This window comes from Hemitrygon akajei, chromosome 9 (genome assembly GCF_048418815.1).
Source record: "Hemitrygon akajei chromosome 9, sHemAka1.3, whole genome shotgun sequence".
Taxonomy (NCBI): Eukaryota; Metazoa; Chordata; class Chondrichthyes; order Myliobatiformes; family Dasyatidae; genus Hemitrygon; species Hemitrygon akajei.
The window spans coordinates 16125977-16198065 of record NC_133132.1 but is presented as its reverse complement, the minus strand read 5'-3'; the positions used below and the strand labels follow the sequence as shown (position 1 = coordinate 16198065).

The 72089-nt window shown below is 43.5% G+C and overlaps 1 protein-coding gene across 1 annotated transcript; it reads right to left on the bottom strand.

Annotated features, from left to right (window-relative positions):
- Nucleotides 1-33128: 33128 nt before the first annotated feature.
- LOC140732696 (zinc-binding protein A33-like) lies at nucleotides 33129-52665 on the bottom strand. Its single transcript, XM_073055378.1, has 6 exons — nucleotides 52380-52665; nucleotides 51572-51667; nucleotides 50927-51160; nucleotides 46205-46227; nucleotides 45999-46117; nucleotides 33129-33727 (listed from the first exon to the last, which is right to left on the bottom strand). The coding sequence occupies exons 1-6, from the start codon at nucleotides 52653-52655 to the stop codon at nucleotides 33129-33131; spliced, it is 1347 nt and encodes a 448-aa protein (XP_072911479.1). The 5' UTR covers nucleotides 52656-52665.
- Between the last annotated feature and the right edge of the window lie 19424 nt (nucleotides 52666-72089).

The window sequence follows — 72089 nt, the reverse complement described above, 5'->3', positions numbered from 1 at the left end:
GAGCTCAGGAAGTTGTTTTCACACATTTTTGTGAGGCCTTTGACAATGTCCCACATGGGAGGCTCATCCAAAAGATTAAGATGTTGGGGATCCATGGTGAATTAGATTCAGAACCGGGTTACACATTGAAGACAAAGGGTGGTGGCTGAAGGGAGCTATTCTAACTGGAGGTCTGGGTTAATGGTGTTCTGCCGGGATCTGTACTGGGACCTCTGCCGTCTGTGATGTAATTTAACAACTCGGATGAAAATGTCAACATTATCGCCGAATTGGATCAAAATAATTACAGCGATTCTGAATACATTTTACAACACACCGGAGACTTGCTGATGATATTAAGTTGCTGCATAAACGCGTTATTTATGCGGTAACTCAGTCCAAGTTCAGAGAGCTGTTCGTCAGCGCAGCGAAATATCCGCTCATATAATTATTCAACTAGTTAACAAACAACATATCACAGCTCTTCTCGGAGGCGGCCGCGATGTTTTCGATCTTGACTCTACAGAACCGGCGGACATCGGAGAAGGTGGCAGCGGGAGAGTAAATCCGGTTTCGAGCCCGAGAGAAACACAGCACAGGAACAGACTCTCCGACACCCGCACCCCGCCACCTCCACGCCTACCAGTCCTTAAGCTCATCCCACCTTTTATGTTCAGTTTTCCACCATATTCCCGCCCTCGTCACCGCCAGACCCTTTTTGGTCATGAGAAAATGGAACAGGTTCTGGGGACATTCACGACCAAATCGGTAAAAATGCCACTCATTCGCTACTTTCGTCTTTTGCATAAGAAAGAAATGGGAAAAAAAAGAGGTCAACACGATGTTACAATAAAGCTTGTACTTGTCCGTTGCATTAGACAAACATGTTACGGAGGAATATTTAACACCATAGAACTCAGGCATTATTGCGCAAATTCTTACAGAAACCTCCGATGCCAACTCTGCTTCAAGGAAAATAGTACCATCCCACTTCCTGATTTCTAATCAATGTCCATCCGATCGAATTGCGTGTTGACTCTCCCCTACATTCACGCCAATAGAATCGCATATGTATTATTATTTTTTTATTTTTTTTATCTCAGCTAAAACTGATAAAATTGAGTTGTGGATACAGACAAGCACACTTATTTCTCAGTCGCTTGGAACTTTTTGACTACTGCAGTGCTATTTAGTATTGTGCCTTTCTGGAGATTTGCACAAATATTGCCGTGCAGGTCGAAATGTTTTCTGCTATTGTGTAGTGATGTTGGGATGATACCAGTCGAATACAGTATATTACAATGGGACAATGTTTACCCTGCTCATGTACCATAGTCGCTCATTTTCCTCTGTTGTCAGCATATTTCTCGTGTCTTACGCTAATTGATTTCCGTGCGTTGTGTGTGTTCGGAATGGCCATACCTATCAAATACATTGTTATTGCATATTTTTCCTGTAATATTATATCCGGACGGGTACCAGGTATCATCCAATCTCTAATAATGGATCGGTCGTAATATAATTGCAGGGTCCTGCCTTTAAAACTGGATCAGGATTGTATTTATAATGCTGTATGGTATGTGTCACGATTTTGTATCTTAAAGCAAGAATTTGGTGAAAGGTGTTTGTCACTTGATTGTTCCTGTGTAAGCAATCAGATTGGATTAAACTGTTGCAGGATCCTGTAATGTATTTTCTGGTTCCACATGGCATATTCTGCTTTTATCGTCTTGAATTTGATAGCCTTTTATTGTGAATTTCTGATGTTTTTGTCTTCACCACCTGGACCCATATTGCCACAAGGAAACGTCGAGTTTCTGAGAAGACGTCTCCAACTTTGAGCCTGGCGTTGGAAGCATTCTCGTTGACACCTCAGATCGTGGGGATCTCATCCAGGGACGGTTATGCTCATCCATTGGCTAACTCTTTCTTCTATAGCAGCGTTTTGCCAACTTTCTTTTAGCCCAATGCCATACTTGCCAACGCCCTCCTGAAGCCCTTCATACTTGCCATACTAGCCCCTCTTAGACCGAACATACTTTCCAGCGCTCCCATAGTGTAAAACATGGCTACCTTATGCTAGCATGAAATAAACATTCTGTTTTAACTTTTTATTTATCTCTAAACCTAGTTTTCGCAGTAGCTGTGCCCTGCACATTAGCTGCGGGGTGTTGGCAATGAATAACACCACAGACACACGATTTAATTTTCATAAATTCCACTAAACCAGCATGGCGTCTTGTACTATATGGTGTTCCATCCGTTGAGCAAGAAATCATATTCCTAATCAGAATAATTATGCCATCAATATACATTTTGAGCTCTCGTAGACCAATTCCCCGTTGATATCTGTTTTCAACTTTTTACAATAGAGAATCTCTTCATCAACTTATCCATTTTTGATAAACGGTGTGTATGCCATTCCCAATGCTTCGTTGTCTCGCACAGTTAACACATACAGATGGCTCCCAAATACTTTTTTTTTGTAGTTCTGTGCACAGTAATACTTAATATCCTTACTCACGTCATCAATACGACGAGATACGGAGTTATTACTCAGGGGAGTTCATTTTAAAATACGGGTATCCATTTTGAGAACAGTGGTGAGCATATCTCATGCAACAGGGATTAATAATCTTTCAGTAATGGTCAGAGATTTTTCACACTTTGTTATCATTTTGCAAAAGTTATGAGAAGCAATGAGACCACAATGAGAAGCTAAAGACATTTTTAGCTTTCCTGGTAAATGACTCGAGTGTACAACGCTTTTCAAAAACTTATTTCATCTTCTGGACCTGAGTAATACCATAGGTAGCGTTTTCAGGGTGTATTTTACAGAAGTGTTCCTGCAATCTTGATGGTTTCAGTGTTCCATTAGACACTATAAGACAAACGGAGAGTCGCTGATCTAACGGAAATAGAATAAAACCATACTCCAGGTACATAAAGACGCATTTTTTGTAGTTTCTGATTCTTAGCAGAATTTGAATTCAAATCCTCATCGCCTTCAGACTCATAGAGACCCTGCTGTACGTATTAATCCATCATTATCGGGGCTAGACTGTTAAATTGCATAAACTCGTTCCGTGCTACGAGTCAAGGGGAACTGTGGTTGGTAATTTATGCTGCCCCAATAATGCCTGTTAGGCAGGTAAAGTGGGAAGAGGTTGCCGAGTTTCAGAAGGTTGTGACAACGAGTGCTGCTGCCTGCGGAGCTATGGCTCTTTCTGTGTTCCAAGGCCTGGCCTACTTACAGTCGATAAGGTCTGGTGCCTCAAGTTATAGAACATAGACATTTACAGCACATTACAGACCCTTCGGCCCGCAATGCCCATGTGGCTTACTCTCGAAATTGACTGGAATTTCCCTGGTGCACAGCCCTCTATTTTTCTCAGCTCTATGTACCTGTCTACCAGGGTCTTAAAAGACCCTATTGTATCCACTTCCGTCGCTGCCGCCGGCAGTGTATTACACGCACGCACCACTTTCTGCATGACAAACTTACCCCCGACATCCCCTCGGTACCTATTTCCAAGCACCTCAAAATATGCGGCCTCGTGTTAGCCATTTCATCCCTGAGAAAGTGCCACTGGCTCTCCACACGATCAATGCCCCTCGTCAACTTATACACCTCTATCAGGTCACCTCTCATCCTTCGTCACTCCAAGGAGAAAAGGCCAAGTACACTGAAACTATTTTAATTGGGCACGCTCTCCAATCGAGGCAACAGCCTTGTAAATCTCCTCTGCACTCTCTGTATTGTATCTACATTCTTCCTGTAGTGAGGTGACCAGAACTGAACACAGTATTCCAAGTGGGTCTGATCAAGGTCTTATATAGCTGATCTTGACACTTACCGCCTCACCAAGAATCTTGAATGCCCCCGACCACTGCTATTTTGCCCTAAAGTCCCCTTGGGATACGTAATGGCCCATGGTGGGAATCACTGTTTAGTGGAGATAGTTTTTTTCATATTTCTGTACTGAATTTCATTTCTGTTCAGCAGTGTGTATTTCTTAACAGAACAGCACACGGCCACATTGAGTGTCAATTCCCGTTTTCGTTGATGAAAATGTATCCTCAGGGAAGTGAGAAGAAGCGGTAGTGAGGAGTATAGAGAGATAATAGCGGAACCACAGAGAGACAGGATGAGTGGTGGTAGAGAAAGATTGGGAGACTAGGGAGCGAGAGAGAGACCGGGAGAGAGAGGAAAAGAGAAAGAGAGCGACTAGGTCAGCGACACAGACTGAGGAGAGATGGGAGTGGAGAGGCGGAGGGGAGAAACAGAAACAGGGAAGGAAGAGAGTGGCGGGAATTGAGGTGGACGTGAGTAAGAAATAAACAGGAAGTGATAGACGGGGAAAAAGCAGGCGTGGGAGAAAGAGGGTGATGGAGGTATTACGAACCCCGTAACTGGGTCACTTACCAGCAAAGATAGAGAGGTCCGTTGAAGTCTGATGATACTATTTTTAACAGTATTTATTGGTAAAAATACACAAAAATAATATCAATGCAAACATACGGATAATATACGTCGTCAATACTAAATCTAAAAGTGCGGGTATAATAATAATCAATAAGAAATAGCTCTATCGTTGTCTAGGGGATAATGTATTGTTCGATGGAAATATAAAAGTCACTCAGTTCATTCAGGCTGCGGCCTTTGGTTGGAGTCAAGAGAGAGATTTTTAGTAACTTGCCAGCTTTTCCTTTTTATGATTTCGATCCTTCGAGAGTTTCGTTGGTGTGGCCTCTTCTTTAGCTAAAGCCGTTCTTCCGTGGCGAGCCCGCCAATTCCCAGGCAAGGGGAAAGGACGCACGCGAGCCCCACCAGCTGTCGCTATTAAACGCTGTCACGGGATTTCTAGCGTTTCTCCTGGTGCGTCTGAAGGGGTTGTTCCCCAGACCCTCTTTTGTCTTACTCACGGGGTCTCAGATGTCAATCAGGTCGAGATGATGCAATCCCTCAACCAGCCCACTCTGGTCATCTCCTGAGGGGCTTCAATGAATGGTACAGTACTCAATACACAATTCTGTCTCCAAGAGACAATGGCCGTTATCAATGGTTCCGTCTTGCTGAGGCCAGGGCACATTCCAAACCCTGTGTATTCTGGACGTCTCTCTCTCATTTCCTGGGTCCCAGACGCGAATTAATAGCGATCTTGCGATTCTCAAGAAGGAGGGGGCTACTTTGTACCCTTCGGCCCCTCAGAGTTGTGGCACATTCGTAACAGAGAAGAGAGGGGGAAAGAATAGTAGAGGGAGAGAGATTGGGGAGTTAAAGTGCCAGGGAAACCAGGGAGGAAGACGGGGGAGATAAGCGAGGGAAAGAGGTTTGATATCTCTCTTCGTGAGAGAGCCACGACAGGAATTGATAAGGACCGCTCATTTTAGCTGGAGATGGATGGAGATTTCAGGAATTCCAAATCTTGCATATACCGGTAATTTTCTTTGGGGTCAATGACGTGTCTATCTATCTAGCTAGTTGATTATACAATTTTTGGGGTTCGTTGCCCCCAGAGTGTGAAGGCCGGTTGGCTGGGTGTATTTGAGGGGAAGATAGATAATGATACCCAAGGTAGCAAGGGGAATGGGCACAGGAGAATAGATCAGCCACGATCATAAGACACAGCAGGAGAATTCCTGCTCATTTCTGTTCTAAATTGAGGTCCCTCTATTCTGAAAGTGGTCCTCCTGATCCTGGACTCTGCACTGTAGGGAACATCCTCTCCACATCCACTCTATCTGTGTCCTCTGATCCTAGACTCCCCCACCAGAGGAATGATCCTCTCCACATCTATTCTATCTCGGTTTTTCAGTATTCGAGAACCACACCCACCCACCCCGCCTCATTAATCTAAACTCCAGCAGAAACAGGCCCAGAGACATCAGATGCTCCTCGTGCTTTAACCCTGTCAGTCCCAGAAACATTCTCATGAACGTCCTCTGGACTTTCTTCAATTCCAGCACATCTTTTCTAAGATGAGGGGACCACATCACCAAACTCATAATCACCAAGTGTGATCTAACCAATGCCGTGTAAAGCTTTAGTATTATATCCTGCCTTCTAGTCCTCTCGTAACGAATGCAAACATTACATTTACATAACTTTAAAGTCCAGAGTGGGGAGGGAAGAGGGAAGTGTTGGTGTAAGAAAGCCATTGCTGTTCTACCATCTTCCCTGCTAGTGTCTCCTTCTAAATCAACTTTGATGAGCTCCTCTCTCGTGAAACTGCAGTTCATCTCACTCCACTAATCATGATGAATCTTTTTGTAGCTTTGCCTCTCAAACTGCAGGGTGAATTCCATCATATTGTGATTACTGACTCCTCAGCATTCCCTTTCCTTGAGCTTCCAAATCAAATTTGATTCATTGCACAACGCCCAATCCAGAATTACATTTTCCATAGTGGCACAACTGCAAGCTCCATACACAACCATAAAAAGCCATCTCATTGGTATTCTCCAAATTCCCTCTCTTGAGAACAAGTACCAGCCTGATTTTCACAATCTCCCTTCACCCTCCCAGCTTGTCCCACGACCATCGGGGAGGAGACTACATATCATACACACCAGGACTTCTAACCTCTGAAACAGCTAAATTCCCCAAGCAATAAGGCTGATCAACAACTCCACCCACAAACCCACCCTTCCACACCTCTAAGCACCGCTAGTTTATCATTTCCTGTCAGTCATCATATGGACAGATATCTTGTGCCTATGTGTCACTTTATGGACATACAATCCATGTGCAGTGTATGAGCTGTGAATATATATTTTTATTATTGTGTGTTATTCTCTTGCACTGGAGCCGGAGTAATAATTATTTTGATCTCATTTACACTTCTTTGGTAGAAATGACATTAAACAACCTTGAATCTTGAATAAACATTTCAGCAGGCCGCAATATTACATTTCTCTCTCTCTGATCGTTATTGTAGCCGAGCAGAACCTGGTGACAGTGGAGTCCGGAAATCACGAGGGCCTGTTATTGTGGCAAAGCACCACCAGGTGGCAGTGTTGTCTATAATAGGAGAAATCTGCAACGATAAGGCGGGGTGTAGCCGGCTGGAAGCCAACCCCACAAGTGACTGAAGTGCTAGACCTGCCCCAAACTACTCTCCTCACCACTATTCAGGGTCCAAAACAGGCTTTCCGTGTGAGGCAACTCTTCAGCTTCGTGCCTGTTGGAGTCATCTACTGTTTTCTGTTCTCCAGGTGTGGCTTCCTCGACATTAGTGAGACCTGATGTAGTCTCTGCATTCTGCACTCCTACTCGATGAGATTATGTAGATGTTGGAGATGCAGAGTAACATACACAAAATGTTGAAAGAACCATAAGGTCAGGTGGCATCTATAGAGGTGGCGAGGGAGTCATAACATACATTTATTCCTAAGACCGTTCCTCGGAAATGGAAAGGGTGTGGGGGTGTGAGGAATAAGATGGGTGGGCAGAGGAGAAGGAGTACAAGTTGACAGTTGATAGGTGAAGCCAGATAAGAGTGAAGGTGAGTGGGTGGGGGAGGGGGGAATGAAGTGAGAAGAAGTGAGGTGGTAGGCGGAAAATACAAAGGGCTGAAAATAAGGAATCGGAGAGGAAATGAGAGCCGACTATGGGAGAAAATGATGGGCACAGAGTCGACTGTACTTCCTTAGAAGGTTGGCGTCATTCAATGTCTGTAGTGAGATGCTGAAGATGTTCTATAGGTCAGTTGTGGAGAGCGCCCTCTTCTTTGTGGTGGCGTGTTGGGGAGGAAGCATTAAGAAGAGGGACGCCTCACGTCTTAATAAGCTGGTAAGGAAGGCGGGCTCTGTCGTGGGCAAAGTACTGGAGAGTTTAACATCGGTAGCTGAGCGAAGGGCGCTGAGTAGGCTATGGTCAATTATGGAAAACTCTGAACATACTCTACATAGCACCATCCAGAGACAGAGAAGCAGTTTCAGCGACAGGTTACTATCGATGCAATGCTCCTCAGACAGGATGAAGAGGTCAATACTCCCCAATGCCATTAGGCTTTACAATTCAACCGCCAGGACTTAAGAACTTTTTAAAAGCTATTATTAATGCTTTTTGAGATAGTGATTTAGATGCATATCATATTTTTTACTGAGTTAAGTATTGTATGTAATTAGTTTTGCTACAACAATTGTATGGGACATTGGAAAAAAAGTTGAATTTCCCCATGGGAATGAATACAGTATCTATCTATCTATCTATCTATCTATCTATCTATCTAAAAGAGGCACCGGAGGCAGATGATCGGCAGTGGGCAAGAGAGGAGGTAAGAGGGAAGACAGAAACGAGAGGGCGGGGTGTGGGTGGAAAAAAGTGGAGGTAGAAGTTAAAGCTATCGATGTTCATGCCGTCAGGTTGGAAGCTACACAGATGTATCAGGAGGTGCTGTTCCTCCAACCTGGGAGTGCCTCATCGCGTCAGTCCAACAATGATCCGACATGTTCGAATCGGAAGGGAGAGTGGATCTGAAATGACTGGCCACCGGGAAATACGTTTTATTGCAGACGGACCAAATGTGCTCGACAAAGAGGTTTTCCAGTCTAAATCGGCTCTCACTAAGATACAGAACGCCGCACTGGGAGCGCCAGATACAGTAGATAAACCGATAGACCCGCAGGTGCAGTGTTGCCTCACCTGGAAAGGCTGTTTGTGATCCTGAATGGAGCTGAGGGGGGAGGTAAATAGGAATGTGTAGCACTTCCCTCGCTTTGCAAGAATACGTTCCAGGAAATAGATTGGTGGAGGAGACGAGTGGACGAGGAAATCCCGATGGAAATAAGAGAAGTTGTGGAGGTGACTGGAATATGGAGCGAAGGCGGATTTTCAGGAAATAGAGCAATTGGGCGTGAGATCGGCATCAATGGTGGTGGAAGGGAAACCGCATTCTTTGAAGGAGGAGGACATCTCTGACGATCCGGAAAGGAAAACCTCATCCTGTCAACAAATGTGGCGGAGACAAAGGAACTGAGAAAAGGAAATAGCTTTTTCACAGGAGACAAGGTGGGAAGAGGTTTAGTCAAGATAGCCATGCAAATGAGTAGATTTATAAACAAAAAGTGGAAGGGTGTTTTCTGAGCCCTGCCAGCTGCCACCGGCAGTGTCTTTCTCAGGTCAGCTGTCGCCTGAATGCACCAGTGTGGATGGTGGAGGGTTTTGCAGAGATAGCGGGTGCAGTAGCGGTCGGAGGGGTTTACAGAAATGGGAAGTGATGTAGGGCTCGGAAGGGTTTTCAGAGATGGTGAGGGGTGCTTCAGCGCTTCTGTACTACTGTGGGAATGTACTTTACTTGTAGTTCCAAAATGGCATTTTTGTCTGCAACAAAATGAAACCTGAACTGTTTCGGAGTGTTTTACTAATAATGTCCGTGCAGCATTATGCTGAGGGAACGGGAGTACCTGACTGCAGACCCGCAGTCTCTACACTGTATTTCAGCTGCAGCTTTTATTTATTTTCCAAAAGTGCATGACTATACAGTTCCCTACACTGTATTCCAACTGCTATTTCTTTGTCCATTCCTCTAATCTGGCGAGGTCCTTTTGTAGCCTCTCTACTTCCTCAAAACTACCTGTCCCTCCACCTATCTTGGTATCATCGGCAAATGTTGCAACAGAGCTATCAATTCTGCCATCTAACTCATTACCATATAACATAAGAAGAATCGGTCCCAACACAGATCCCTGTGGAACAGCACAATTCACAGGCAGCCAACCAGAAAAGGTTCCCCTTATTACTATTCTATACCTCGTGACAATCAGCCACTGCACTATCCATTCAAGAATCTTTCCTGTAATTTCCTGTCATAACTTGTTAAGCAGACCCATGGGAGACACCTTGTCAAGGACCTTCCGAAAATCCAGTTCTGAAAGCACATCATCAACCGGTTCTCCTTTGTCCATCTTACTTGTTACTTCTTCAAAGAATTTCAACATACTTGTCAGACAAGATTTTCCCTTGAAGACAACTAGCTGAGAATGGCCGGTTTTATCATGGGCCTCGAAATACCCTGAAAACACATCCCCAATAACCGACTCCAATATCTTCCCAATCAGTGGGGTCAGACAAACTGGTCTAAATTTTTTTGTTTTTCCAACTCTTTCCCTTCTTGAAGAGTGGAGTGATATTTCCAAATTTCCAGACTTCCAGAACCATACCAGAATCCATTGATTCTTGAAACATCATTAGTAACCACTCCACAATCTCTTCAGCCGCCTCTTTCGGAACTCTGGGATGTACATCTGGTCCAGGTGACATACTTACCTTCAAACCTTTCTGTTTCCCAAGAACTTTCTCTTGAGTAATGTAACTATACACACTTCTGACCACTGATGTCTGAACTTTCACTATTGGTGTCCTCTACAGTGAAGACTGATGCAGAATACTTATTCAGTTCATCTACCTGCTCCTTGTCCCCGATTACTACCCCTCCAGCCTCGTTTTCCAGTAGTCCGATATCCATTCTCGCCTCTCCTTTACACTTCATGTATCGGAAGAAACGTTCGGTATCCCCTTTAATATTATTGGCTAGCTTAACTTCGCATTCCATATTTCCCTTCTTAATTACTTTCTTAGTTCCCTTTTGCTGCTTTTTAAAGCTTCCCAATCCCCTAACTTCCCACCATCGCTTGATCTGTTATATGTCCTCTGTTTGGCTTTTATGTTGTCTTTGCCTTCTCATTAGCTACAGTTGTGTCATCTTGTCTTCAGAAAACTTTTTCCTCTTTGGTACATCTGGTTTATCCTCTGCCTTCTGAATTGCTTCTAGAAATTCCAGCTATTCCATCGTCATCCCTGCCAGTGTTCTTTTCTAAACAATTTTGGCCAATTCTTCTCTCTGTAATTCTCTTTATTCCACGGTTACACTGGTACATCTCATTTTAGCTTCTCCTTCTCACATTTCAGGATGAATTCCAATATTTTAAGATCACTTGCCCCTGTGGGTTCTTGCACTTTAAGTGCTCTAATTAATTCAGGTTCATTGCACAACACCCAATAGAGAATAGCTGATCCCCAGCTGGGCTCAACCAGGAGCTGCTCGAAAAAGCCATCTTGTGGGCATTCTGGGAAATTCCCCTTTTGGACTCCTGCACCTACCTAATTTTCCCAATATATCTGCATGACTCTCTCCCATGACTATTGTAACATTGATGTTTTAGTATGCATTTTCTCTCTCCCGCTGAAATTTGTGGATAATATATCTTCCACTGTATGGGGGTCTCCAGAAAACTCCCATCAAGGTCTTTTCACCATTGCTGTTTCTTAGTTCTACCCACAATGACTCAACACCTTCCAACCTTATGTCACCTCTTTCTAATGATTTTATTTTATTTCTTTAACAGCAGAGCCACACCACCCTCTCTCCCTATCTGCGTGTCCATTCAATTAACATATAAGAATCTGGGACACGAGATACTGCAGGTGCTGGAAGTCTGAAACAATACACACAATGTACTGGAGGAGCTCAGCAAGTCAGGCAGTATCTATGGATGAGAATCAACGTTTGGGGTCAAGATGCTTCATCAGAACTCTTGACACACAGTTATCTGGAAAACCAAACAAAAAACAATGAAAATAGAGAAATAGTGGAAAAAGGAAAACTTTTAACATTTACTTCAAGGCTTAAGAACATTTGCCAAGCAGACATCTATGGTATAACAAATGGAACAGATAAAATAGAAATCCACAGCACATTATAGGCTCTCTGTCCCAAATGTTGTGCCGGCCATCTAACCTACTCTGGAAGCTGCCAGGAATTTTCCTACTGCATTGCCCTTTATTTTTCTAAGCTCCATATACATATTTAAGAGTTTCTTAAAATACCATATTGTATACACTGCTACCCCCTTATCCTGCAGTGCATTTCACGCACCTACCATGCTCTTTGTGAAAATAAAATACCTCTAACATCCACTTTGTACCTATTTCCAAGCACCATAAAATTACGCCCACATGTGTTTGCCATTTCAACCATGGGAAAAGTCCTCTGGCTGTCCACGTGATCAATATCTTATCCACAAGATCAATGCCTACAACAAAGGTAATAAACACTTCCGCTAAACCCATATTAACGTATTCCTTAGGCAAAATATCTCGGTCCCATTCCAATCTGGAAACTTCACAAAGAAAATTAAAAACTGAGATACCAAATTTAGAAAAAAACTATTTGCACTCAAACTCACTTAGATTAACACTACCGAGGACAGAAGGAGGAAGAGCTGTAACAGACATTAAAAAAAGAATCACCCAACAGTCTGACAAGATTTCTAAAGTACATATTTTCATACAAAATAAACAGGTTTCAGCACACCGTGCAGGTATATGCAACTCTCATAAGAAATACAGACCAGAAAACTTAAATGAGAAGCCAACTCAGAAAAATTACTCATCACTATGGAAGAAAATATTAACCAGTGGAATGAGTATGACCCTCCATGGGAGATATCCCAATGATCTGAGCAAACGAGATGTTAACAAGGAAGCATAGAGCACCTGACTGAAAGTTGGAGACCTCTTCCCAGAAACAGAGGTTCCTTGGGGAAATACAGGACAAGATGGTTAAAATTTAAAAACATCAAAAATACATAAAAGACAAACAAACCAGGCAATAAATGCAGAAAATGCCAAGAGAAACCAAACACAATCCGACATATTCTGGGATCCTGCAGCAGTTTAACTCAATCTGATTACTTACCCAGGTACAATCAAGTGGCAAATATCATTCACCAAAATCTTGCTTTAAAATACAAACTCGTGAATGCCCTCCATCACTTCATAAAGACACCATAAATTCAAGCCTGATCCAGTTTTAGAGTCAAAATTTTACAGATTATATGATAAACAATACATTATTTTAGATAGGACAATCCATAATAAGCATCCAGATATAATATTACAGGCAGGAACAAATCCCTTAATAGATATAATCATTCCAACACAGACATGGTTCATCGACCCATGGAGCACCTCACAAGAAGCATTGTATCTGTCATCAGTCAGATAACTAAATTATTTTTCTCTGTAAATTAGCTTCCAAATGTTGCTACACTATCATTCGTTGCCATGCGCCGCTGCTGATTCCCTTCTCCTCATCATCCGTTCTTACCCCGACCATCGTCCAGAGCCCCAAACTCTGCCCTGTGCAGACCCGCCTCTGGTTTCTGACCCTGCTCCGTTGAACATCCAACAAATGGTTTCGCAATCTGCTTTCAGTCTTTAGAGGACAGGGGTGTTTTGTAACAACGCTTTAGAAGCAGGGAAAATGACCCATAATGTGGAAATGAATCATGATTAAAGAGGTTAACTACCAATGACATTCTTCCTCAGACCAGAGATTAGAGGGGGGATGAACATCTCAGACAACTGCAGTCAGCTCGACTTCTTCAGTCTGCAGAAAATTCAAGGGAAACCTCTTCACCCACTGTTTGGAACCCATCACCACAGGGAGTGCGAGAGGTAAACAACAGGGGAGGATTTAAAATGACTGTCCTGGAACAGAATCACTGGCAGGGTCCAGCCGGCCTGAGTTGACTCTCTACTGTACACTAGGTGTGTTATAAATTCACTAAGTACTGGAGGCAGAGTTCAAAATAGAACTGATTTATTTGTCTCAGATGCAGAATATTAAACTCCAGTCCCATTAAAGGTGAATGTGCAGCAGAAGAAACTCCTCCCGTGCCCAGTGACCAGGGTGCAGAACTGGGTGTGGTGAGCAGCAGCAATAATTGCAGAGTTCAGCACCGACAGTCACTCTCGAAATTGCATTCAGCAACGGTGATGGACAAATATCCAGCATGCAGCTTATTGAAACTTTCTCCCCAGTGTGAACCCGGTAGTGTGTCACAAGCTTAGATTACTGAGTGAATCCCTTCACGCTTTTACAGCAGGTGAACGGACTTTCCCCTATGTGAACTCGCTGGTGTACCAGCAGTTCGAATGACCGAATGAATCCCTTCCCACAGTCCGAGCAGGCGAACGGCCGTTCCCCGGTGTGAACTCGCTGGTGAGCCATTAGGTCAGATGACTGAGTAAATCCCTCCCGACAGTCTGAGCAGGAAGAATGATTGAGTGAATCCCTTGCTCCACTTCTTAAATATCTGGACAGATACAGCGAAACTGGTGTGTTGTGTTCGATATTCCCGTGGACAAATTCCTTGTCACTTTTAACCTGTAAAAAGATTTACAAAACCCATCAATGGGTGTCAGACAACATTTCAGGTCAGATCACTTCAGTTGTCAAGGTGTGATCTGGCATCACACTGTTACAGTGAGGTTCAACCCAAGTTGGTGAGAGAAATCATCATCTAACTGGGCACAGTGCTGGTATCTGGAATGACCATCAAACTCTCTGATGCTCTTCCTGTCTCTATAAGAATGGGGCATTTCTGCCATCTCCAATCTGTGACCTGGCTCAGTTTGACTCTCTCCATTGGTATTATTCCCTGTTCCCACTGAGCTGCATGGGTTCCTGGCACCACAGTAATTGAAACACTCTCACACAAATAGCCTTTGTTGACGTGCAGCTGGAATTTTCTTTTATGTACCGTTAATTCAAAGTGCCACAGTTTTAATGCCATGTAAATATTTCCTACTCAGATGTATTTCCTGCACAGCTGTTAAAAATAGTTCGAGTAAATGTTAGTATTACTTAAGGTTCTTTTCACACTCATGGAAACGTACAACACAGAAACAGACCCTTTGACCCATCTAGTTGGTGCCGAGATATTTAAACTGTCCACTCCCTTACCCCTACCATACGAACAACTAACATGTTGAAATTGAGCTCGCATGCACCACTTGTGCTGGCTGCTCATTCCACACCTGGATGACCATTTGTGTGAAGAAGTTTCCCCTCATGTTCCCTTTAACGTTTCACCTTTCACCCTTAACCCATGGCCTCTGGTTTTATTCAGCTGCAGTGTTTCCTCTACTGCGGCCTGACCTGTGCATGACAAGCACACTTCGCCCTCCAAACAGCAGCTGGGGAGCGCTAACGTGTTGTTTATTAGCGTGTTACCCTAAATACATCACACACAAGATACGTAAATGTAAATATTGCATGTAAATGCTACATGTTGCATGTAGCCAACAACTTCAGGTTAGCCACTGTAACAGGACTCGAGAATGCAATCTTCTGAGAACCTCACATCAAGAGCCGAAGTCAGACGCCTAATCCATCAGGATTCTTTAGCTGCCGAGTTATCGTGATTGCCAAACCCATGAAAAGTTACTAGTTTGGAATCAGGTGGTGAATTCCTATAACAAACGTTTACTTTAAGTCAGGCAGCGTGGTAAGAAATCAACTGGACGTTGTTAATTCAATATAATTTTATATTATTTCACTGTACAGAATACTCACAGGTTCTCAGAGTTCCTGTGCATGGAATAGAACACTTCTGCTTAACACGACCACAGCGCCTAAGAGGCCTATGATAGCTACTTCCATTTTCCTGAGGTTGGCCCATATCTCTCTAACATGTCCTTACCCATGTCCATGAATTTTGCTCAACCTGGGTGTGGAACATTAATAGAAAAGAACATAAAGCAAGCGCGTGGAACATAAACGGAGAATGTACCTGTTCTGAGGAAATGCAGAACACTGAATGACCGACGAGGTGGTTGCGAGGTTTAGGTGATAGACTGGTAATCCACTCTGCTTTGCAAACGTGCAGCCGAATCCCATCCTTGCCATTTGTTTTATGGGGCTATTTCTTGAGCTTTCACATAAACTTCTTTAAACTTATCAATCAAGTTCAGCATCAAATTTATAGTCATTCAACCGTAAACATGCATACATCTAAACAAATTAACTTCTTTTAAAATCTGGAACCAAACTGCGAAACACAAAATCTATACATACAATGCATAAAATATTGTTGCCACAATAATATTACCAGAGAGTAAATGCATATACTGGAGATATACAAGTTGTCTGACATACATATACAGTTGATCATATAGTTAAACGCATGTATAATGCTGCAGACGTTGCTATAAATAACATTTAATGGAAGCCAGCTGGGTGTTCAGAAGTCTCACGGGCGATGAAGACGTTACCCAGCCCAAAAATCCTTGTTCTTAGCCCATGGTACGTCCTGCCTGACGGTATGATGTCGGAGACATTGTGGAACAGCACAGCTAATGCGAGTTGCCTTTGATAATGTTGAGGTCTCTGTGAATGCAGCACTTCTGGGATATTGACAGAGAGCCCCTGATGATTTCCTCAACCGATCTCACAATCCATTACAAAATTCGAGACAAAATGGTCAGCATTTCCCTCCCTTTCAACACAAGTGTACGACTGGGTATGGTCCGTTTCACTGGGTCTTCTGCTCAGCCTGAGAACTTGCCTTTGATGGAAAGGGAAGAGTTATCTGGTGTCTGAAGCTTAAGGGAGCAGAGTGAAGGCTTAAGGGCTTTGGCTTAACGGGCTTAGGCGGAAACGGGCGAGGCAAGGTAGGTTCAGTTTTCAATTTTTTCCTGTTATTTGAGGAAAGGGGGAATTATAAGTGTGAGGGCAGCTTGTTGTTCTCGGTGTCGGATGTGTGAGGTCCTGGAGTCTCCTAGCCTCCCGGAAGTCCATATCTGTGCCAGTTGCGCCGAGCTGCAGCTCCTAAGGGACCGTGTTAGGGAACTGGAGCTGCAGCTCGATGACCTTCGCCTGGCCAAGGAGAGTGAGGAGTTGATAGAGAGGAGTTACAGGCAGGTGGTCACACTGGGACCACGGGAGGCAGACAAGTGGGTCACGATTAGGAGGGGGAAGGGGAAGAGTCAGGTACTAGAGAGTACCCCCGTGGCTGTACCCCTTGGCAATAAGTACTCCTGTTTGAGTACTGTTGGGGGGGCGGGGAACAGCCTAGCTGGGGGAAGCAACAGTGGCCGTGCCTCCGGCACAGAGTCCGGCCCTGTAGCTCAGAAGGGTAGGGAAAGGAAGAGGAAGGCAGTAGTAATAGGGGACTCGATAGTTAGGGGGTCAGATAGGCGATTCTGTGGACGCAGTCAGGAGACCCGGATGGTAGTTTCCCTGGTGCCAGGGTCGGGATGTTTCTGATCGTGTCCAAGATACCCTGAAGTGGGAGGGTGAGGAGTCAGAGGTCGTGGTACATATAGGTACCAATGATATTGGTAGGAAAAGGGAAGAGGTCCTGAAGGGAGAACATAGGGAGTTAGTAAGGGAGTTGAGAAGAAGGACCACAAAGGTCGTAATCTTGGGATTACTGCCTGTGCCACGCAACAGTGAGAGTAGGAATGGAATGAGGTGGAGGATAAATACATGGCTCAGGGATAGGAGCAAGTGGCAGGGATTCAAGTTTCTGGATCATTGGGACCTCTTTTAGGGCAGGTGTGACTTGTACAAAAAGGACGAGTTGCACTTGAATCCTTGGGGGACCAATATCCTAGCGGGGAGATTTGCTAAGGCTACAGGGGAGACTTTAAACTGGAATGGTTGGGGGTTGGGAATCAAATTGAAGAGACTAGGACAGACAAGATGAGTTCACAAATAGAGAAAGCTTACAGACTGTGTGAGGGAGGATTAGCAGATGACAGAAAAGGGGAGAGCTCAGACCGAAGATGGTAGGGGAGAAGGAAGAAAAAGAAGAGAGTAAAGTTGTTTGCACCGTTAGAGATAAACAGAGAGTAAGGGGTGGAGAATTTCTTAAATTAATTTATTTTAACGCTAGGAGTATTATAAGAAAGGTGGATGAACTTAGAGCATGGATTGATACCTGGAAATATGATTTTGTAGCTATTAGTGAAACATGGTTGCAGGAGGGTTGTGATTGGCAACTAATTATTCCTGGATGTCGTTGCTTCAGGTGTGATAGAACCGGAAGGACAAAAGGGGGAGGTGTTGTGTTGTTTGTCAGAGAAAATATTACAGCGGTGCTTTGGCAGGATAGATTAGAGGGCGCGTCTAGGTAGGCTATTTGGGTGGGATTGAGGAATGGGGATGGTGTAGTAACACTTATAGGGGTGTATTATAGACCAGCTAATGGGGAGCGACAATTGTAGGGGCAAATTTATAAGGCGATAGCAGATATATGTAGTAAACACAAGGTTGTGATTGTGGGAGATTTTAAGTTTCCACACATAGACGGGGAAGACCATTCTGTAAAAGGGCTGGATAGATTGGAGCTTGCAAAATGTGGGCAGGATAGTTTTTTGCAGCAATACATAGAGGTATCAACTAGAGAAGGGGCAGTGTTAGATCTCATGTTAGGGAATGAGATAGGAGGTATTTGTTGGGGGGCACTTCGGGTCCAGTGATCACAATGCCATTAGTTTCAATATAATTATGAAGAAGCATAGGACAGGACCCAGGGTTGAGATTTTTGATTGGTGAAAGGCTAACTTTGAGGAGATGCAAAAAGATTTAGAAGGAGTGGATTGGGACAATTTGTTTTGTGGGAAGGATGTAATCGAGAAATGGAGGTAATTTAAAGGTGAAATTTTGAGGGTCCAGAATCTTCATGGTCCTGTTAGGTTGAAAGGAAAGGTTAAAAGTTTGAGAGAGCCATGGTTTTCAAGAAATATTGGAAACTTATTTCGGAAAAAGTGAGATATCTACAATAACTACAGGCAGCAGAGAGTAAATGATGTGCTCGAGGAATATAAAGAACGTAAAAATAATCTTAAGAAAGAAATTAGAAAAGCTAAAGGAAGATACGATATTGCTTTGGCAAGTAAGGTGAAAATAAATCCAAAGGGTTTCGACAGTTATATTAATAGCAAAAGGATAGTCGGGGATACAATTGGTCTCTTGGAGAATCAAAGAGGACAGTTATGTATGGAGCCAAAAGAGATGGGGGAGATTTTGAGTAGTTTCTTTTCTTCGGTATTCACTAAGGAGAAGGATATTGAATTGTGTAAGGTAAGGAAAACAAGTAGGGAAGTTATGGCAACTATGACGATTAAAGAGGAAGAAGTACTGGCGCTGTTAAGGAATATGAAAGTGGATAAATCTCCAGGTCCTGACAGGATATTTCCTAGGACATTGATGGAAGTTAGTGTAGAAATAGCAGGGGCTCTGATAGAAATATTTCAAATGTCATTGGAAACTAAGATGGTGCCGGAGGATTAGTGTATTGCTCATGTGGTTCTATTGTTTAAAAAGGGTTCTAAGAGTAAACCTAGCAATTATCGGCCTGTAAGTTTGACTTCACTGGTGGGAAAATTAATGGAAAGTATTCTTAAAGATGGTATATATAATTATCTGGATAGACAGGGTCTGATTAGGAACAGTCAACATTGATTTATGCGTGTAAGGTCATGTTTGACAGATCTCGTTGAATTTTTTGAAAAGGTTACTACGAAAGTTGACGAGGGTAAAGCAGTGGAAGTTGTCTACACGGACTTCAGTAAGGCCTTTGACAAGGTTCCACACGGAACGTCAGTTAGGAAGGTTCAATCGTCAAGTATTAATAATGAAGTAGTAAAATAAATTCAACAGTGGCTGGATGGGAGATGCCAGAGAGTAGAGGTGGATAACTGTTTGTCAGGTTGGAGGCCGGTGACTAGTGGTGTACCTCAGAGATCTGTACTAGGTCCAATGTTGTTTGTCATATACATTAATGATCTGGATGATGGGTGGTAAATTGGATTAGTAAGTATGCAGATGATACTAAGATAGGTGGCGTTGTGGATAACGAAGTAGGTTTTCAAAGTAGGCTGTAAGATGGCAGATGGAGTTTAATGCTGATAAGTGTGAGGTGCTACATTTTGGTAGGACTAATCAAAATAGGACATACATGGAAAATGGTCGGGCATTGAGGAATGCAGTAGAACAGAGTGATCTAGGAATAATGTTGTATAGTTCCCTGAAGGTGGAATCTCATGAGGATAGGGTAGTGAAGAAAGCTTTTGGTATGCTAGCCTTTATAAATCTTAGCATTGAGTATAGGAGTTGGGATGTAATGTTAAAATTGTACAAGGCATTGGTGATGCCAAATTTGGAATATGTGTACAGTTCTGGTCACCGAATTATAGGAAAATGTCAACAAAATAGGGAGAGTACAGAGGAGATTTACTAGAATGTTACCTGGGTTTTAGCACCTAAGTTACAGAGAAAGGTTGAACAAGTTAGGTCTTTATTCTTTGGAGCGTAGAAAGTTGAGGGGGGTGGCTTGATAGAGGTATTTAAAATTATGAGGGGGCTTAGATAGAGTTGACGTGGATAGGCTTTTTTACATTGAGAGTAGGGGAGATTCAAACAAGAGGACACGAGTTGAGAGTTAGGGGGCAAAAGTTTAGTGGTACTTCTTTACTCAGAGAGTGGTAGCTATGTGGAACGAGCTTCCAGTAGAAGTGGTAGAAGCAGGTTCGATATTGTCATTTAAAGTAAAATTGGATAGGTATATGGAGAGGAAAGGAATGGAGGGTTATGGGCTGAGTGCGGGCCAGTGGGACTTGGTGAGAGTAAGCGTTCGGCACGGTCTACAAGGGCTGAGATGGCCTGTTTCCGTTCTGTAATTGTTATATGGTTATATGGTCTGATCCTGCGCTCGAGATGAGAGTTACTGACCTGTCTCTGGACAATTTCTGGATTTCCGAGAATCTTATGCCATTCATAGGACAGCAATGGACATTTTGATGCAGTTTTGTTTCTTACATGTGTGAGCAGGCTTCCTCCTGTTTAATAAGCATCAAGAACAAGGATAACGTGTGGCAGAACGTACCACACATTGAAACCTACCGAATGCGGAAAGGACTAGACAAGGTGGATGTGGAGAGGAGTTTCCTATGGTGTGGATATCTTTTAGAACAAAAGTAAGGAGGATTTTTTTCTTTAGCCAGGGAGTAGTGAGTCCGAGGAATGCTCTGTCATACTCGGTGGTGGAGGCCAATACTGCAGGATATTTAAAGCAGAAGTTCTGAGTTTCCTCATTGGTCAGGGCATCAAATGATATGGCGAAAAGGCAGGTTTATGGGGTTGAGAGCGATCCAGAATCAGCCATAATCAAATGGTGGAGCAGATTCGATGGGCTGAATGGCCTAATTCACCTCCTCTGTCTCATGGTCTTATGGCATTATGGCAAACCAGGACGCATTGTTGGTTTACAGGAGCAAACAAACAATATACAGTATTATTTTTGATGTGTTTTATTGCCAGTCAGACGGAAGAGCCGATTAACAGTAGATCATTGGTCTGTGATGACAAAGTCCATGGAGCCAAAGAATGGAGAAGATCAACAATAACAGTCATGAAACCGAGAGGTGAGCCTGAGAGCGTTTCACAACAACATTCACTGACTTCAATCGTCATTTCTTCAACTTTGAGATTTTGTAATTTCGTGTCAAGCTATCCATACCTCATCACAATTGGGATTTTAATTGAATGACAACATGCTTATTTTTATACCAGCAGACACTTGTGTAATATTGAATATTCAGTGTGCTGGAGCGAGTATAAATGAATGTCCGTGGAGATTCATCAGCTCAGAGTTTCTTCAGCGAGATCGCGGGCAGCTGCAAGACAGGCTAAATCTGACACAACATGCTTGAAACATTTTACCGTGTGAGAAAGACATATTACTTGATCATTGCCGTTATCGGTGTTCCTGGTAAGAATATCGGCGAACTATCATTTGCAGTCCTTTGTGCGTGGTCTGTGGCCTCGTTCAGTTACCGAGAGCGTTGTGATGCCGCAGTGTCTGTGTAAGCATTGTGTCAAATCTCAGTGCTTGCTCAGAAGTTCCCTTGCAGATTAAACCGTGGTATCATCTGAAAATGAACCGGCTGTTAACGCGGATGTAGAGTGGAAGTTCGGGGAGATGGATTCGTTTTGTGGATCCAGAGCAGGCAGTTTTGATTTATCAATGTAAAACCGCTGTCAAAGTGAACTCCGGTCATTCACTGCGCTCGGCACCTTTACGGAATACTTGGTGATTTCCGTATCAGTGATGATACATGTATTAAATTCAAATTTAAGAGTATTGAGCGGAATTTTAAGAAACTGCCGTAAGCCTGAACGTAACGCGGGAAGCAAAACCCCAGTGAGATTCAGAGGAGAGCGGCAGACATCACTTCTGAGTTAGACTCAGAACCATAGGGAATTTTGAAAATTCGTATAGGGTCTGTGTGCATTTTAGTGTACCGGGGTGTGTTTCCACTCTCGATCATCCGTCAAGCGAAGAAAGGAGCTGTGTCCTTTAGAGGTCAGTCCGGGTAAAGGCGATACTCCGCTCTCGAAAAAAAGCATCGTAGCATTTAGCAAAATGCTGCAGGAATTTCAGAATCAGAATCAGGTTTATTATCACCGGCGTGTGACGTGAAATTTGTTAACTTAGAAGCAGCAGTTCAATGCAATATATAATCTAGCAGAGATGATGATGATGATAGCAACAATAATAAATGGAAAATTATTATGAGATCTACAATAGTTATGAAAATTATGAATAGATTATTTTTTAAATGTGGAAAAATACAGAAGTGCTGCATATTAGAAGAGTGAGGTAGCTTCAAAGCCCATTTGGGAATCGGATGGCAGAGAGGAAGAAGCTGTTCTTGAATTGCTGAGTGTGTGCCTTCCTTCCGGGGCGCCGAACCGTTGACCTAGGAAATCTTTGTTCTTATTAGCTGTCACTGTCTGAAACGAGAATATTTAATCGTACCCATTGAGAGTCCTGCAGCTGCACGAGTCGCCCCATCGGCGCCCCGGAGGAAGTAAGGCAGTATGGTCGGAATGTGCCGCGGAGAAAACCGCGGAGGAAGTGTGGGTGGAGATCCGGGTTGCAAGTATTCGGAGCAACCCTGAGAGTGACAAATATTTTGAAGTCTCTACATTGACTTTCCCTTGAAAATTAGATGGCTTAATCACTAACATGCAAAATATCTTCAAGTTCAGCGAGCCAGGCAAATCCTTAACAGCGAAACCTGAAACTTTTTGTTCAGATCCATTGACAGAGTGTGAAGGAACCAGGAAGAAGAGTAGCTACAGAATACAAAAGAAGCGAGAATAAGACATGCAACTGCGGGAAATAAAATTGCTTTCAACGTAGAACTTTGGAAGTGAACAGAGATAATAATGACAGGAGCTCGGGAATTAGCATCGTTGAGACAGTCGCCGAGGTATCCAGGCTTTACACGCTAGTCGAGAACCTTCTGGTGCGAAATTTATATTGATTTTTCCATAGCGCCCTTGGCGATGAGTTGACAATGCCTCCTTGACAAACAGCGTTCCTCTGACCGTACCGCGTTCTGTAACCGTTCACCCAGCAGCTCAGCTTCAGCCGTCGGTCACTCCCGCTTTATACTTTTCAACCTCCAGAAATGAGTTCTCTGCAAAGTTTGATTGTTCTCAATTTCTAGTTTATCCCTGCTCTGAGACACGCGGAGCGGCGAGACAGTAATTCACTCATTCTTTCTGCTGCTCTTCCAGTGAACTTAGTGGCGATTACGATCCTGTCCCGGGGAAAGTGCGGCCTCTCCACCTGCACCACTCGCTACCTGGTGGCCATGGCGATGGCGGATCTACTAACCATCATCTTTCCGGTCATATTGTGGCGCGTCAGTTATTATTACTTCCCCGGGACTTTCCTGGACATCACTCCCGTATGCAGTGTGATCTCTGTCCTTGGATTTTCAGTCACAGACTTTTCTGTCTGGTTCACTGTCACTTTTACGTTTGATCGTTTCGTCGCCATCTGTTGCCAGAAATTCAAAGTAAAGTATTGCACCGGGAAAACTGAGGCTGTGGTCCTGACAACAACTGGTATTCTACTCTGTTTTAAAAATGTGCCCCTCTTCTTTGTATATCGCCCTGTTAAAGTGGTTGACAATTTACCCTGGGACTGTGTTCGAAAGCCGAACACCTATATGGACGCCGGGTGGGTAGGGTATAGATGGCTTTCTGCTGTTCTAACGCCGTTACTCCCGTTCGTGTTAATTCTGCTACTAAACGTTCTGACGGTCAGACACATTTTAGTGACCAGTCGAGTCCGTAAGGAGCTGAGGGGACAGAGCAAGGCGGAGAACCGCAGTGACCCGGAGATGGAGAGCAGGAGGAGGTCTGTGATCTTATTCCTCACCATCTCCGGAAGCTTCATCATCCTGTGGTCGGTGGCTGTTGCCGAATTCCTTTATAACACTATAGGCAGATTGGACGCAAATAATTACAAGGATTCCGAATACATATTTGAACAGTCCGGATACATGCTGATGATATTAAGTTGCTGCACAAACACGTTTATTTATGGGGTAACTCAGTCCAAGTTCAGGGAGCAATTGGTCAGCGCAGCGAAATATGTATTCGCTCACGTCAATTATTCAACTAATTGGTAACACTATAATTAACTCCTGAGAGGCGTTGGCAGTGTTTTCCATCTTGACACTACCGAACCGGCGGTCATCGGGGAACGTGGCAGCGTAGAGAATAAAGCTGGTTTACAGCCCGAGACACATAACACTAAAATGCACCTTTCGGTACCCGCACCCGGCCATCTCCAAAACCTACCAATGAGTCAACATCTACCTTTTATTTTTATTTACCCCCATATTTTCCGCTTCAGTCCCCGCCACACCTCTTTCAGTAATGAATCCAACTCTCAGGTTAAATACTCATAGGTTAAGTGACCTACAATACGCAGGACGGAAGGTACCAACCAGAATGATCGAGCTGCGCATCAGCCAAAAAGATAAAGTGTAACTGAAATGTATTCTGAATTTTCTCCCTGTCTGACACCTTTCTACACATAAATCGTCCGTTCATAGCACGCAGCTCCGAACGTTGTATCCCACATGTCACTTCTTTGCAAACCGACGCCCAGCTGCCGACACTACGTGTCTCTGCAGGTATATCCTGGCCACCTGAATGTTGAAAAGCTCACCTGCCAGTAATTCCCTGGTGTATGGCTTCTTTCCTTATATAAGGACACAACATGAGCTCTCTCCTGGATTTTCGATACATTACGTTCTGATAAGGAGTGTACAAAGATCCCTGCCAATGTCACAACAATCTCTGTTCTTGTTTCCCATAATAAACAATGATAAAGATGGCCAGGAGCTGAGGACATTCATGATGAACTCCAACACTTCATACATTTTAGCGTGGATTTGCCTCAGACAGCACAGTCTCCTCCAGTGCACTCACACTGCCTGTGTCCGTCTCATGAGTGATGTACAGTAGATGAGATGTCTTTACTAACATTTCAATAATTTTTCTGTGGTTCCACAAATAAATCACCCTTAACGCTAATGGTGTTTTTTCCACACCCCCACCGAAAATGCACTGGATGCAGATATACAGTACTGTGCAAAAGTGATTGCAACATACGTGTAGCTTCGGTGCCTGACACATTTGACACGGTGCAGAGAAGAGAGACATGTTTTAAATCGAAGCAAGAGGCGAAGAGGGAAGACGTAAAGGTGGTGTGGCGGGGAGTGGAGCGGAAATATGGGGGTAAATAAAGTAAAGGCATATCGGAGAGAAACCGTTTTTTTTTAATTGATAGGGGAACAGAGGCTAGACTGTGCAGGCGCGTGGCGTAGCGCGCCAAAGGTTAAAAAAAAGGATCTCCATATACAGCGGCCATCGTCGGAGAGTACAGATGAGAATTACCAGAATGTTACCTAGGTTTCAGCACCTAAGTTACAGAGAAAGGTTGAATAAGTTAGGTATTTATTCTTTGGAGCGTAGAAGGTTGAGGGGGGACTCAATAGAGGTATTTAAAATTATTAAGGGGATAGATGGAGTTGACGCGGATAGGCTTTTTCCATTGAGAGTAGGGAAGATTGAAACAAGAGGACCTGAGTTGAGAGTTAGGACAGGATAGGAATGGAGGGTTATGGGCTGAGTGCTGGTCGGTGGCAGCAGTAGTGCCTGTTCTAAAACCTGGGAGATCCCCGTCTGATCCTTATAGTTATGGGCTTATATTATTATATTATTAGGGGGCAAAAGTTTAGGGGTAACACGAGGGGGAACTTCTTTACACAGAGATTGCTAGCTGTGTGGAACGAGCTTCCAGTAGAAGTGGTAGAGGCAGGTTCGATATTGTCATTTAAAGTAAAATTGAATAGGTATATGAACGTCGGTCAGCCTTGCATACATGTCGGCATCACAGTTCGCTAACTAAAGATATTTTATTGCTGGATAAAATTAAGTTTGTGATGTTACAAGGGATGTGGTGAATTACTGATCAGACATCTCGTCCTACTGAGGAAGTTAAAACCATTGTGAAAGTTGCAGAAAGCTAACATGTTGTAACTGGTGTTATGTGGGAAGCTGTAAATGAAACTCTCTTGGGTGGAATACCCCAGACTACTTGTGAAGGTACATAATGGGAATATTTTCACATCGGGTTAAGTTTCCCTGATGTGTGGGAAATCAGCTGTAGCAATGTTATTATCAATGATGTAGAGTTTCGTTGTGTGAATTTAAGAAGTCTATTATTAATGCAGTTTAGACGTCCCCAAGATGCCGTGATATATGTTATTGTATGATCTGACATATAACTGACAACTCCCATGAGAAAGTATTAATACTTTTGAATCATATTTCAAGGTCGGGCCATCGTCCTTCCTCATGGGAAATGGCAGCAGTAGTGCCTGTTCTAAAACCTGGGAGATCCCCGTCTGATCCTTATAGTTATGGGCTTATATTATTATATCATTAATGTCTAATTTAAACTGATTGAATGGTAATCGAGCGCTTGAGCGCTTTTGGAAAAGAAAGGTGATATAGCGTTTTATCAGAGTGTTTTGTGGAAGGGTAGGATGACATTAGATTCAGTTTCAGGTTTGGAAGACGATATTAGAAAGTACAGTTAAATAAAGATGTTGTAATAATTTTTCATTATTGAAGAGAGTGATAAGTTACAGAAGGAATGGCTTTTGATTAAATTAGGGAAATAAAGAGTGGGAGTTTCTATAATTTGTGTGAAGTTTTCTTTTTTTATTTCGACGGACTGTGTATGTACAGATGGGTACGTTATTTTTGTATTTCAATGAGATAGAGAATGGAACCCCACAGGGCAGTACTTGTAGTCATTCTGGATTTAATCTTATGATTAATGGTATTTTTCTCTGATAGGTACTCTGGTGGGTAATCACTGTATGCAGATGATGGATCTTTATTGATTAGAGGTAGTAATTTAAACTTTACTGCACATAGGATGCAATTTACAATTAATAAGTCAAGTAGTGGGCAAATAGATTATGTTTTGACCTTTCAGTCGCTAAAAAACGTTATGTGTTTTACAAACAGAATTAATAGATATGCACTTGATTTGAAATTATATTTTTAAACTCTTGAGGAAGTGTCAGCGGTAAGATTTCCAGGCATGTGGATGGAAAATAAGCTGGCATGGAAGCACCATATCGGTAAAATGATTGATAAATATAATGGAGCATTAAATCGCCTCAGGCATCTGACAGTATTCTAGGGGTGAAACACGGAAATCATTGTTGATCTTTTATATATATATTTGTTTAATTGGATCTGTTCTTCATTATGTCTGAGTGACTTATTGATCAGGTTAGCTTCATGTTCAACTTTAAAGTGTTTGGATGTGATACAAGAATAGGGTTTAAGATTATCCTGTGGTGCAGTAAGGTCAAATGAGACAATTGCCCTTACAATAACAGAGGCCCCTGCCCATCCCCCACGTGATTCATCTGTTGTCAGCCCCCAACCAACACATACTCCACTCTCCCCTCCTACCCCTCCTCACAGCCCCCCACCCTGCTCTCCTGACTACACCCCTCCCACACCTGAAACCACCACGGTGGGCTTCACAGCTGAACAGGTGAGAAGACAACTGAAACGTCTCCACCCAAGCAAGGCTGCAGGCCCGGATGGTGTCAGCCCCAGGGTGCTCAAAGCCTGTGCCCCCCTCCCCCACTATGTGGAGTACTTCATCATGTCTTCAACCCGAGCCTGAGTCTCCAGAGGGTTCCTGTGCTGTGGAAGACGTCCTGCCTTGTTCCTGTACCGAAGACGCCGCGACCCAGTGGCTCCAGTGACTACAGACCGGTGGAATTGACCTCCCACATCATGAAGACCCTGGACAGACTTGTTCTAGAGCTGCTCCCGCCTATGGTGAGGCCACACTTAGACCCCCTCCAGTTCGCCTACCAGCCCCAACTAGGAGTTGAGGATGCCATCGTCTGCCTGCTGAACCACATCTATGCCCACCTGAACAAGCCAGCGAGCACTGTGAGGGTCATGTTTTTTGACTTCTCCAGTGTGTTCAACACCATCCGCCCTGCTCTGCTGGGTGAGAAGCTGACAGTGATGCAGGTGGATGCTTCCCTGGTGTCATGGATTATTGATTACCTGACTGGCAGACCACAGTACGTGCGCTTGCAACACTGTGTGTCAGACAGAGTGGTCAGCAGTACTGGGGCTCCATAGGGGACTGTCCTGTCTCCCTTTCTCTTCACCATCTACACCTCAGACTTCAACTACTGCACAGAGTCTTGCCACCTTCAGAAGTTTTCTGATGACTCTGCCATAGTTGGATGCATCAGCAGGGGCAATGAGGCTGAGTACAAGGCTATGATGGGAAATGTTGTCATACGGTGCGAGCAGAATCATCTGCAGCTTCATGTGAAAAAGACTAAGGAGCTGGTGGTAGACCTGAGGAGGCCTAAGGCACTGGTGACCCCTGTTTCCATCCAAGGGGTCAGTATGGACATGGTGGAGGGTTACAAATGCCTGGTGATACGAATGGACAATAAACTGGACAGGTCAAAGAACACTGAGGCTGTCTACAAGAAGGGTCAGACCCGTCTTTACTTCCTGAGGAGACTGAGGTCCTTTAACATCTGCCGGACAATGCTGAGGATGTTCTATGAGTCTGTGGTGGCCAGTGCTATCACGTTTACTGTTGTGAGCTGGGGCAGCAGGCTGAGGGTAGCAGACACCAACAGAATCAACAAACTCATTTGTAAGGCCAGTGATGTTGTGGGGATGGAACTGGACTCTCTGACAGTGGTGTCTGAAAAGAGGATGCTGTCCAAGTTGCATACCATCTTGGACAATGTCTCCCATCCACTCCATAATGTACTGGTTAGGCACAGGAGTACATTCAGCCAGAGACTCATTCCACCGAGATGTAACACTGAGCGTCATAGGAAGTCATTCCTACCTGTGGCCATCAAACTTTACAACTCCTCCCTCGAAGTGTCAGAAATCCTGAGCCAAAAGGCTGGTCCTGGACTTATTTCCACTGGGCATGATTAAATTATTATTATTTAATTATTTATTGTTTTATATTGCTATATTTCTTTACTGTTCTTGGTTGGCGCGGCTGTAACAAAACCCAATTTCCCTCGGGATCAATAAAGTATGTCTGTCTGTCTGTCTGTCTGTTTATGTTAACACACTGGATTAATTTGTTGGGGTAAAGAAATGATCATCCTGTTAAAGGTACTCTAGAGGATCGTTGGGAACATCACAAGAAGAAAGTTTTGGGTGGCAGGGTTCTTATCACACTGGGAATATGGGTGTGTTGGGTGATAAAATATGTCCCACTGTTGCTTCTCAGTAGCCCCACCTCATTTTTACCCAATGACTTTAATTGATTTTAGATTACACAATTGGATTCTATTCTGTCTGAGGGTCTGTAGGTTCATCAGAATATTAATGAAAGTTATTATCATATGGTAACAATTTTTACAGATGGATCAAAAGGGAATTTAACTGGGAATGTCAGCGTGGGTGTGTTCTTTATTTGTGCCTGAATTGCAGGTAATGAATTTAAAAAATGAGTTACCAGACATTTATCGGTATATGAAGCAGAATTATTTGCCATCATTTTAGGATTACAGTGGGTGGAGGAAATTGGTCTATACACACTTGTAATTTGTTCAGAATCCTTTTTGGTTTTGATGAGTCTTAAAACAGGCCATTGTAGCACTAGGTCAGATTGACTGTTGGAAACTTATCAAACAGTATTCTATACACAAAGTTTGGTTTATATGTCTGCACCCTATGGGCCCTGTACATAGTACTGTTGAAGGAAACGGTGGGGTTGACTCTTTAGCAACAAAGGCTGTTAGAAGTTCAGCTGTGGGTATAGGCCTTCCACTTGGCAAATCCGAAGCTAAGGGATTTGTTGGGCTCAGAATTAGGGGCTTATGGCAAGACTTGTACGATAATGGACATAAGGACAGACACCTTTACAGAATGCATAAACCTATTGGGTTTATCAAATAAGGCCTTAAAACAAGAAAGGAAGGAATTGTTTAGACAGGTCTTAAAATCACCCATACTAGGCTTGTATCTAGTTGGAAAAAGTCAGTCTGTGTCATTTATGTTTTGTCATTTGGAAACAGTTAAACACAGACAACTTCAGTGTGAAACGTATCAGGTTGAAAGAAATCAAATGCAGTCTTCATTACAATTTTGGTGGGTAGATAGTTTTCATGTAAAAACTTCATTAAGTTATGGGAGTGACTAAGTTAATTCACAGTATTGAGCTGGAAAAGGCATGTAATAATGTTAATGTCACAATGTATTGGGGAACTTCAATATGCAAAAGCACTGGAAAAATCAGGTTGGTGTCGCATCGCAAGAGAGGGAATTTGTTGAATGCCCACGAGACAGCTTTTTTGAGCAGCTTGTGCTAGGGCCTACTACTGGAAAGGCCAACTTTGATTGGGTGTTGTGTAATTACCCTGATCCTATTAGGAGGCTTAAAGAAAAGGAACTCTTAGGAGCCAGTGATCATAATATAATTGAATTCATACTGCAATTTGAGAGGGAGAAGACTGTCAGATGTACCAGTATCGCAATGGAATAAACAGAATTAAAGAGACATGAGACAGGAGTTTTCCCAGGTGAATTTGAGGATACTGTGGGGATGGCGGCTGAGCAGAAGTGGCTGAAGTATCTAGGAATAGTTTACAAGGCGCAGGATAGTCGTGTTCTACAGAAAAAGTTCTCAAATGGCAGGGATAGGCAACCGTGCCCGACACTGGAAGTAAAGGGTTTCATAAAAGGCAAGGAAAGGACATATAAGGTAGCAAAAGTGAGTGGGATGTTGGATCATCGGGATGCTTTTAAAATCCAACAAAAAGCAGCTTAAAATGCTATAAGAATGGATTAGATGAAATATGAGGGCAAGCTAGCCAATCATAACGCAAGATACAAAAGTTTTTTTTTCAGTTACATAAGAGTAAAAGGGAGGTGTGTGTTGGACCATTGAAGGTGATGCTGTTGAGGTAGTAATGGGGGCAAAGAAATGGCAGATGGACAATGAATACTTTGCATCAGTCTTCACTGTGGAAGACACTAGCAATGTACTAGAAGTCCATGAGTGTCATGGAGCAGGAATAAGTGCCTTTGCTGCTACAAAGGAAAAACTGCCAGGCAAACACAAAAGTCTTGATGTGGACAAGTCAGCTGGGCCAGATGGACTCCACCCCAGAGTCCTGACTGAAGAGGTAGCGGATGTGTTGGTCACGATCTTTCAAGAATTACATGATTGTGTTATGGTTGGAGTACTGGAAAACTGAAAATTGCAATATGTAAGAAGGGATGAAGGCAAAGAAAGGAAATTATAGGCCAATTAGCCTAACCTCAATGGTCGGGAAAATGTTGGAGTGTTATTACTAAGGGTGGGATTTTGTGGTACCTGGAGACTAATGATCAAATAAGTCAAAGTCAGCATGGTTTCTGTGAAGGGAAATCGTACCTGATAAATCTGTTAGAGTTCTTCAAGGAAGTAACAAGTAGGGTGGACAAAGGAGAGGCAGTGGATGTCATTTACTTGTATTTTTTGTAGGCATTTGATAAAGCGCCACACATGATGCTTATGTTACTGAACAAGGTTAAATTTCATGGTATTACAGGACAGATATTGCAATAAGTAGAGAAATGGCAAACAAGCAGGAGACACGAGTGGGAATAAAAGGGGGCATTTTCTGCTTGGCTGCCAGTGACCAGTGGTGTTCCTCAAGGGTCAGTATTGGGACCACTGCTTTTCACATTGTGTACAACTTAGGTCAGGGCTTTGTGGTAAAGTTTGCGGATGATACGAAGAAAGGTAGATGTGTCGGTAGTGCTGACGAAGCAATGCGAATGCAGCAGGAATTGGGCAAATTGGAAGAATAGTCAAAAAAGTGGCCGATGGAATACAGTGTTGGGAAATGCATGATGATACACTTGGTAAAAGGAACAATACTGCAGTCTAAATGGGGAGAAAATTCAAATATCAGGGGTGCAGTGGGACATGGTAGTCCTCGTGCAAATCTCACAGAAGGTTAATTTACAGTTTGAGTCTGTGGTAAAGAAGGCAAATACAATGTTGGCATTAATTTCAATCGGTATAGAATATAACAGCAAGGAGGTCATGCTGATGATTTATAAGCCACCAGTTAGGCAGCAATTCGAGTATTGTCAACAGTTTTGGGTTCCATATCTCAGAAAGGATGTGTTGTCCTTGGAGAAAGTTCTGAGGAGGTTCACAAGGATGATTCCGAGAATAAAGGAGGAGCGTTTGGCAGCTTTGGACCTGTACTCGCTGGAATTTAGAAGAATGCATGGGGATCTCATTGCAACCTAGCGAGCGTTGAAAAGGCTAGATAGGGTGGATATGGAGAGGATGTTTCCTATGGTGGGACTAACCAGAAAAAGGTTTAATCTCAAAATTGAGGGGAGATTTGTTTGAACAGAGACCAGAAGAAATATTTTTAACAAGAGAGTGTTGAGTCTGTGGAATGCTCTGCTACAAGCTGCAGTGGAGGTCAAGCCTGTAGGTATATTTATGGCAGAAGTTGATAGTTTTCTGATCCACCAGGCCATGAAAGGGTATGGCAAGAAGGCTGGTGTATGGGGTTGACTGGGATCCCAGATCAGCTATAATGGAATTGAGGAGTGGAGTCGATGGGCTGAATGGCGCAATTCTGCTCCTGTCATGGTCTTGCCAAGATTCAGTTAGACCCACCCCTCTTTTCCAGTCAGCACCACCCCCACATCTCGTTTAACCTGTGTCCATGCGGGTTACTTTAGGACCCGGGGGAGCTCAGGACCCGGCGCCCGAGGGTGCTACTGAACCCGCACTGTTTCTGTTGGTTGACGGATATGATGGACGAGCTAAAATTAATGCATCAATAATTCCATCTCGTTTTTATTTCACTCTCCGAACATTTATATTTGCAGGCAACTTGCTCCTGATGCTGGTCCCGCGACCTGACACGTTTACATACCTGGAGCGGAAACGGAGCAGATTCTCAGCCACTGATTTGTTATCCAAGTCCGGAAGAAAGGGTAAAGTTTCTCCGTGAATTTATTCTCGGTGAAGGTGTGGAGAAGGGACTTGGTCTCTGCGTCATAAAATGAAACTGTCCCGGACTCGTAATTGAGATAAACTCCCATCCTCCCGGGGATGGGACCAGCAGGGAGACGGGACTCAGGGGAGGTGTGAACACTGATCACGTCATAATCCTGCCTGACGCTGTCATAATTCAGAACTATACCACGGCGATATTTTGGCTGCATCACTTCATAATACCGCCTGATGACCCAGAATCCGGTCTCCGGACTCGGACTTAACACTCCTGCCCTCTGTGCAGACTCTGCAGTGACTCCCAGACACCAGCCCCGATTCTCCGTCACCTCCACCTCCCAGTAATGTCTCCCCGATGTGAATCCCTCTGACCCCAGCACACATTCCCAGTCTGTGAATCTCTTCCCTGTGTCAGGGAGATCCCTCCAGGTCCCGGTCCATCTCACACTCTTCCGATCCTCAGACACCTCGAGACACAGATTCGCCGTTTCCACATCCAGGGTGACAGAGTCTGGGGAGAGAAGCAGAGAATTAGAGATCCCCCGGGGATCGGTGGGGGGGGGGGGGGCGATTCTGGCAGCAAAGCCCCAGGATCAAGGGGAGACTCCAGCAACGCCGTCCCGGGAGCTAAAGGCCGCTGGGCCTCAGGCACAGTCAGGTACTTGACAGGAACTGTATCCGGTGTTTTAACCAGATACAGCTGCTGGACAATCAATATCTCCCTGGGGTTTTTCTGCTGGACAGAGAGGGGAGTTTTCCCGACCAACACATCGGGTCAGGTAGCATATGTGGAAAGAGACAGACCATCTACGTTTCAGGTCGACATCTTTCCTCAAGAATAGAAATAAATAGGGGAGATATCCAGTAGAAACGAGCATGGGAAGTGGTGACCCAGGTCACAGAGTTTCTTCGGCCCAACTTGTTCATGCCGACCAACTTGCTTTAATGCGCTAGTCCCATTTGTCCATTATTCCTTTACACTGTTCTTATCCACGTACCTGCCAATATGTATTTTAAAATATTGGCACTGTACCCAACTATACAGTTGATCAAGGGCCCGTTGTAAACTTCACTGTCCACTACAGCATGAATTTTATTGTCAAACCCATAAACCTACTAACTATGTCAACTACATTCTCACCCAAATCATTAATATGTACGACGAACAACCTCGGCCCCAGGACAGACCTCCAGTCCACTGTGTTTGAGAGACACTTAGACAGACGATTCAATAGGCAAGACACAGAAGGAGACTGATCTTATGCCGGCCATTGGGATGAATGTAGATGGTAAATGGCTCAGCACAGAGGTGATGGGTCGAAGGGCACATTTCTATGCTGAACAGGATTGGCTATGTGATTCTCAATGAATTGAACTGAAAGACTCAGACACCTGTCCCCCATGCAGATAATTTCAGAGACAGTGAACCTTGACTCTTGACACCTCAGACAGTGGAACCATCCTGCCTGAGATCTCCTCTCATTCTTCTAAACGGGCAACAGAGAACATTGAACAGGACAGCACAGGAACAGGCCCTTTATTCAATGCTAACATTCATTTGTGAGTGTGAAGTGTGGTGAGGGATGTGAAGGTTCGAGACAGTAAAAGAGGTGATAATGGGAACCAGTAGGGAGAGATGAATGGCCGATTGAAACAGAACCAGGTGGGGGAGGGATGGAAAGCCCGTGGGTGAACTGTGTGTGTAGACATAACGAGGAAATGTGGAGGGGGACAAAGTCGGAGATGAGGATCCCTTTGTCCCCTTTCCCACAGCCCCATCACCGGCAGACCCTCATGGGGAAAGGGAATGAATTTACAGGGACCATTAAGCAACACAGTTACTGATGAAGTATTTCAACCCAAACCATCATCGACTGTTTACTCTTTTCCATAGATGCTTCCTGGCTGACTGATTTCCTCCAGCATTTTGTGTGTGTTGCTTCTCTTTAATTATACCAGTCTAAACAGTTAAGTGTCCTTTGCAATTTCCAGTCATCTTGAATGATCATGAATCTAGTGATTCTTGAAAGATCATTACTAATGTCTCCACATCCTCTTCAGCTAACTCTTCCAGACACTGTGCCCATCTGGTACAGGTGATTTATGACCTTCCATCTTCCCACGCAATTTATCCTTAGTAATTCTAACAACACTCATTTTTGTCTCTTGTCACTCTCACATTTCTGGTGAACAGCTGATATCTTCCAGCGAGGAATGACACAAAATACTAAGTAAGCAGCTCTACAATATCTTTTTCTCCCATCTCTACTTCACCAGTGTCAGTTTCTAGGGGTTCAATATCCACTCCCACCTCTATTTTACTCTTTATATTTTTGTATCCTCTTGTGTATTGTTGGAGAGATTTCTCTCATATCTCATCTTTTTCCTTCTTTTTGCTTTTAATTATTTTCTGTTGGTTATCAAGCCCATCTCTATCCAACTTCATGCTATATTTTTTCAACATCTTTCATTTTTATGCTGTTTTGACTTCCATTGTCAGATGCAGTCATCCCATCCTCCCTTCAGAATAATTCTTCATCTTTGGGAAGTATCTATCCTGTGCCTTCCAAATTGTCCCCAGAAACTTAAGTCTTTGTTGTTCTGCTATCATCCCTGCTCATGTCCCTTCCAATCTACTTTGGTCAGCTCCTCCTTCATACCTCTGTAACCAACTTTACTCCACTTTAATACAGATACATCTAACTGATAAGCTCCCTAATAACATCTGGTTCATTATACAAATCCCAGTCCAGAATTGCCTTTCTCCTATTGGACTCAACCACAAGCTGTACTAAAACGCTATCTCAGAGGCATTCTACAAATTCCCTCTCTTATCCCAAGAGGGCAGCATCAACATGATTTTCCCAATCTACTGCTCGTTGAAATCCCTCTTTCCTACCATCATCTTTTACCTTTTACCTGCCCATTCTATCACCTAGTGTAATTTGTATCCCATATCCTGGCTACTATTTGGAGGCCTGTATATAACTCCCAACAGGGTCTTCTTACCTTTGCAGTTTCGTAACTCTACCCACAAAGATTCTACATCTTCCAATCTGATGTCACCTCTCTCTTAGGATTTCATTTCATTTTTTTCCAACAGGCCCTCCCCTGGACTGTCCTGTCCTTTGAATACAAGGTGTATCCTTGGATGTTGAGCTTCAAGCCAGGATCTCCCTTCCACCACAACTCAGTGGTGCCAACAACATTGTACCTGCCAATCTCGAACACAGGAACTTAAGCAGGGCCCTTGATGTCAATGACAGACAACACTGGGGGTATTGTGTGTATTTCTATAACATCATCTACCTTATTCCGTATACTGGTGGATTCAAATATAACACATTCAGCCATGTATTCATCAGCCTATCTGACTCTGTCCACAGGAACTGAAACAAGGTCTTTGATGTTGATGATAGACCACTCTTGGGGTATTGTCTGCAATTCTGGTTCCCTGACTATGGGAAGAACGTCATTACACTGGACAGGAGGCTTCAGAAATCTGTTACCAGGACTGGAGGTTGGCTTAAAAGTAGAGAGTGGATAAGCTAGGTCTGTTTCCCTGGATGCAGGATGTTGAGGGATGACCCCTTATCAAGGAAATTAAATTCAAAAGGGGCTTAGATAAGCTGAGTGTCTTTTTCCCAGAACGTGGGAGTACAGAACCAGAAGGCAAAGACTGAAGATGATGGGGATCTATGGGGTAACACTCACACAGCGGGATGTGGGCAGATGGAATTTGCTGTCAGCAGATGCTGTAGAAACAAGTATAATTAAAATATTTTAAATTAAGTTTAGACAGTTACACAGATAGGAAATAGTTAGAGGGATATGGGACAAACACACTTACATGGATATGCTCAAAAAGACATCTTAGTCTTGCAGATGGATGATGTGGGCTGTGGGTTCAACATCCGTCAAACCCTTCCTAGATCATCCTCCTGAGGAACCTCACCCTGGAGTCTTTCTGTGAAATGTTGATGTGACGTCACGTCAGAGGGCAGCTCAGTGCCACAGAACAGACAGACTGGGTAAGGACGGCAGATTTCATTCTGAAATGGGAATTTATGCCTCTCTCTCAGTGTGTCACACTTTTATTGTGTGTGTGTTTACACTGAAGGAGAGTGTGCACATTGAAGTATTTGTATGTTACAGTGTGTCATCTGTCTGGTGTGTGTTGACAATGCATGACACGTGATTGAGTAGTTTAAATAAAATAAATGTCTGAAGAGAATGATTTCCAGGTTACTAAGGGAAATAACAACACACATTACTAAGACTCTGACTAAAATCTTCCAATCTTTCATATGTCTGTGAGTTAGGGAGCCTTACCAGGCCTGTTATGCTGTGTGTGCTTCTCCCGAGGTGTATTAGAACATAGAGAAACATAGAGTAGTACAGCACAGTTACAGGCCCTTCAGCCCACAATGTAGTTCTGACCCTTAAACCCTGCCTCCCCTATAACTCCCCACCATTAATTCCAGACTGTCTCTTAAATTTCACTAGTGTATCTGCCTCCAACACTGACTCAGGAGGCAATGCATTCCATGCACCAACCACTCTGAGTAAAAAACCTTCCTCTGATACCCCCTTGGACTTCCCATCGCTTACCTTAAAGCCATGTCCTCTTGTACTGAGCAGTGGCGCCCTGGAGAAGAGGTGCTGGCTCTCTACTCTATTCATTCCTCTTAATAAATTGTACACCTCTATCATGTCTCCTCTCATCCTCCTTCTCTCCAAAGAGTAAAGCCCCGGCTCCCTTAATCTCTGATCATAATCCATACTCTCTAAACCAGGCAGCATCCTGGTAAATCTCCTCTGTACCCTTTCCAATGCTTCCACATCCTTCCTATAGTGAGGTGACCAGAACTGGACACAGTACTCCAAGTGTGGCCTAACCAGAGTTTTATAGAGCTGCATCAATACCTAGTGACTCTTAAACTCTGTCCCTTGACTTCTGAAAGTTAACACCCCATAAGCTTTCTTAACTACCCTATCTACCTGTGAGGTGACTTTCAGGGATCTATGGTCATGTACCCCCAGATCCCTCTGCTCCTCCACCCTACCAAGCATCCTGCCATTTACTTTGTACTCTGACTTGGAGATTGTCCTTCCAAACTTCACATTTCTCCAGGTTGAACTCCATCTGGCACTTCTCAGCCCACTTCTGCATCCTATCAATGTCTCTCTGCAATCTTCGACAATCCTCTACACTATCTACAACACCACCAACCTTTGTGTCATCTGCGAATTTGCCAACCCACCATTCACCCTGACATCCAGGTCATTAATAAAAATGACAAAAAGTAGAGGTCCCAGAACCGATCCTTGTGGGACACCACTAGTCACAACCCTCCAATCCAAATGTACTCCCTCCACCACAACCCTCTGCTTTCTGCAGGCAAGCCAATTCTGAATCCACCTGGCCAAACTTCCCTGGATGCCATGCCTTCTAACTTTCTGAATAAGCCTACCATGTGGAACCTTATCAAATGCCTTACTAAAATCTGTGTAGATCACATCCATTGCATTACCCTCATCTATATGCCTGGTCACCTCCTCAAAGAACTCTATCAGGCTTGTTAAACACGATCTACCCTTCACAAAGCCTTGCTGACTGTCACTGATCAGACCATGATTCTCTTAATTCCCATAGATCCTGTCTCTAAGTAACTTTTCCAACAGCTTTCACACCAAAGACGTAAGGCTCACTGGCCTATAATTACCCGGACGATCCCTACTACCTTACTTGAGCAAGGGGAAAACATTTGCCTCCCTCCAATCCTCCGGTACCATTCTCGTGGACAACGAGGACATAAAAATCCTAACCAATGCCAATGCTGATTGATGTGTCCTGGCTCAGTCCAACAATGCTTCAATAACTGTACTGCTGAGAGCATCCTCACAGGCTGTGTCACTGTCTGGTACAGAGGGGCTACTGCACAGGACCGAAAGAAGCTGCAGAAGGCTTTAAATCTAGTCAGCTCCATCTTGGATACTGACCAACAAAGTACCCAGGACATCTTCAGGAAGCAGTGTCTCAGAAATGCAGCATCTATTATTAAGGACCTCCAGCACCCAGAAGCCTGAAAGCACACACTCAGCGATTCTGGAACAGCTGCTTCCCCTCTGCCATCTAATTCTTGAATGGGCATTGAATCTTTGGACACTACCATACTTTTTTAATATACAGTATTTCAGTTTTTGCAAATTTTAAAAAATCTTTTTGATATACGTATATCAAAATTTAGTTACTTATTAATTATTATTTTCTATTATAATTATTCTTATTATCTTTATTTCTCTGCTAGATTATGTATTGCATTAAACTGCTGATGCTAAATTAACAAATTTCACGTCACATCAGCAAGAACAACGAGTCAGCCTACAGAGAGGAGGTGCAATGGCTAACAGACTGGTGCAGAGCCAACAACCTGTCTCTGAATGTGAACAAAAGAGATGGTAGTTGACTTCAGGAGGGCACGGAGCGACCACTCCCCACTGAACATCGATGGCTCCTCGGTAGAGATGGTTAAGAGCACCAAATTTCTTGGTGATCACTTGGGAGAATCTCACCTAGTCCCTCAACACCAGCTCCATAGCAAAGAAAGCCCAGCAGTGTCTCTACTTTCTGCGAAGGCTGAGGAAAGTCCATCTCGAACCCCCATCCTCATCCCATTCTACAGGGGTTGTATTGAGAGCATCCTGAGCAGCTGCATCACTGCCTGGTTCGGAAATTGCACCACCTCGGATTGCAAGACCCTGCAGCTGATGGTGAGGTCAGCTGATAAGATCATCGAGGTCTCTCTTCCCACCATTATGGACATTTACACTACACGCTGCATCCGCAAAGCAAACAGCATTATGAAGGACCCCACACTTCTCCCTCCTGCCATCTGGGAAAAGGCACCAAAGCATTCGGGCTCTCACAACCAGACTATGTAACAGTTTCTTCCCCCAAGCTATCAGACTCCTCAATACCCGGAGCCTGGACTGACACCTTACCCTACTGTCCTGTTTATGATTTATTGTAATGCCTGCACTGTTTTGTGCACTTTATGCAGTCCGGGGTAGGTCTGTAGTCCAGTGTAGTTTTTTTTCTGTGTTGTTTTTTACGTAGTCCAGTCTAGGTTTTGTACAGTGTCATGTAACACCATGGTCCTGATAAAACGTTGTCTCATTTTTACTATGTACTGTACTGGCAGTTGTGGTGGAAATGACAATAAAAGTGACTTGACATAACTAATAAACCTGATTCTGATTCTGGTGGTTTTTAACCATAAGACATGGGAGCAGAATTAGGCCATGAGTCTGCTTCGTCATTCAATCATGGCTGATCTTTTTTTCCCCTCCTCAGCCCCACTTCCCAGCTTTCTCTGCATGAACTTTGATGTTATGTTCAATTTCGAACCCAACAAGCTCTGCCTTAAATACACCTAGTGACATAGCCTCCACAGCACATTCACCATCCTGTGGTAAAAGGAATTTCCCTGAATATTTGCTTTAAATGGACACCCCTCTATCCTGAGGCTGTACCCTCTTGCCTAGGCTCCCTCAGCATGGGAAAAATCCTTTCCACTTTTATTCTGTCTAGCCTTTCAACGTTCAAAATGGTTTCAGTGAGATCCGCCCCCCCACCATTATCTTTCTAAGTTCCAGCAAGCACAGACACAGAGCTATCAAACGTTCCTCGTATGAAAACTTTTTCATTCCCAGAATCATCCTTGTGAACCTCTTCTGAACCCTCTTGAACTTTTTTGTAGATGAAGAGCCCAAAACAGTTAACAATACTCAAGGTGAGGTCTCACATCAGCATCATGTCCCTGCTCTTGTACTCTAAACCTCTTGAATTGAATGCTAACATTGCATGTGCCTTCCTCATCACCGACTCAACCTTGCAGTTAACCTTCAGGGTGTTCTGCAGAAGGAATCTCAAGTCAATTCGCATCTCAGATTTTGAGATTTTCTCCCCATTTAAGAAATCTGCACATTATTTCTACTACCAAAGTGCATGGCCATGTATTTTCCAACATTGTATATCATTTGCCACTTTCCTGCCTATCCTCCTCATTCAAATCCTTGTGAAGCCTCCCTGTTCCCCAACACTACCTGCCCCTCCACAATCTTCGTATCATCTGCAAACTTGGCAACAAATCCGTCTATTCCATCAGCTAAATCATTGACATACAGTATAGGAAGAAGTGGTCCCAGCATGGACCCCTGCGGAACACTGCGAGTCACTGCCAGCCAATCAGAAATGTATCCTTTTATTCTCATTCACTGCTTCCTACCAACCAGCCAATGTTCAAACCAGATCAGTAACTTTTCTGTAATTCCGTGTGCTCTTAATTTGGTCATGTGTGTCGCTTTGTCAAAGGCCTTCTGAAAGTCCAAATATACAACATCCACTGCATCCCACTTATCTTTCCAACTTCTATCTCCTCAAAGAATTCCAAGAGTTTCGTCAGGCAGTATTTTCCCTTAAGGAACCCATGCTGACTTTGTTCTATTATGTCGCTAAGTATTCCATAACCTCATCATTAACAATTATCTTTAACATCTTCCCAACCACTGAGTTGAGGCTAACTGATCTATAATTTCCTTTCTGCTGTATTCCTCCTTACTAAGTGAGTGGAGTGGTATTTGCAAAATGCCTGTTGTCTGGCACAATACCAGAGTCCAATGATTTTTGAAAGATCATTACCAATGCCTCCTCTATGTCTACCACTACCTCTTTCAGAACCCAAGGGTGCAGTTCCTTTGTCCGGGTGACTTATGTACAGTTATGTCTTTCACATTTTTAAACAGCTTCTTCCTTGTAAGAATAACATCACTCACTTCTCTTCCCTTGCACCCTTCAGTTCTAGTGCCTTCCACAGTGGAGACTGACGCAAATTACTCATTTGTTCATCTGCCATCTCTTCGACCCCCCGTTATTATATATCCAACTTTATTTTCTAGCGGTCCTATTTCCACTCTCATCTCTATATTTTTAAATACTATACATTTTGATATTGTTTGCTAGCTTACTTTCATATTTCATTTTCTCCTCCCAATTATTATTTTAGTTGCTCTCTGTTGGTATTTAAAAGCTTCCCAATCCTCTGTGTTCCTACTAACATTTGCTTTGTTGTATGTCCTTTCTTTTGCATTTACATTAGCTTGTCTTCCCTTGTAGTATTCTGCCATTGAATACTTATTTATTTTTGGAATACATCTATCCTTCACCTTCCTCATTTTGCCAGGAACTCACACCATTGCTGCTCTGCTCTCATCCCTTCCAGCATCTCCTTCTAATTTACTTTGGCCAACACCTCTCTCACGCGACTGTAATTTCTTTTACTCCTCTGAAATACTACAATGTTAGATTTTAGTTTCTCCTTATCAAATTTCAAGTTGAACTCAGTCATGTTGTGAGCACTGACTTTTAAGATCACCTCCAGTTCAATACATAACACCCAATCCAGGAGAGTTGTTCCCCAAGTAGGCTCAACAACAAACTGCTCTAAAAAGCCATCACACAGCATTCAATAAATTCACCCTCTTGTGATCCATTACCAACCTGATTTTCCAAAATGACCTGCATGTTGAAAATCTCCCATGACTATCAAAACATTACCCTATTGATATGCCTTTTCTATTTCCTGTTGCAATCTGTGATCAACATCCCACCTTTTGTGTCAAAAACCACCTGGCACTCTATGTCAGTAAGATCAAGGGACTGATTCTGGACATCAGGAAGGGACAGTTGGGAGAGCACACAGCAGTCCTCATTGAGGGGACTGCAGTGGAAAGGTAGAGCAGCTTCAAGTTTCTGCATTTCCGAGGATCTTTCCAGGGCCAAACAAATTGATGCAATTAAGAAGAAGGCAAATGAACAGCTCTGCTGGAGTTAGGAGTTTGAGGAGATTTGGTAAGCCAGTGAGCACTCCTGCAAACTTCCTAGTTGTGTGATGGAGAATGTCAGAGCAGTGAAAATTATGACTGAGAAGGTGCTTAGTAGTCTTAATGTTCTGAGGGTGAATAAATCTCCTGGACCTGATGGAATGCACCCTTGGGTCTGAAGCAAGTAGCTGAAGAGGTTGCGGAGGCATTAACAATGATCTTTCAAGAATCAGTAGATTCCAGCATAGTACTAGATGACTGGAAAATTGCAAATGTTATCCCGCTATTTAGGAAGGATGGAGGAAGCAGAAAGGAAACTATAGACCTGTTAGCCTGATCAGTGGTTGGGAAGTTGTTGGATCAATTGTTAGAGATGAGATTGCAGGGTACCTGGAGACACATGACAGGATAGGCCAAAGCCAACATGGTTTCCTGAAAGAAACTCCTGAGGAAATTACAAGCAGGATAGACAAAGACATGGTGTATTGAACTTTCAGAAGGCCTTTGACAAGTTGCTGCACATGAGGCTCCTTAGTAAGGTAAGAGCCCATGGAATTACAGTCATTTACTAGCATGAGTGGAGCATTGGCTGGTCAGCAGAAAACAGACAGAGGGAATAAAGGGATCCTATTCTAGCTGTCTGCCAGTTACCAGTGGATTTCCACAGGGGTCGGAACTGGAAGAACTGGAAGAAAGCCACAACTGCTTTCTACAATGTATGTCAATGATTTGGACTACGGTATTAATGGATTTGTGGCTACATTTGCCGATGATACAAACATAGGTGGAGCAGCAGGTAGTTTTGAGGAAACAGGGAGACTTAGATAGTTTAGGGTAATGGGTAAAGAAGTGGCAAATGAAATACAATGTTGGAAAGTGTATGGTCATGCACATTGGTGGAAGAAAGAAATGGGCAGACTATTATTTAGATGGGAAAAGAATTCAAAATGCAGAGATGCAAAGGGTCTTGGGAGTCCTTGTGCAAGATACACTAAAGGTAAATCTCCAAGATTGAGTCGGTGGTGAAGAAGGTGAATACAACATTGGCAATGATTTCTAGACGTACAGAATATAAGAGCAGGGATGTGATGTTGAGGCTCTATAAGGCACTTGTGAGACCACATTTTGAGTATTGTGTGTAGTTTTGGGCTCCTTGTTTTAGAAAAGATATACTGATATTGGAGAAGGTTCAGAGTAGATTCAAGAGAATGATTCCAGGAATAAAAGAGTTAGCATATGAGGAACATCTGTCAGCTCTTGGGCTGTATTCCCTGAAGTTCAGGAGAATGGGGGGGTGGGGGTGGAATCTCATAGAAACATTCGGATTGTTAAAAGTCCTGAACAGATTAGATATGGCAAACTTATTTCCCATGGCAAGGGATTCTAGTAGAAGAGGGCACGACTTCAATCAGTGGGCCGAATGGCCTACATCCGCTCCTGTATCTTATGGTCTTACTGTTGTAACTGTATGGTCTTACCTGTATGTAACTGCCATCAGGGTTCTTTTCACATTTGCAGTTTCTTAACTCAACCCTTGAAGGATTCAACATCTTCCAATCTAACTGATTTTGTACTGATTTGCCAGCAGAGCCACACCACCCCCTCTGCCTACCTCCCTATACCCACCAAAACATTGTGTAACCTTGAACATTCAGTTCCCAACTACAACCATCCTTCAGCCACGATTCTGTGATAGCAACAATATCATACGTGACAATCTGTCAAACAGCAACAAGATCTTCTGTCTTATTTCTTATACTCCATGGATTGAGATATAACACTTTGAGTAGTGTATTGTTACCCTTTTTGATTCTGCATCCCTGATGCAATACTACTCACCCTGCTGGCTGCAATTTTGTCCTCGCATCTGCCTGTCCTTCCTGACAGTCTGCACGCTATCTCTGCTTTTTTTTTACCATCAGTCCTTATCAGGGTCCCTTCATTCTTGTTCCCATCCCCCACCCTCCGAATTTGTTGAAAACCTCCCAGCAGCTCTGACAAACCTCTCCACAAGAACATTGGTCCCCCTCGGTTCAGGTGCAACGTGTCCCTTTTGCACAGGTCATGCCTTCCACAAAACTGATCCCAATGATCCAAGACCCTGATCCCTGCCCCTCAGCCACACATTTTCCTTCCCTCACTGGCATGTGCCACAGGCAGCAATTCAAAAATTACAATCCTGGAGTTACTGATACTCAGCTTTCTACCGAGCTCTCTAAATTCTATTTTCAGGACCTCTTTGATTTTGCTTCTGATGTCATTGGTACCAATATGTACCAAGATAGATGGCTCTTTCCCCTCCCTCTCTAAAATGCAGTGGACATGATCTGAGACGTCCCTGACCCTGGCAACACACCATTCGGGTATCCCATTCACATCCATCATTTCTCCTGTCTGTTCCCCTGACTATTGAGTCCCCTATCACTACTGCTCCCTCTTCTCCCTCTAACAACAGTGAGAGTTGTGGATCCAGAAGGGGGAAGACCTGCATCAATCAGAGTCTGCACTCACAGCGCACGTAAAACTTGTGTATTTTCTGACAATCCCGGTCACCACACTGATACCCGCTTTTATTCCCTGCAATATCATCAAGTCAGTATTATTCTCCCAGCACCTGTAGTACGATTCAAACTCGTGTTAGTGTGTTAGTGCAGTGTGCCTGGGATCAGGACACAGAGGTTCATCTGCCAGTCCTGTGTATTAGCTGTATTGTGGCCCTGTGCTGGTGTGTTCAGGGGTCTGACATCTTCAGCTGACCATGAGACAGTAATGCCTCCCAGTCGGTAGAGTTGATGTAGAATAAACTTCAGTTCCCCTTCAGCACAGTATTATAGCTAATGTTTGCCTCAAACTACAACTTAATCCAGCAAAGAGAAATTAATCTTTGTAAGTTTTACCTAGAGTAATGGCATCAAGTATTCCGCTCAGCCATTTGTTCAACAGATAGGGGTGATCAAATTTTTCAAATGGATGGGCCGCATCTGTCGCTGACAATTCCGCGACATCATCATTAATCCTGTAAATATTAAAATGCTGGTTATAAACTGAAAGTTTGAACCATTTATTAAATTCAAACAGGGTTTCAGTAATGAGCACGTCCTACCTACTGTTCCGACGAGCTTCCATCTGAAATAAATAAAAACACAAATCTGATTAGACTTGCACTTACTGTCCACATCTTGAATTTCATCAAAGTCATTACAAGTTGTTGAAAATTTCCAATCCCACAGTCACACACACAAACAATACAGAACCATGGGATAAATTACAGGAGAAGTTTCTGAAATTTAGACTATTACTGAGAGGGTGAAATTTAAAAACATAGAAAACCTACAGCACAATACAGGCCCTTCAGCCCACAGAGCTGTGCCAAACATGTCCTTACCTTAGAATTACCTAGGTTTACCCATAGCCCTCCATGTATCCATCCAGGAGTCTCAAAAAATCTTATCATTTCTGCCTCCAGCACCATCACCAGCAGCCAATTCCACACAATTACCACCCTCTGCATAAATAGCTTACACTTGATATCTCCTCTGTACCTACTTCCAAGCACCTTAAAAAATTGCCTTCTCGTGCTAGCCATTTCAACCCTGGGAAAAACCCTCTGACTTTCCACACAATCAATGTCCCTCATTATCTTGTACACCTCTTGGTCTTGTAGACCAAGTTCACTCAACCTATTCCCAAAGGACATGCTCCCCAATCCAGGCAACATCCTTGTAAATCTCCTCTGCATCCTTCCTGTAGTGAGGCAACCAGAACTGAGCAAAGTACTCCAAGTGGGGTCTGACCAGAGTACTATATGGCTGCAACATTACCTCCAACGATTGATGAAGGCCTTCTTAACCACAGAGTCAACCTGCGTAGCAGCTTTGAGTGTCCTATTTACTCGGACCCCAAGAACCTCCACACTGCCAAGAGTCTTGCCATTAATACTTTATTCTGCCATCATATTTGACCTACCCAAAAGAACCACCTCACACTTATCTGGTTTGAACTCCATCTGCCACATTTCAGCCCAGTTTTGCATCCTATCAATGTCCTGCTGTAAACTCTGACAACCCTCCACACAATCCTCAACACCCCCAACCATTAAGGCGTCAGCAAATTTACTAACCCATCCCTTTACTTCCTCATGCAGATAATTTAGAAAAATCACAAAGAGTAGGGGTCCAAGAGCAGATTCCTGAGGCACACGAATGGTCACTGGCCTCCATGATGAATATGACCCATCTACAATCACTTTGCCTTCTGTGGGCTAGTCAGTTCTGGAGCCACAAAGCAATGTCCACTTGGATCACATGCCTCCTTACTTTCTCAAGAAGCCTGCATGGGGTACCTTATCAAATGCCTTGCTAAAATCCATATATGCTACATCTACAGCTCTACTTTCATCAATGTCTTTATTCACATCTTCAAAAATTTAATCAGGCTCATAAGGCACTACCAGCCTTTCACAAAGCCATGCTGACTATTCCTAATCATATATCATGCCTCTCCATATGTTCATAAATCCTACCTGTCAGGATCTTCTCCAGCAACTTACCAATCACCGAACTAAGACTCGCTGTTCTATAATTTCCTGGGCTATCCCTACTTTCTCTCTTGAATAAGTAAACAACATCTGCAACCCTCCAATACTCTGGAACCTCTCCTATCCTCATTGATGATGCAACGATCATTGCCAAAGACCCAGCAATCTCCTCCCTTGGTTCCCACAGTAGCCTGGGGTAAATCCCATCCAATCCCGGTGACTTATCCAACTTGATGCTTTCCAAAAGCTCCAGCACATCTTCTTCCTTAACATCTACATGCTCAAGCTTTTCAGTCTGTTGAAGGTTATCTCTACAATCACCGAGATCTTTTTTCATAGTGAATAATGAAGCAAAATACTCATTAAGTACCTCTGCCACCTCCTCCAGTTCCATACACACTTTTCCACTGTCACACTTGATTGGTCCTATTCTCTCACATTTATTCTCTTGCTGTCACATACTTGTAGAATGCCTTCGAGTTTTCCTTAATCCTGTCTGCCAAGGCCTTCTCAAGGACCCTTCTGGCTCTCAAAGTTTCTTTCTTCAGTTCCTTCCTGCTAGCCTTATAATTTTCTAGATCTCTATCATTACCTCGATATTTGGCCCTTTCATAATCTCTTCTGTTCTTCTTGAGTAGATTTACAACAGTCTCTGTACACCATGCTTCCTGTACCCTCCATCCTTTCCCCGTCTCATTGGAATGTATCTACACAAAACTTCACACAAATATCTTCTGAAGATTTGCCTCATTTCTTCCGTACATTTTCCTGAGAGCATCTGTTTCCAATTTATGCATCCAAGTTCCTGGCTGATAGCGTCATAATTCCATTTACTCCAAGTAAAAGTTTCCCTAACTTGTCTGATCCTATCCTTCTCCAATGCTATTGTAAACGAGATAGAATTATGATCACTATCTCCAAAGTGCTCTCCCACTGAGAGACCTGACACCTGACTAGGTTCATTTCCTAATACCAGATCATGTACAGCCTCTCCTCTTGTAGGCTTATCTACATATTGTGTCAAGAAACCTTCCTGAACACACCTAACAAACTAACCCCATCTAAACCCCTCACTGTAGGGGAATGCCAATTATTATTTGGGTAATTAAAATCTCCCACCACAACAGCACAGTTATTATTACTCCTTTGAGAATCTGTCTCCATATCTGCTCCTTGATGTCCCTGTTACTATTGGATCATCTATAAATACACCCGGTAGAATTACAGACTCCTTCCTATTCCTAATTTACACCCACAGAGACGCTGTAGACAAAACCCCTCCATGATTTCATCCCTTTCTGCAGCCATGACATTATCTATGATCAACAGTGCTACACCACCACCTCTTTTTCTTCCCTTCCAGACCTTTCTGAAACATCTAAAGCCTGGCATTTGAAGTAACTATTCCTGGCCCTGAGCCATCTAAGTCTTTGTAATGGCCACAACATCATAGCTCCAAGTGGTGATCCACGTTCCAGCTCATCTGCTTTACCTATAATACTCCTCACATTAACCAGTGGTCTGAGTGCGTCCCTTGTCTATTACCTATATTTACAGGAAATAATGGACAGGTTGTGCATTTTTATCTGGATATGACGTCAGGATGATAAGATGGAAGAATGTAAGATCAGTGTTTATGGGGAAACCTTGTGTGGAGATGAATGTTCAGATGGATTTTAATAAATCCCACAAGAAATTCAGTGAAGAGGATGTGGAACTCACTGCCGCAGGAGTGGTTGAAGCTGAACAGCAGAGATGGAATTCATTGGGAATACTGGATGAGGAGTTGAGGGACCATTGAGTTCCCAGCATTGTTGCTGGGAATTGTGAGTAGGTGGTGGGAGGCTTGTGAAGCAGGAAAATTGATAGGAGAGATGGACTGAATGGCCTATTTATGATGGAGAATGTGATATAACCCCATGTGAAACTTGTCTGAAAAAGTAACGAGACTGTGAAAGTGTCCCTTATCTGATATAAACTAGATATGGAGGATGTCTGTTGTGTGGGTCACATTCTTTGTTCTCATTGATTGACAGAGAGACCCTCACACCCACCGCACCAAACACACTCACAGTCTCTGATTGGAACTGGGTGTTAATGGGAGATTTGGAGGAGATTTGGGGTGTATGGGTATCAGGGAGGGTTAGCTCTTCTGGTGGGGGAACAGGTCGCGTCCTTTTCAAGCGGTTTGGCCACCTTTGTTCCCCACCTGGCACTCAGCTCTCACCTGTGGCTCCCCGTAGCTGTTTGCATGCAACAGCTGCCACACCCAGGGGCAACGGCCTCAACAAGCTGGCTAAACCAGTTGAGAGTGGCCGACGGGTCTCAAACCCTCGGTGAGATAGGGAGTTGTCTGTCCCAGCATGTGAAGACAGACTCCGGCCGATTGAGCGGACGAGACCAATGGAAGTTCCAATGGTCAGGAAGGCGGTCTCTGCAAGCATCGTGGAACGTGTAGAACATGAAAAGACACAGAAGATGTCCTGGATATCCACTGCGCCCAGTCCCATCTCCAGCCGTCTCGACTCTGTCTTGCCACTGGATCCAGATAGGAAGTGGGCAGAGAGAGTGAGGCTGATGCTGCGCAACTCTTCCTCACTGAAATCCAAATCAAGCGCTAGTCTGGACACCATCGTCATAACGGTGTTGAGACTTCATCGACGACGATGGATAAACAACACCAGAGGATATTTAATGTGGTAATTAAGGACACAATCAGGAGTTTGTTTTATAATCAGAATAAATCATTTCAGAAAAGATTGCAATCTGTCCTGGGATGTACAGAAGTTGTGGAAGTCCAGTTTTGGGACAATTACAACCCTGAACAGATGCATCAACTGTCTGGTGGAAGGTCGTTTACTGCCATTTCTAAATGCCGTGTGTAGGAGCAAAGTGAAAGCAACGCTTTCAGTCTGCATTGTATTCTGTGTTGCGTGTTTATTGTGGTAATTAGTCACATGAGTGTGGGCGTGGTAAAAGCAGAGGACAGTTTTGTGCTGGGGACGGACGGATGTCATATTTTTGTTGACCGTTTCATTGCAGCTTAATTTATGATTAATTACACTGAAGTTTCTTCGCTTCAAGATTCTATGTTGCTAATGAAGGATATACATATTCGACATTTTGGAATGACATTATTGTCGTCATCGGAGGGCGTGCCATACAAATATAACAATCTCTGCTAGGTCGACAGCAGCGGCAATTGATATATTAGAATCAGCGGCTGTGCTGTGTACCACTGTTCATTTAGTGCCTTTGATGGAAACAAATTGAAATATAATCGCTCACCTTGAGAAATATCACACTGTCATTTTGATCCATCTGCTCCTTTAACTGTGAGATTTCCTTCTGAATAATTCTTATATTCTTTTGAATCTCTCGAAGATTATTGTCCATTGGATATAGGATCCTCGCCTCTTCCTTCCTGAGATCCCAGAGTAAGCTCTGCTCTTTCTCAGTGATAATCTGGTGCAGTTCAGCAAACTGGGATATGATGTGTGACTCAATGCTGTCTAACTGTTTCTGTCAAATGAAGGATGAAGATTAATTTACTATATTGCTGTGTATATTTCGTTATGACATTAAGTTGCCCAGTCAGTCCATTAAAGTCCATGCTAGTTCTGAGCATTCCCGTCAACACCATTCCCTCACGTTTTCCTGAAACCTATTCTCGTCATTGATTCATTAACTCACACCTGATTCACATACACTATCCACCTTCACAGCATTAAATGTAATTGACTATTCATTCAGCATATCCTTGGGATGTGTCTGAAACTGTTGCCATCACAGGGAGAACATGCAAACTCCACACAGACAGCACCAGAGGTCAGGATCGAACCCAGGTCACTGGAGTTGCGATAATCTGCAAATGCTCATTAAAGGGAACAAAACTATACAGTAATATCAGAAATTCCAATCAAGAAGCCTCACCTGAACTCCGAAAATCTTCTGTTTCTGTTGCTGCTCCTTTCTCAGGAAGTCTGATTTATTTTTTGTGAGAAAGTCTAAGGAAGATTTTAGCTGATCCTGGATGTCAGGGAGTGAAGGAAATAGAAACAAAGATGCATCAAAAGAAACAGGTGAACGAACCCGATTATCGCACAAAATGCCGAAGGAACTTAGTGAGTCAGGCAACATCTACGCAGGGGAAATAAACAGTCGACATTTCGGGATGAGATCTTTCATTAGGACTGGGGAGGAATGGGGCAGACGACAGAATAAAACCATTGGGGATGAGATATAGCTGACAGGTAACGGGTGAGGCAATGTGAGGGGAAACATGGGGGAAGCTGATGAAGTAAGAAGCTGAGAGGGGCAGGTGGAAGAGGTGAAGAGCTGGAGAAGAAGGAACTTAATGCAAGAGGGCAATCGACCATGGAAGAAGTGGGAGGAATTGGGACTGTTTGGGGTCCTGAATGGTGATGAGGGAGGAGGTGTAGGAGTCAGGTGTAGCACTTGTCCCGCTTGCAGGTGTCAGTGCCAGGAGGGAGATCAGTGAGGAGGAGTGAGTGGATAAGGGATTTATGTAGAGAGCAATCCCCAGAGCGAGCAGACATTTGTTGGAGTGGCTTTGCGGTGGAGTGTTACAGAGAAAGATGTGCTTGGTGGTAGAATCCCATTGGAGATGGCGAAAGATGCAGAGAATGATAGGTTGGCTATGGAGGCTTGTGTTGTGGTAGGTAGGATCTTGGAGATTAAGTTGAAGATGGGGTCAAGGTCGAATTCAGTTTAGTTTTACCTTGTAGATTTTAACAGCTTCTTTAATCGGCAGGAAGCGGTGCTCCCTGTGTTCTTGCGCATCTCTACAGATCAGACAGATCAGTGTCTTGTCCGTTTCACAAAACAGCTTCAGTTCTTCCTCATGTTCCTTGCAGTGAAGTTTACTTTCATTCCCTTTCGGATTCAGGTTTAGATTTCGAGCTTTTTCGGCCAGATTTGCTAAGGCCCAACTCACCCTGAGGGTGCAGTCAGCAAACACCTCTCTACATTCCGGGCAGGAGTTTCTCTCCTCCATTTCCCAAAACCGTGTGATACAAGACCGACAGAAGTTGTGCCCGCACTCCAGTATAACCGGATCGGTGAAGAAATCCAGGCAGATGGAACAAATTACCTCCTCGGTTAAACTCTCGACCTGTCCTTTCGAAGCCATGTTAACTCCCAGCACTTCCTGATTCAGAATAATTTCACTGTCTGGGAACTGCTCTTCCCCTGAAGTACAATACACGCGCTGCAGTCTCAGGGAATGAACATTATGTCGCTGGATGTGCTTATTGGGAAATAATTGTGCACATTTGCATATCAGTGTGGGATCAGAAACACGTTAAACAGGTCGGAACAGAAATGAAAACTCGGCCATGGACTGCCCAAACCCGGCTGAGAAAGGAGGAGCATTGGGCATTGGGCTAACAACCCCATCCCACAAAAAAAAACAGTGCACAGAAACAACAATTGAATCTCCAAATGCCTCACCCCCGGAATTGGAAGGACCTTCCCCTGAAAGACGATTGAAGTCGTGTGGTGGAAGGGGAAGCCACAGGGGCGATCAACCCTCACCCTGGACAGGGGACTCTGATGATCTGCTGTTGTTTGCCTGTGCCCCGGTAGGCATGATAGGCTAAAGAAGAAGCAGAACAGAAATGAAGCCGGAGAGTAGAGCCTGGTTCAGTCTGAGGTGGGACTGAAAGGGGCAAGTTCTGAAAAGAGAGGCACAAGAGACTGCAGATGCTGGAATCTCGAGTCAGAAAATTGATGCTGGAGGGACTGAACGGGTCGGGCAGCATCTTGGGAGAGAAATGTACAATCGACATTCCGGGTAGAGATTCTTCATCTGGCCTGTCTCAACCCAAAATGCGGATTGTCCAATTTCCGTCCACGGATGTTGCCTGACCCATTGAGTTCCTCCAGGAGCTTCTTTTCCTTTTTTTCAGCTGCTGATGGTTTGCCGGTGCACCCTCCACTTCCCTCAGCAATCCAATGGAATGAAGAACAAGGCACAAAGGCAAACTGGTGCTTTAACAAATAAAAAAAAATAAGAAACAGCAGCAGGCATCGCCATTCGGGCCGTTGCGTCTGTTGAACCCTTCATTCAGAACATGGCTGATCTTTCACATCAGCGCCACTTTCCTGCAATGTTCCCATCATCGCTGAGCCCCTAAATTTGCCTTTTGAATTTAGAAACCTTGTGTGAAAAATTCCAATGTTTCACTGCACTCTGGGTGAAGAAATTTCTCCTCATCTCTGCCCTGCTGAGCTAACCACTGATTTTGTGACCCCTGGTTCCAAACGCCAGCCAATGGAAACATCATTCCTGCCTCCACCCTGTCAATACCCTGTGAGACTGTGTCTGTCTCAGTCAGACCACTTCTTACTTAACTAAATTTGAGACGTTCCCAGTCAGTGTGATCTGTCCGAGGCCACAACTTCACCCCCCACCCCCCACACCAAATCAATATGAGAAACCTTCATCTCACAGGCCTGTGAGAGGGAGACCAGATCTTGTACACTCTCAGCAGGACCACATATACCTTCAGAGGAGATCTTTATTCTTGTATTCAAACCTTCCTTCCCATTCAATGGTGTTCATTTAATATCGAGCTCAAACAGTGAACAGACACAACACACCCTCAGCCATGAATTTGAGGACAGGTTTTGCAACAGTTTGAGCTTCATACCGGGGGCCACGGAGCAAGCAGGGTGTCACAAAGGGAGGAATGTGGGAGTGTTGTATGTCTGAGCCCAGCTGTGTGTGTTTGTGTATCAGAATCAGGTTTAATATCACCGGCATATGTGGTGAAATTTGTTGTTTTTGACAGTAGTACATTGCAATACACGGTAATAAAACTATCAATTACAATCGGTATGGTTAAAATTAAAATTAAAATGTAGCACAAAGAGAGAGGGAAAATACTAAGAAAATGTTCATGGGTTCATTGTCAATTCAGAAATCTGATGGTGGAGGGAAGAAGCTGTTCCTGAAATGGTGAATATGTCTTCAGGGTCCTGTCTGTCCTCCTTGATGGTAGCAATGAGAGGAAGGCATGTTCTGAGTGAGGGGGGTATTTAATGATGGATCCAACCTTTTTGTGGCTTCATCTTTTGACTGTGTCCTGGATGCTGTGGAGTCCAGTGCCCATGAAGGATCTGGCTGAGTTTACAACTTTCTGCAGCATTTTCCGATCCTATGCAGTGGCCTCTCCACAGCAGACAGTGATGCAACCAGTTAGAATGCTCTCCACTGTACATCTGTAGAAATTTGCAAGTGTCTTTAGTGACAGACCGATTCCCCTCAATCTCTGAATGAAATATAGTCAATGTTGTGCCTTCATTGTAACTGCATCAATATGTTGGGCCCAGGATAGTTCCCCAGTGGTGTTGACAGGCAGGAAATGGAAACTGCTCACCCTTTTCACTTCTGATCCCATGATGAGGACTGGTGTGTGTTCCCTCGACTTCCCCTTCCTGAACTCTACAATCAATTCCTTTGTCTTCATGATGCTGAGTGCAAGGTTGTTGCTGCGACACCACTCAACTTGCTGATCTATCTCACTCCTTCCTTTTCACCATCTCAAATTCCACACACAATAGTTGTGTCATTGGCAAGTTTATAGATATGCCTAGCCACACAGACACAGGTGTACAGAGAGTAGAGTCGTGGTCTGAGCAGGCATCGTTGAGGCGTGACAGTGTTGATTGTCAGTAAGGAGGAGATGCTATCTCTGATCCACACAGTAACCCTATCAACAGTATTTTTAACCTCTTGATGAAATCCATGGGACGGAATGGGAAAAATAAACTTTCATGCAGCAAATTAAACAGATCTACATTGAACCAACTCACTGAGCGATGACAGAAACCTGTCCATGCTGTCTTGATCTGCAAAATTGAGAGTATATCCTAACTGCCTTTGGAAAAACAAAAATTTGAAAGATTAAACACTGTGAGCAAGATTTGAAAAGGTTCCTTCTCCTGGTTTCAGGTTTGAAGTTTCATGTTGTCAAGTTTTCCCAAAGACTTTTCTCTATGTTCTCAAAATTTTTATTTTTCCAATTGTTTCCAAGGCTTATTCAATGTGTTTAGGGTTCTTCAATGTCCTCACATTTCGAGGATTCCCAAACCACCCTCTTGGCCCCTCAGAGGTTTATTGATCTTAGTCTGTTGGGGTTCGCACGTCTCTCAGGATTCCCCGATCTCTCAGTCAGTTGGGGATCCCAGTCTGTTGGCCTCTCAGTCTCTCTGGATCCCTGAGTTCCTTATGCCTCCCTCTCATGTTCCCCAGGTTTCTCGAGTTTCCCCGGATATCGAGTTGTCAGGTCTTCCAGGGAGGGCCATCAGGTGCCAGCTATAGGGAGGGCATTTGAGCATTTGGGCTCTGAGGTTTTCAGACCACCTGACCTGGTTAATTGTTGCTTAACAGTTATTAATATTTTTAGAATTACTTGTGTTTTTTCTCGAGTGACTGGCTCTTTGCAAACGATTTCCTGGTGCTTTCTGTTAAAGTTTATTTTAAGTTCAGATTCTGTGTTAGATTTATTCTTGAAGCAAATGCCGGATGAGCTCCAATTGGAAGGTCCTCATTTTCAGAATGATTTGCCTCATAGTGTCACCTGGTCGAGTTACCTCTGTCTAAGCTCTTATTTCTGTCTCTGCATGAAAGTCTTTGTCTCCGATATTGGCCGTGCACAACATGGCATTTATCTACCAGCATCATTAAGGACCTCTTGGACATGTCCCTCATTCCGGACTTCCAGTGGACACAGGTCTGTTGCCTCAGGGGCTGGGCACAGCCACGGACTCGGCAGCGCAGCAGATTCAGCAATTGCGCTTGTGAATATGCACGTGTCAGCTAATTATTATTTCGTTGTGATAGTAATATTCCATAGTAATATTCGTTGAGATGTGGAAAGCTACGCTTCGCCTGACCTGAGAAATTGGACTGCCGAGTCCACTGACTCTGAGTACTAGAGGTATTTGTTTTATTCTTAATTGTTCTTTCAGCCGCAGTGTTGGCTTCGTTTTCCATGTGACCGTTTAGTTAACAGCCCTGTTTAGCGTAGCTTTTATTGTTTTCTTTTCCCTTTAACACTGTTTGCATAAAGTCTGTGAACTATCAACTTGCTTCAGTGTCTCTCACTCCGCACTTGGGCAATATCGGCACAGGGTGACACCCAGTGCAGAATAGCTGATCCCCTCGTGGGCTCAACCAGGAACTGCTCTAAAAATCATCTCATAGGCATTCTAGAAATTCCCCTCTTGGAATCCAACACCGACCTGATTTTTGAAAATCTAACTGCATTTTGAAATCCTCCATGACTCTGGTAACATTGTTGTTTTGACATGCATTTTCTAAACTGTAGAACACCTTTACTGCTGTTTGGGGGTCTGTATATCACTCTCATCAGGGTCTTTCCTGTAGCTCTACCCACAATGATTCAACGCCTTCCAACCCTCTTTCTAATAGATTGATTTCATTTTTTTATTAACAGAGCAACGCCACCCCCTCTGCTTTCCTGCCTGTCCTTTTGACACAACGTGTATCCTTGGAAATTATACTCCCAACTACAATCTTCTTTCAGCCATAATTTAGAGATGACTACAAAATCATACACGCCAATCTGTAACTATGCTACAAGTTCACCGATCTTGTTCTGTACAGTATACTCTGGGCATTTAAACTTAGCACCTTCAGTCCTGTCATCACCCTCTTCCATTTTTCCACCTTTTATTTTGCAACTCAACATGTTGATTGTAATTTTGCCCTGTGATCGGCCTCTCCTGACTTCACATTGCCTCTGTTTGTAAACAAGCTACCTCATCTCAGCACTATCAGTCCAATTCCCATCCCTCTGCTAAATTATTTTAAACCCACCGAGCAGCATAATCCAACCTGCCCAGTTGTTTCAGACAGATGGGTGCGTCTTTGGTTGTAAACTGATATTATAGTCACAGTGGGGTTGTGAAATTTCTGACATAGAAAAGTGAAGAATACTCCTTAAGATGAAAACTAATACAATGGCGAAACCTGAGAGAAACGTTAATTTGAATTTTAAATGCTTACATAAGTCATGCAAATAAACTTGACACCATTAGTAAAGAACTGCGGAAAGAATTTGCTATCGATGCTCAGTCTGGTGGGGACGGGCTTGACAGTGATGTTGAAGCGATATGTTGTAAAATCAAAAAGATGTGGTGGGGAACTAAAACGACAGCTTGTAGATCGATAATTTAAAATGCGAAATCACTGATTTAGGTAAAAGCAGATAACATTCTAAAAATGCAGGATGAAAAAGAATATAAATCAGGAAAAAAACTGATCTCTGCTTTGACGAAATGGGTTAAAAGTCAGAATAAAAATTACATCCACAGTCAACAGCTCTATCCGGTGTTGCAGCAGATCTGGTTCTGTACACTGATTGCTCTCATCCACTCGGACAGGAATTTGAATGGCTGTTCGGGCTGTTGCATCGGAAAATGAAGGCAGGGCCTCAGGAAACATGGGCCCTCGTACCTCGGCACAACAGGCAGAGCTGAAAGCTTTATTTCAAGCCTGTAATTCAGCAGAAGGGAAGTCAGCCAATATCAACAAAGATTCTCGATATACTTTCAGAGTTGAGACAAAGAAGATTTCTTAAAGCTGTAGGAATTCCAATCTAGAATGACGAATGAAAAAGATAACTTATGGAAATTGTGCAACTATCATCAGACATCTCAGTGTTAAACTGTAAAAGTCAAACATAACCACAGTAGAAAGCCATAGAAATACATTTGCAGACGAAACTGCAACCAAGGCAGCAAGAGAAGGAATAAAGACAATTGTAGAAAACTCGGTAACTGAAACCAAGTTAAACACTGTGTGATAGACAAACGTGGGAGATAGTCAAGAAATGAATGATCAGTGCTCAAGTGAAGAGAAGAGATACTGGATGGAAAATGATGGATTATTAAACGACGATGGGGCTTGGAGATTTGGTGATACTCATAGTCTGATAGCATTAGCTGAGCTGCTTCCTTGTCTGACATGCCTAATACACTCCTGAGGACACAGTCCAGTGCAAAAGGTGATCGAGAGTTTTTGTTACCCCCAGTGGAGGTGATCAATGGAGAAGCTACCTCAACTAAGCACTCCTGCCCCACCTGGTCCATTCTTATATCTGCAAGTGGATTACATTACCAAAGTGTCAAGGATCCATATGTGTTAGTAATTATGGACACATTTACAGGATGGGGGAAGCCATTCCAGCAGGAAAACCTACTGCCACACATAAAGCCAGAACTCTGATTAAGGAATATATTTGTCGATGGGGATGACGATGTCCCATTGACTTTAAATGAGGGACACATTTCACTGGAAATGTATGTCAAGAATTATTTCAAATGATGAGCTTTGAGTGGTCTTTTTATTGTCCACATTGTCCAGAGTCATTGGGACAAGACGAAAGTATAAATGGTATCATCTGTCAATGGCTGACTAAGAGTCACGAGGAAGGAGTGCAATGTCCTACCATGCACCCCTTTGGTGTTATGCAGCATCAGGGAACAAAATTTGAGGTCATTTGAAGTGATGACGGGATGACCTATGTCACTACTGGAAGCTCTCAATCTGAGAGAGACTGATTTGGATGTTCTGTTAGACAGTTTAGTTGATATTTTGCCGAACTAACACAGGCTGTTCAGTCCGATTCTCAACAGGTTTCTGCTGCTTTGAGTGATCCATTGGAAGAAGGGCACACTTTGATTCCCAGCGAGTGGGTCCTGGTCATGAAACTGCATAAGGAGTCCCTGGGAGTTCAGCTCAGCAGGGAAAGTAAGAGTTAAAAGCAAGTGGACACATCCCAGCCATTGCCAGCGAGCTAAAGTGACTACAGATTTAGGCAACTACAGTGGGAAGACTTCCAGCACAAATATAATTATTGGACATTATTATCATAATCTACATTGTTTGTGTTGGATTAACAGTGATTACACTGAAAATTGAGCTGTAATTCTGACTATGTCTTATAAAGAATCAAAAGGGGAGACTGCTGGAAAACAAGTTTTAATAATAGGTTGTATAAGATGATCTAATTATGCTCCTTTATCTCACGGTGCTTCGGTCTATGAACCTGCGCAGCAACACAGAGATCTATGATGATTGGACACCAGAAGATAAAGGAGCAGAATTCTGCCATTCAGCTTGTAATGGAAAGCGTTCAGTCAACACACTCCTTACACACTCAAATATTGTCTTGTTCTGCTGTCCATCAGCTGAATGTACGCACTTCAGTGTCTTCCCCGGTGTATTTTCACGAGTTTATATGCTCGGATTGGCTTTCCTAACACACACGGCAGAATATTCAATGTCTCTGGTGAGGGGATGTGTCAATGTGTGTATGTTGTTTTATATAAGACCATCAGACAGTAAGACATAGGAGCAGAATTAGGCCATCTGGCCCATTGAGTCTGCTCTGCCATTCAATCATGGCTGATCCTTATTTTCTATCTCCTCCTCAACCCCCGTTCCCGGCCTTCTGCCTGTAACCTTTGATGCCATGTGCAATCAAGAACTTATCAATCTCTGCCTTAAAGATACTCAACGACCTGGCCTGCACAGCTGCATATGGCAACAAATCCCAGAAATTCACCACCCTTTGGCTAAAGAAATTTCTCTGCATCTCTGTTTTGAAAGGGTGCCTCTCTATACTGAGGCTGTGCCCTCTTGTCCTAGACTCTCCCACCATGGAAAACATCCTTTCCACATCTAATCTGTCTAGTCTTTTCAACATTCGAAAGGTTTCAATGAGATCCCCATAATTCTTCTGAATTCCAGCAGAAATAGACACAGAACCGTCAGGTGTTCCTCGTATGATAACCCTTTCATTCCTGGAATCATCCTTGTGAACCTTCTCTGGACCCTCTTCAATGCCATAGATCCTTTCCTAAGATGAGGGGGGAAGAACTGTTCACAATATTACAACCGAATCAACCTGCAAGTTAACATTCACAAAGACTCTCAAGTCCCTCTGCATCTAAGATTCCTGTATTTTTTCTTTCAGAAAATAGTCTGCACATTTATCTCTAATACTGAAGTGCATGACCATGCATTTTCCAACATTGTATTTCATTTGCCATTTTCTTGCCCATTCTCCTAATCTGTCTAAGTCCTGCACATCATCTGTGAACTTGGCAACAATGCCCATCTATTCTATCATCTCAATCATTTATATATAGCATGAAAAGGGTCCCAACACTGACCACTGTGGAACACCACTGGTCACTGGATATACTGGACACAAATGGATAATTGTGTTGATTTTGTAACATGATTGTAACTACATGTTTGAGTGGATCATATTCTGACATGTGTAGTTTTAAATTAACTTTGTGGGTAATTAAGGATGATGTGTCTTGCCACACAATAAATGGTGCTCGTCACTCTTACAAAAATATGAGGAGCAATTTCAGCCAATGATTTTCATTGATGTGCTGAAGGGGAAGGTGAGGTGGGGAATCTGCACTCAGGTGGTGAGAGTGTGGAACGAGCTGCCAGCGCAAGTGGTGAACGCGGGTTCTGTTTCAACATGTCAGTGAAATCTGCACAGGTAATGGAGGGGAGAGCTTTGGAGAGATACACATCGGGTGGAAAGGTCGAGGCAGCATGGTAGTTTGGCACCACATAGATGGGCTGAATGGCCTGTTTTGGTTCTATTATTCTATGTTCATGGCCAGCATCAGCTCTGTAACGGTGGATCCCTCATTTCTGCCTTCTCACGACGATTTGCCAAAGGTAAAGCGGATATGAATCAGTAACCAATATGTAGCAGAGATTTGGCTATTTTTATCTATCTATCTATCTATTTGCTTTTTACTTTGTGTTTTTGTCATTTAACCATGTCGGGTGGGATGTCTGCTGATGACCAGTCCCCCACCCTGAGTGTGGCCAGTCTCACAGGGAGCAACAGTCGAGTTTATTATCACAGAAGCTTCTGTGCACAGCGTCACTATACGGACACGACCCCATGGTACAGAATCTTCCAATGTCTTCAAGCTCAGGAGTGTTAGAATCTGCCCAGGGAGAAGGAGGGTTAATGTAGGGCTGGCTGCTCTACAGTGAGTGATGTTTACATTCCAACAGCCTTTCCCCGACCGCTTCAAGTTCAAGTTCCAGCTTATCGTCATTCAGCCACACAACACCATAAAGCTAGAAGAAAACTATACCCTGGTAAATTTCCTACGCACCCTCTCTAAAACTTCCACATCTTTCCTATCAGGAGATGAGAACTGAACACAATCCTTAGCATCATCTAATTAAACGTTTAGAGAGCTGCAACATGATCTCTTGGCTCTTGAGATAAAAGCCCCTAATGAAAGCCAGCACACCAGACGCATTCTTAAACACCCGACCAGAGTCATTGTAAAGATGTAATTATGCGGACAGTGTGAAATATATCCCTCCAATGTTTGTTGATCTTGTTCTGGAGATTCCACATCACTTCACCCTGCCACTTTGATTTGGCCTACGTCTTCATAATCCAGTCCCCCACTTGCCTTTATTGGAATCTTCCTCCTCGTGAAACCCATTTTACAGTTTAATGGTACCTGTAATTTCAGGTTATTAATTGTAGACTGGGAGAGCCTCCACAGTTTAACCCGGTACCAACGCTTTCTCAAGGGAATCTATTGTCGGATTTAAATTGGGAATCTGTGCCTCCCCCTCCCGGAGTATTCTGCCCAACCCCCAACAGCCCTCGGCATTGTTTTAACAAACCTGTTTGTCTAACTCGGCTGCAAGTCCTTACTGTTGCTAGGATACCGGCCTGTGTGTTTGTTTAGTCCGCTCGAGGTATTGTTAGAGGTAGCAAGAAAGATACTGCAGATGCTGGAAATCAGAGCAACATGCACAAAGTGCTGGAGGAACTCGGCAGGCCAGGCAGAATCTATCGAGTAAAGTACAGCCGACTTTTCGGGCCGCCCCGCTGGCAGGACTTGTGAAGCTGTTCGTGTATTTCTAAATCCTAAACCTTTTGAAGACACCATTTAGAAATACAATTGGACAGGATGTTAGTGAGGCCCATAGATTCTTGATTGGTCAATGTGTGAAAGATTATGGGGAGCAGGCAAGAGAATGTCAGTGAGAAGGATAACAAATCAGCCATGATGGAGTGGCCGAGTAGAAGTGATGGACCAAATGGCCTCATTCTGCTCCCATGTCTTATGCTCTTGTGGTCTAATTGATTTTGGAAATCAATTGCCTGACCGACTTTCTTTGAGACACAGGCACGGGGAAATATAACTATGGATACTGTGAGGAATGGTGTTGGTGGAAAACAGGGAGCCTGTAAAGTACTATGGGAATGGGAAGGGTTCCTCCTGCAGAGCATAGCACACCCGGAGAACAGTGAAAACTCATCTTCCCGGGTATGAAGTTAGTACAGCCTTTCATTCCCAGTTGACAAAATTACCAGTAAAGCTCCATTTTGATGGCAGAAAGAATTCATGAAGTAACCGACTAGGTCCCGATGATTGAATAAAATGATTATGCACAGGTCAAACAGCAAAACCAATTCTCTGTGACAGCAACCAGTGCACACTATAATACCACTGGTGAAGTTCCAGAAATGTGGGTGTCATCATGGCTGCAATCCCTATCTCTTCACCTAGACCTTGTCTGTGGTTTCCCTTCACATGAGCATCTTTTATTTGAGCATGACAGCACAAAACTGGCCATTCGGCCCATCTAGTGCTTGCCAAACTATTAATCTGCCTAGTCCTGCTGACATGTACTGGATCATACCCCTCTCACACATTTAGTCATCCAACTCTCATTAATGTTGATATTGAACTTTTGCTGTCAGCTTGTTCCACACACCTACTGGACCCTCAGTGAAGATGTTCCCTTAAGTCTCATCCAAGCTCAGTGGACACTTTTGTTCATCCTATCTAGACCACAGAAAACCTATACATATCTATCAAATCTCCCCTCATTCTCCAACCTCAAATTAACCCATTCAATGTTTTCCTTTAACCAAGAGCTTTAAGTATTAGAAATATCTGGATTGAATTATTTGAGGATGTGACAAAGTGTACTGATGAAGTTAGGGCAGTGGATGTGGTGTATATGGACATTAGCAAGGCATTTGATAAGGTTCCTTATGGTGAGCTCATTCAGATAATCAGGAGGCATAGGATGACAGGAGACAAGGCTGTGCAGATACAGAATTAGCTTGTCCAGAGAAGGTAGAGTGTGGTTGTAGATAGAGGATATTCTGCCTGGAGGTCACTGACATGTGGTGTTCTGCAGGGATCTGCACTCGGACTGCTGCTCTTTGCAACTTTTATAACAGCATAATACAAACTGCTGGAAGAACTCAGCAGATCAGACACCATTTATGGACATTAAAAATGAGTCGATAGTTTAAGATAGTCGAGACCTCTCTTAAAGACTGGAAAGGAAGGGGACAGAAAGGAGAATAAAAGTAGTGTGGTAGGGAAAGGAGTACAAGTGGGCAGGTGATAGATGAAGAGAAAGGTGAGTGGGTGGGGAAGGGAAATGAAATAAGAAGCTGGGAGGTGTCAGGGAGAAGAAACAAACTGCTGAAGAAGGAATCTGATTGGAGAGGAATGTGGACCATGGAAGAACGTGGAGGAAGAAGTGTACTGGAGGAAGGTAATAGAGATGTGAGGAGAAGGCAGGAGGTGAGAGGGGAGACAGAATGGAGTATGGGTGCGGTGGGGGGAGAAATTAATGGAAGCTGTGGAATCATTGTTCATGCTGTAAGGTTGGAGACGAGACAGCCAGAACATGAGGTGTTACTCCACCATATAGTCTCAATATGACAGTAGGAGAAGCCATGGACAGACATGTTTGAATGGGAATGTGGAGTGGAATTACAGTGGATAGCCAACAGGAGATCCAGACCTTAAAACCACAAGACATAAGAACAGCATTAGGCTATTCAGCCCATTGAGTCAATCCCACCAAGGGATTATGGCTGCCCCTTGATCCCACTCAACCCCATACAACTGCCTGCTCACCATATCCTTTGACTTTCTGAGCAGTCAGGAAACTTTCAAATTCCACTTTTTATGGACCTGGACTCCAACACATCAAGAGCGTTCCACAGATTCACTATTCTCCGGCTAAAAAAAAAATTGTTAACTCTTTTCTAAAATGGCTCCCACTCCCTGCCCTTTAGCATTATCATGGAAAAGGATAGAATCAGAGAGGACAGGGAAGATTTTAATTGGGGAAGGGCAAATTATGTGGCTATAAGGCTAGGACTTGCAGGTATGAATTGGGAGGATGCTTTTGCAGGGAAATGTACTACAGACATGTGGTCGAGGTTTAGGGATCTCTTGTAGGATGTTAGGGATAAATTTGCCCCGGTGAGGCAGATAAAGAATGGTAGGGTGAAGGAACCAGTGAGGTGGAAAATCTAGTCAGGTTGAAGAAGGCAGCAAACATGAGGTTTAGGAAGCAAGAATCAGATGGGTCTATTGAGGAATATAGGGTAGCAAGAAAGGAGCAAGAAGGGGTTAAGGAGAGCAAGAAGAGGGCATGAGAAGGCCTTGGCAAGTAGGGTAAAGGAAAATCCCAAGGCATTGTTCAATTATGTGAAGAACAAATGGATGACAGGAGTGAAGGTAGGACAGATTAGAGATAAAAGTGGGAAGATGTGCCTCGAGACTGTGGAACTGAACGAGGTCCTTAATGAATACTTCTCTTTCGTATTCAACAATGAGAGGGAACTTGATGATGGTGAGGACCATATGATTGAGATTGAAGTTCTGGAGCATGTTGATATTAAGGGAGAGGTGATGTTGCAGTTGTTAAAATACCTTAGGATGGATAAGTCCCAGGGACCTGATGGAATATTCCCCAGGTTGCTCCACGAGGCAAGGGAAGAGATTGCTGAGCCTCTGGCTAGGATCTTAATGTCCTCATTGTCCACGGGAATGGTACGGGAGGATTGGAGGGAGGTGAATGTTGTCCCCTTGTTCAAAAAAGGTAGTAGGGATAGTCCGGGAAATCATAGACCAGTGAGCCTTATATCTGTGGTGAGAAAGCTGTTGGAAAAGATTCTTAGAGATAGGATCTATGGGGATTTAGAGAATTATGGTCTGATCAGGGACAGTCAGCATGGATTTGTGAAGGGAAGATCATGTCTAACAAGCCTAACAGAGTTCTTTGAGGAGGTAACCAGGCATATAGTTGAGGGTAGTGCAGTTGATGTGATCTACATGGATTTTAGTAAGGCATTCGATAAGGTTCCACATGGTAGGCTTATTCAGAAAGTCAGAAGGCATGGGATCCAGGGAAGTTTGCCCAGGTGGGTTCAGATTTGGCTTGCCTGAAGAAAGCAGAGGGTCGTGGTGGAGGGAGTAAATTTGGATTGGAAGGTTGTGACTAGTGGAGTCCCACAAGGATTGGTTCTGGGACCTCTACGTTTCATGATTTTTATTAACAACCTGGATGTGGGGAAGAAGGGTGGGTTGGTAAGTTTGCAGATGACATAAAGGTTGGTGGTGTTGTAGATAGTGCAGAAGATTGCTGAAGATTGTAGAGAGACATTGACAGGATGCAGAAGTGGGCTGAAAAGTGGCAAATGGAGTTCAATCCGGAGAAGTGTGAGGTTTGGAAGGACAAACTCCAAGGCAGAGTACAAAGTAAATGGCAGGATACTTGGTAGTGTGGAGGAGCAGAGGGATCTGGGGGTACATGTCCACAGATCCCTGAAAGTTGCCTCACAGGTGGATCGGGTAGTTAAGAAAGCTTATGCGGTGTCAGCTTTCATAAGTCGAGGGATAGAGTTTAAGAGTCGTGATGTAATGATGCAGCTCTATAAAACTCTGGTTAGGCCACACTTGGAGTACTGTGTCCAATTCTGGTCGTCTCACTATAGGAAGGATGTGGAGGCATTGGAAAGGGTACAGAGGAGATTTACCAGGATGCTGCCTGGTTTAGAAAGTATGGATTATGATCAGAGATTAAGGGAGCTAGGGCTTTACTTTTTGGAGAGAAGGAGGATGAGAGGAGACATGATAGAAGTTTACAAGATATTAAGAGGAATAGACAGAGTGGACAGCCAGTGCCTCTTCCCCAAGGCACCACTGCTCAGTACAAGATGATATGGCTTTAAGGTAAGGGGTAGGAAGTTCAAGGGGGATATTAGAGGAAGGTTTTTTACTCAGAGAGTAGTTGGTGCGTGGAATTTGCTGCCTCAGTCTGTGCTGGATGCAGATAAACTAGTGAAATTTAAGAGACTACTAGACAGGTAGATGGAGGAATTTAAGGTGGGGGTATATATGGGAGGCAGGGTTTAACGATTGGCACAACATTGTGGGATGAAGGGCCTGTACTGTACTGTGCTGTACTATTCTATGTTCTACGTTCTAATTTTTAGGCTGTGTCCTCTAGTTCTGGATGTCTGCAACACAGGAAACATGCTCCCACATTCCCCTTATTTAGCCTTTCAACATTTGGTCAGTATTAATGAGATTCCAGTGACTACAGGACCAATGCTGCTAAATGTTCCCCATCTGCCAACCCCTTCATTCCCAGTATCATCTGTGGTAATGGAAAAAGCCAAAGTACTTCAAAAAGAGTTTACCAATAGGTGTCAGGACAGGGTACTGCAGAGGAGACTGGAAAGAGTCGGAGACCCAGACAAACTCACAGGCGAAGTGTCACCTCCCCCATGGGAGACTGTTTAGGACCTTGCATATTGATATGTGAGCAGGTGAGTGGGCAGGTGTAACAATTATTCAGACCCAACGTAGATTGTAAGCAGAGATTGGCCAAACTTTTGTTGCTTTCTCTAGAGCGCAGAGGTTGAGGGAAGATTTAACAAATATTTGTAAGGTTACAGTCACCGACAGAATAGCCAATTGGTTTTGTTCTCCCAGAATTGAAATATCTCAAACTAGGTGGCATGCCTTTACACTGAGAAGGGGTAAGTTGAAAGGGGATGTGCGGGGCAAGGTTTTGTTGACACATTAGGTGGGTTCATAAAATACCATTGCAGGGGTAGCACTCAAGGTAAATATGACATAGAGATCAAGAGGATCTTCAATGTGCAAGGAATGAACAAGTGGGGACATTATACTGTCAGATGGCATTTTAGTGGGACATTAAATGATGAACTGATGATGTTTCTGGAATGTATTGTTCCGTGTTTGATGTTCATCGAAATGTTGTTCCACAATTGGACTGGATACAAAAATCTGACATTATATCTGTTCTTGTGAAATCATAATCATCATTCTCATTCTTATGGCAATAAATCAACCCTGCAATCCTTTCTCAACAGTTCCAGGTAAATTTATTATCAAAGCCTGTATAATTTTACACATGCTTCATGGAGATTCAAAATCCTGTAGCCACTTAGAAGAAGAAAACAACAAAACAGAATTTATTAAAAACTTCGCAGGAAGAGGCAAAGACAGAGAAACAACCAATGTGCAGGGAAAATAAAGTTTGCAAATAAAAATAATAAGATGATGACATGAGCTGTAGACTCCTTGAAAGTGATTCTGGAGGTTGCTGGAACAGTTGAGATTTGTTGGGGATTTATGTTATCCACACTGGCTGAGGAGCCTAATAGTTGTAGGGTAACAAATGTTTCAGAACCTGGTGGTTTCAGACAAAAAGTGTCCAGTATACCTTTCCCAGAGGTAATAGTGAGAAGAGATCATACCCTGAATGCCGCGTGACCTTGATGATGGATGCTGCTTTCTTGTGCCTGTGGTCCATGTGGATGTATTCAATGGTGTGGTGAGGTTTGCCTGTGATGGACTGGGCTGCACCCACCACTATCTCCACACCTTCTCTTCAGTAAGTCATTTAAGGAAACATGACAGGATGTCATCCAGGAATGTCATAACATGTAGTAAGTTGTGACAAGGTGTGTAGGGAGTTGATTAAAAGTAAAATATCCAAATTGATAATGTCACTCCACTCGTCAAGAAGGGAAAGAGTGAGTAGCTTGAGCTCAGTGTTGATGTTGGCGTTGATTAGTAAGGATGAGATTTCAGCGTACTGGGCCAATCTCTGCGCAATTTTATTAAGAGAAAATCTTTCCTGCCAAGTTGATAGAATTTGTTAAAGAAATAAAAAGCAAGATGGAGAAAGTAGTATCAGTGGATGTTGTGTACTTGGATATTCTGAAGGCCTTTGATTAAGTGAAGCCGCTAAACAAGATAAGAGTGTGGGTATCACAGGAACAGTCCTAGCATGGTTAAAGTATCGGATGGTTGGCATTCTGCCTGGTCCCACCAACCTCTACTGGACCAGACCCCTCCCACACATGCAATCATCCAAACCTCTCTTCAAAGTTGACATTGAACTTTTGCTGTCAGCTCATTCTACACACACACACCGTACTCTCAGTGAAGACGTTTCTTTAATTTTTTCACCTTTCACCATTAACCTAGCATCTGTAGTTGTAGCTCACCCAAGCTCAGTGGAAACTTTTATTCACCCTATCTAGACACCTGATAAAATATACACATCTATCAAATCTCCCATCTTTCTCGACCTCAAATTATCCCAGTCAATCTTTCCTTAGGACCAAGGTATTTCAGTATTAGAAAAACTTTTGTAAACATCTGGACTGAATACTTGGGGGATGTGACAAAGTGTATTGATGAAGTTAGATCAACGGATGTGGTGTATATGGATATTAACAAGACATTTGATAACGTTCCACATAGTAAGCTCATTCAGATAGTCAGGAGGCATGTGATGCAGGGAGACAAGGCTGTATGGATACAGAATTGGCTTGTTCAGAGAAGGTAGAGGGTGGTTGTAGATAGACGGTATCCTGCCTGGAGTTCTGTGACTTGCAGTGTTTAATCATCTATTTGGCAATAAAACACAGAGTGGCGTTCTGCATAGAACTGCACTGGATCATTGCTCTTTGCAATTTTTATAACAGAGAAATGCACACAGTGCGCTGAAGAAACTCAGCAGATCAGATGCCATCTATGGAGATGCAAACATAATGAGTTGATGGTTCAGGTCAAGACCTTTCTTGCAGACTGGAAAGGGAGGGGCAGAAGTGAGAGTAAGAATGCGGTGGGAGGGGATGGAGTCCAAGTGAGCAGCTGATAGATGAGGGGAAAGGTGAGAGGGCGGGGGAAGGAAAATTAAGTAAGAAGCTGAGAGGCGTTAGAGAGAAGCGATAAATGGCTGAAGAAAGAATCTGATGGGAGAGGAGAATGGTACATGAGAGTATGGGAAAGAGGATGGGTACATGATGGAGATGTGAGGAGAAGACAGGTGGTGAGAGGGGAACCAGAATGGAGAATGGGAGGTGGGGTGGGCAAGTTCCTGGAAGTTTTGGAATCATTGTTCAGGTTGTAATGTTGGAGACTAGGCAGCCAGAACATGAGGTGTTACTCCAACATATAGTCTCATCATGACAGTCAGTGAAGCCATGGACAGACATGTTTGAAAGGAAATGGGGTGTGGAATTACAGTGGATAGCCAACTGGAGATCCAGACCTTAAGAGCACAAACACATAGGAGCAGAATTAGGCCATTCAGCCCATTGAGTCTGTTCCACCAAGCCATCACGGCTGACCCTGGATCCCACTCAACCTCGTACACCTGCCTGTCACCATATCCTTTGACATTCTGAGGTGTCAGGAAACTATCAATTTCCACTTTAAATCTACCCATGGAATTGGACTCCAGCACATCTCAAACAGGTTCACTACTTTCCGGCTCAAAAAAATTCCTCCTTAACTCTTTTCTAAAAGGACTCCCCTCAATTTTTAGGCTGTGTCCTCTAGTTCTGGATATCAGCAACACAGGAAACATGTTCCCACATTCCCCTTATTTAGTCTTTCAACATTTGATCAGTTTTAATGAGATTCCAGTGACTATAGGCCCAAGCTGCTAAATGTTCCCCATATGCCAACCCCTTCGTTCCCAGAATCAGCTGTGCTAGTGGAGAAAGCAAAAGTACTCAGCAAAGAGTTCCCCAATAGGGGTCAGGACAGGTCACTGCAGAGGAGACTGGAAAGAGTCGGTGACCCAGACAAACTCAAGGGAGGAACGTCACCTCCCCTGAGGAAGTCTGTTTACGACCTTGCATATTGATATGTGAGCAGGTGAATGGGCAGGTGTAACAATTATTGAGACCCAACGTAGATTATAAGCAGAGATTGGACTAACTTTTTTTGTTTTCTCTAGAGCTGAGGATGTTGAAGGAATATTTAACAAATGTTTGTAATATTACAGAGTCACAGATAGAAAACACAATTGGTTATGTTTTCCCAGGATTATAATATCACAAACTAGGTGGCATGCATTTGCACTGAGAGGGGATAAGTTGAAAGGGGATGTGTGGGCCAAGGTTTTGTTTACGTATTAGGTGTGTGCAAGAAATACCCTTCGAGGGGTGGCACTCATGGTAAATATGACAGAGAGATCAGCAGTGTCGTCAATGTGCAGGGAATGAACAAGTGGGGGGCATTATATTGTCAGATGGCATTTAGTGGGACATTAAATGATAAACTGATGACGTTTCTGGAATGTATTGTTCTGTGTTTGATGTTCATCGAAATGTTGTTCCACCCTTGGACTCGATGCAGCAAGTCCTATTGATTATATCAGTTCTTGTGAAATCATCATCGGCATTCTCATGCTTATAGCAATAAATCAAACCTACTATCCTTTCTCGACAGTTCCAGGTAAATTTATTGTCAAAGCCTCTATACTTTAACACATGGAGATTCAATAATAGAAGAAGAAAACAACACAACAGAATTTATTAAAAACTTTGCAGGAAGAGGCAAAGACAGAGAAACAACCAATGTGCAGGGAAAATAAAGTTTGCAAATAAAAATAATAAGATGATGACATTGAGGTGTAGACTCCTTGAAAGTGATTCTGGCAGTTGTGGAATCAGTTGAGATTTGTTGGGGATTTATTTTATCCACGCTGGTTCAGGAGCCTAATGGTTGTAGGGTAACAAATGTTCCAGAACTCGGTAGTCTCAGACCAAAAGTGTCCAGTATACCTTTCCCAGATGTAATGGTGAGAAGAGGGCATATCCTGAATGCCACGTGACCTGCATGATAGATGCTGCTTTCTTGTGGCATTTGTCCATGTGAATGTATTCAATGGTGTGGAGAATTGATGATGGATATGGACTGGGCTGCACCCACCACTATCTCCACACCTTCTCTTCAGTAAGTCATTTAAGGAACATGGCAGGATGTCATCCAGGAATGTCATAACCTGTAGTAAGTTGTAACAAAGTGTGATGGGAGTTGAATAAAAGTAAAGTATCTAAAATTGATAATGTCACTCCACTCAACAAGAAGGGAAAGAGTGAGTAGCTTGAGCTCAGTGTTGATGTTGGCGTTGATTAGTAAGGATGAGATTTCAGCGTACTAGGCCAATCTCTGCACAGTTTTGTTAAGAGAAAATCTTTCCTGCCAAGTTGACAGAATTTGTTAAAGAGAT

Excerpts from the sequence above, each read along its gene's own strand:
- LOC140732696 (XM_073055378.1), bottom strand. The coding sequence starts at position 52,655 with ATGGAGGAGAGAAACTCCTGCCCGGAATGTAGAGAGGTGTTTGCTGAC. Across the intron at positions 51,161-51,571 it reads AGAAGATTTTCGGAGTTCAG|AAACAGTTAGACAGCATTGA; the intron begins GTGAGGCTTCTT and ends TTCATTTGACAG. Across the intron at positions 46,228-50,926 it reads ACAGTGTGATATTTCTCAAG|ATGGAAGCTCGTCGGAACAG; the intron begins GTGAGCGATTAT and ends TATTTATTTCAG.